This window comes from Primulina huaijiensis, chromosome 10, assembly GCF_012295235.1.
Source record: "Primulina huaijiensis isolate GDHJ02 chromosome 10, ASM1229523v2, whole genome shotgun sequence".
Lineage (NCBI taxonomy): Eukaryota > Viridiplantae > Streptophyta > Magnoliopsida > Lamiales > Gesneriaceae > Primulina > Primulina huaijiensis.
The window spans coordinates 4,984,071-5,056,159 of NC_133315.1; the positions used below are offsets into that span (position 1 = coordinate 4,984,071).

Genomic DNA, 72,089 nt, shown 5'->3' on the forward strand with positions numbered 1-72,089 from the left:
TCCTTAGGCATAATACCGCAAACTATTGCACCATACTCACCTCAATCTAACGAGGTTGTAGAAAGAAAGAAAAGGAACGCTAAAGGAAATGATGAACTCATTACTGATAAGTTTGTGCTTACCCCAAAACTTATGTAGGGGAAGAAATATTATCTGCAAACCACATATTAAACAAGATCCCCCACAAGAAAAATTATAAATCGTCATATGAGCTTTGGAAAATACCCTCTTACAAGTACATGAAAGTGTGGGGGTTCTTGGCCAATTTTGAAATACCAAAGTCAAAACAAATAAGAATTGAACCAAAGATTGTTGAATGCATATTCATTGGATATACACATAATAACAGTTTATATATATTTATTGTTCACAAATATGAAAATATTGAAATGAACGAAGGCATGACAATTCAGTCAAAGAATGTTTTGTTCTTTGAAAACATATTTTCTTGTAAAGAAAAGAAAAAAGAAAGTTCTAGTAAGAAAACATTGGAAATGGCGAATTAAGGTGTTGCACAAGAAGAGAAACCTAGACGAAATAAAAAGTTCTAGTAAGAGAACATTGGACGAGGCTTGAGGATACATGTACTCTACTGTTAGGAGTGGAGAGTTTTGTGAGTAATGTGTCATGGTCTACCATGAGGGATGTGATTGCAGACCCAAAAAAAGTAGTGCTATGGGCCTTACAATAAAAGATGTCTTTATTGTTTGGCCCATGAAACTACTATTTTAGGACTACAATCACATCCCTTGTGCTAGCCTATAGAGCCATACTCATAGAACACCCTACTCTTTACAGCGGAGTACATGTCTCCCCAAGTCTCGAAGACAAGACATCGTCCAGTCACAATTACTTTCTTTAATCAAAGTACTTGTGCCTGGACGATATCTTGGCTTCGAGACTTGGGGAGCCATACACTCCACTTCCAGAAGTTAGGAGTTATGTGAGTAAGGTTTCGTTGGCTACCATGAAGAGGTGATTGCAGGCCTAAAAGGAGTAGTATCATGGGGCTTACACAAATCATAGATATGAAACTAGTTCAAAATCCATTAAGCCAATCACAACCAAAATGATTTTTTTTGGGTACAATTATATTTATACGCTTTATTATTTAAAAACAATTAAAATAAATTAAGAATCTAATTATTATTTAATAAAACGATTTTTTTAAAAAATAATTTAAATTAAGAACACGTTTTAATGCATAAAATGGGTTAATATCAATTATGTTCAGTAACTGTGGTTTATTAAGAATTTTAAATCATTTAGTTATCATTTTCTAAATAAAAAATATCATTTGAGTTATAAGCAATGAAGTTATTTATTTTATTTTTGAAGTTATAATAATTCAAATGAATATTAAACATTTCACTAAAATTTTGTATTAATATGAATCAATCAAACTTTAAAAATATGGAAGACTGTATGATTAGATATATTTAATATCAATAAATTTGATTTTAGCTCAAAATGATAAAATCATGAGTAATAAATGAACATAAAGTATAATCACCCCTCTGCAATAAAATGGCAGCATCTACCAAAGCCTTGTAGGATTACAACAAAATCTTGAAAGTGGCATTGATTTCAGTTGAAAGCATTTATTATTGTTATTTTAATTGTCTTTCGCAGGGATTCATTGAGTAATAAAATCGGACATTCTTCTCAGTTTTGCTTGTTCAAATTTGAGCTATTCGCACTGTTTCCGCAAAGATTGCCATGCCGCAACCCGAAAATCCAAGTCAGATCCGTCCCGACCCGGTACTGGGATCCGGGGCCTTCGCCGACGTCGATGGAGGCGACTCCCCGGGAGACCAGCATCATCAACAGGAGGGTGGCTTTGAATCGATGCCCATCATAGACGCGGTACCGATTTCGATGGTGGCTCCGGGGGATTTTTTGGCGGAGCCGACCCCCAAGGTGTCGAAGAGGCGAAATATGGAGGAAATGGCTAAGAAGCCCGAGTGGTTGCCCGAGGACTGGAGAATTGACTTGAGAGTTCGCACCTCGGGCGCCTCTACTGGACTTATTGACAGAGTATGGTTTCTTTTGCTTCCTATGTTTGTTGCTTTATACTTCCATTAATGTTTTTTTATTTTCTACAAATTTTGGTTTCTGTCACTGCTATATTTATGTTTGTTGCGTGATACTTCCATTTTGATTTGTTTGTAATTTTGTACATTGTTTTTCATTTCTATAAATGTATGTTTCTTTTACTGCTATATTGTGGGCTCTGATCCAGAATGTGATCAGACAGACTATGGCTATATTGAACTGATGGGAAACATGTAAGTTTCTGGAATGCCCACAAATTTGCCAAGTTTAAATTATAAGCTTGTTCGATCTTGAGATTTGTGTGTTACCAAGTTTGTTCAAGTTCAGGCTATAGTCGGTTTAAACAAGAATTCGTTGACTTGAACATAGGCATGCTTAAGCGTTCTCCGGTTCCGGTGACAGAGGTCCGCACCGTCTGAAAACCGGTTCTGGTTCGTAGGTAAAACTTTGGAACCAATTCGAACTAGAACTCCAATTCGGTATCATCGGACAGGTTTCGTGCCCACATTTATGAAACTGTGTGGCTTAGGCGCTGAAGCGCCGATGACGGGCGCAGAGGCACCTCTCCTCTTGATGCATGGACACTTAGGTGCGCAAAGGTAGGCACTTAGGCACCTATTCTTCGAATTTAATATTCTCATGACGACGAAAACTTGATGCATAGGCGCAGATGCTTTGAATTTAAGGTTTTTTTTAGATTTTTCGAATATTAAAGAATACTATATTAAAAATTGCAAACAAAATCAAAAAATAAATATTCATTTACTGATATTTCAACTTAGAAATAACATTTCAACTTTTAGCTAAACAAAATTACATCTCAATTTTCATCATTATTAATTAAAACAATTCTAGAATATTCTTCTTCTACTTCATAGTATGGACTCGCAAATTCATTGACGTCGTATTCTTTTTTCAGCGTTAAATCAATCTTGTAGTAATAGAAGCATAGTAAGCGACTCTGAACAAAGATTACATCTATGATCTCCAATTAATCGGCCGCGCTGCATGTTGAGAAGGCCAACTCAGATGCTATGCTTGCAATTGATAATAAGATTATATTTGTGTTGAATTTTCTTTCCACCATTGTAAAACGTCGAAGGTATCTTTTATTTGAAAATTCTGATTCAAAAATAATTGTAGTTAATTTGATGAGCTTGTGGACACTATTTTTCTTTTATATTTCTGGCGTCCTAAAGTTCATAGAAAGTAAATTCCGTTTGATTTCTCAACCGAACTTTCTTTCAACTCTGGCTCTTTCTCCGATCCTTGTTCACTGGAATACAATTGAAACATTTTTTGAAGAGATTGCATCGCTGACGTCATTTGATCGTCAACACTCTTCTTCTTGAATTTACCATAATATTCAAATAATATATCTAATGACCCCATGACAACTTGGGTTTAGTAAAGTTATTAGAGAACACACAGGATTACCTCCCAATATTTTTAAAATTTTTCTTCCATGCTTAATACAAATTGTAACAAAATCTCATAATCTTTATATTCAACAAATTTATAGAATATATTGAAAATAAGAGGAATTAAAAAGAGATATTGGTAGGGCAATAAATGCCATAAAATCTTTCAGTTGCATCATTAAATGTTTCTAATAAAGCATTACATTTAGTAATAAGATCCCAATCATTCTCTTCAGGTCGAACAGAAGATGCAACAATAGAATTATAAAACGAATCTTTATATGATAATATTGTATTAAGCAAATGATAAAGAGAATTTCAACGAGTTTTAACGATAGTAGGAAACATTTTATGTTTAACATCATTACTTTCACATAAATGTTTAAATTATTTATCATACCATTTTTAACATATCAATTTACGAAACCATCTTTAACACGCCTACTATGCTATAAGATTATCTTGGGGCTGGGAAAAATCCAATTCGGCGAATTTGTCTTCTTGGTTCGATAGTCAGATGCAAATGTCGCGAATTTGTGTTGATTATCGCGCACTCAATGCAAAAACTATAAAAGATAAGTGTTCAATTCCCGTCATTGATGAATTACACGGGGCTATATATTTCTCGAAATTAGATCTCCGTGCCAGCTACCACCAAATTATGATGGACCCGGAAAGCATCCCCTAAACGACTTTATGCACTCATCATGGCCGCTTTGAATTTCTAGTCATGCCTTTCGGACTCAAGAACACACCTTCCACTTTTCAAACTCTCATGAGTTCTATTTTAGGGAATATTTGCGCTTTGTATTGGTCTTCATCGACCATATATTAATCTGTAGTGATTCATGGCAAATCCATTTACATCACTTGAAGCTGGTGTTCTCGGTCTTATAAAAACTATATTTGAAGCGTTATAATGCTTCTTGGTTCAGCAAAAATGGCCTATCTCGTCCGCATTATTTCTCATGAAGGGGTCAACGTGGATGAAGACAAGATCACAACCGTCAAATGATGGCCCTTACCCACCACAATTCGAGCTCTTAAAGGGGTTTTTAGGAAAGATACTGGCAGATTTGAAGCAGCATTTATCGGCTCAGAACTGCATGATAAAGGTGTATGATGCTAACCATGGTGACATCAGTTTCAATGTTGGAGAATTTGTTTGGTTGAAATTGCAGCCATGCCGTCAAATTGGTGTGGCAGCTCGACCCAACAAGAAATTTGGAGCTCTTTGCTTTGGGCCATTCCAGATCGTAGCCCAGATTGGACCTACAATGTGTAAATTGGGGCCCCGCGGACTCTTGCACTAATCCAATTTTCCATGTATGATGCTGGAAGAATTACAAAGGAGATCCCCCTACTACCACCATTACCAACAATACAGCAAGAATTTTTCCATCCCATTCCACGAGCAGTGCTGGAGCAGAGATCGGGCAAGGGGCGGATAGAGCTTTTGGTGCATTGGCAAGGGTTATCTCCAGCTCAATCATCTTGGGAAGATGCAGTGACTTTACCAACTGAGTATCCCGAGTTCGTGTTTGAGGACAAAACCGATTCTCCAAAGGAGGGTGATGTCACGAACCCGACAACTCAGAATGAGGTCAAGTCATTGGCCACAACCCATTGGCCAAAGAGGTAGTTATTAGAAAAGATACACACATGGGAAATTCAAGAACTCAGACGCCGAAGTCTAGGATTGTGGTTAATTATCTGTCTTTGAATAAATGATTCGGATATCATGTTTCCTGACAATAAGCTAGGTTATCGTTCTCTATTTTGAATGATTTCTTTCTATAGATTAGCAGATTTGGAATTATTTCTTTAACGTAAATGAGGGACAATCTATTGTATTTACTGGAGGGATAATTGAATAAGCTTCCAGTTTAGAATTCTTACAAAAATATATTGAATATGAGATCTCAAGGTTCTCTCCAATGAGCCTTGATTACATATTCACATAATAGGTCGAAAAGGCCAAAGATCAAATAAGCAAAAAGGAGATCGTGATCTGTTCAACCATCGAACATTTTTTCATACTCAAAATCAATGTCATATTCTTCTTCTTTATCCGATACAAATTGATTGAAAAGTCTATTGAATATTTTTTAAAAAAAATTTTAAATTTAAAAAATTCTATATATTAAATTAGGCGGTCTCCTAGTCAGCGTAGGCGCCCGATTTTTTTAACAGCGCTCAGAGGCATCGCTTTTCTAAAAATCGGTCCCCCGCCGCTGGTCGCCCGACGCCTAGGCGGAGCAAAACACTGCTCGATCCGAAGCTCGAAACTTTTAAATTTTTTGCTCGAGTTCCAATTTGGCTTGAAATGTTTGAATCTATTAGCGAGCTATTCGAACTTTTGCTCGAACATTAAGGTTCGAAAATGAAAGTTTGAAAGCTCGAAATGTATATGTATTTAATATATAATTATATTATATTATATTAATAAAATATTAAAGTTCGTGAGCATCTAGCGAACTATCGAACTAAATAATTTTAGCTCGAGTTCGGCTCCAAAAAAAGTTTGAGCATATTCGAGTTTGACTCAACTTTGATAAGTTCGAATACGAATCAAATATTTATTGAGTTAGCGTTTTGTTTACATCCTAGTTGTGACTCAGAAATTTCCAGACATGATTATTCAATGATAGATGTTGGGTTGTTGACCATGTTCTTGGACTAGCTTATATATTATCATTGATCATAGAAATCTTAAAATTATGTTGATGGTTTTACCCTGGATTGTGCCTGCAAAATTTTTTCTTTTTTTGGGTGGGGAATTTATATTAATATTGATTTCAAGAACTTTTTGCTTTAATTTTCATTTTTTGGATGTTGAGACATTTTTATTTAGGTATTTAAGATAGAAGTTCAAAACCTGCTACTATTAAATAATTAGTATTTATATCTGTCACACATGCAATGATTTTTGCCATGTTGCTTGTAGTTGATATGAAGTTGTATCACACAATTAATCTTGTGATTCTTGCTCTAATCAATACAGATAGGATTCACCGTTAATTAACTGACCTGGAATATCGAAATCCTTGCACGCTAGGACCTCACAATACCTGCAGTCCCCCAGTGGCTTGAATAAATCATTTTTTAGTAACTGCAAGAACTTTATTTCTTGGATCTTCTTGTCAGCCTCTTCTCCTTCACTTCCCCTAATCATGGTGTTTGGCCATCTAGTTCCATATGAGAATCTGAACCATCTTTAAATCATGTCACTTTTGCGGAACTCCTTATGCTTGAAGAGGAACAGATATTAATCCTGTTTTGTTTTTGTATTGTTGGTAACTTCAAGTAAAACCCGGAAGAGTCTAGAGATGGAGTTTCAGGAGGCTAGCACACCTCATTGAACTGTCTCAATGAGGGTAAGTTCCACATTTCCGTGGAGCAAACAACAGCTAGATATCTGTTGAAGCAGCCTGCCACAGGATCAAAATCTCCTTTATTCTTTGCTTATCAGATGAGCATTCCACATTGGTTGTCCAATGGTGTCTGGTCCTCCAGGGAAACAGCTGAAGTGCTGATAAAGCAATTTCCCTCAGTTTTTCGTCCACAAAAGATATAAATCTGTTTCATCTTTTTGCAGTTAAAATAAATATTAAATTAAATATTTATAATCTGGTATTTACCCCATATTTTTCATCTATGCACTTAAAGTAGTATTTGTATCAATACTGTTTGCATTTATGTTTCTTCATTTGATAAATTTAAAAAATCAAAAATGATTTTTGTGTGGTAGAACATTTTATCCCTGATGAAGAACATGTGTTCCCCTTCTGCAAAGTTGTTTCCACTTATATTTTGTAAACCAAAAATGTATTACTTCTTGTTGAATGTTTTTTTTTTACATTTTTACTAGATATTTATACTGAAGGTTCAAATCATATGTTAAGTTCTTGAAACAATTGAGGATTTTGGTTTATGTTAGATAAAAGACTTGGATGGTCTTGTTATCCACTGCCTTACGTAAGTTTATTTCGCTGAGTTGGAGTTCTAAGGTTGCTGTAAGTTGTATTCCTGAGCTTGTTACTGAGCAAGTGGGGTGTTTCCTGCGAGGTGTAGACCTACAAGTTTGTTTAGAGCACTATTTTGATTCTAAAGTAGTAAAGTTATGGTGAGGCTCGGTCACATTTATAGATGTTTGAGATCTTTCTTTTTCCTTGATATTTCAGTTTGTAACTTTTTTAGTCAGCTGTTATTATGGTATATCAAACTTGAGGTGTGAGAACCCACATTTTACAACGTAATACTTTATTTGATGATAGAGATCAGCATTGCAATGATTGTGTCTTCTCAAATATTTTGCTGGAAAACCAGTTCTAATATAACAGGGTTTTGTTGACAATTATGTTGAAACATACACAAGACTAAGGTGTTTGTGGCAGTGGCAGATTTTGTTTCATAAGATAGTGCCTGCAAGAAATGTCATAGCGTTAACCATTTTATACTGGGTATACCATATTTCAGTCAATGATTTTTCTCTCTTTTGTTCATGGTGCAATATGACCTGTTCAGTAGTTATGAATGATGGTGTGTGTTGATCCATATCATTGTACTTCTTTAAACTGCTACTTTCTGTAGTTTAAGATAAGTGCTTGTTATGTTGAGGGCCCATTCTGCTCTATATTTCTTATGCATTCTGCTCTATATTTCTTATGCATGTATTCACAATTAGTGTCATTTCATATCAAGTACCTTTTGACATAAAGAGTTAAAATGAATAAAATGTCTTTTCATATTTGTTCAAGGCTGCCTCCTTTCCCCTCTTGAAATTATATCCATGGAGATTATTACAGCGCAATTAGGTTTAAATGTTCTAATCCGTTATTGAGTGCATTTTTTAGTGCTATTAATTGCTAACACTTATTCGTGATTTCTATGATACACTCTCTTTCGTGTTCCAATAATTTTCAGTCTTTCTATATATTTCCACATATGTTTTTTGTAGGCCATCCCTTTTCTTATGCATTTCTAAATGTATACTGTCAACTATATCCTTGGCTATTTGATGCCTAACATTCTTCATTTGCAGTACTTCTTTGATCCATCGGGGCACAAATTTCGTTCTAAACATGAAGTGCTCCACTTTCTGGAAACAGGCAAGAAGCTTCTTAAGAGAAACGCCGATGATGTTGTGAGTGAAGTTTATTTTAATTTCAATTCTGACACCCACTTCACAATTCCGCACTTAAAATTTTCTACAAATTTGTATTTGTACCATACATAAAGAGACTTCTTGTCCCTGCTAAGTTTCGCAGCATGCTTTGTGTAACTCGGTTCATCTTACATCTCTTGCAGCCTTCCAGGAGCAAAAAATCGAAAAAGTCAAGCAGCATGCCGTTAGATATCCTGAAGAACGGTCAAGCACATTCACCTCAGAAGACATGAAATGGTGCTTGAAACATAGCTAAGCTGTATCATTGTTGACTTTAACTGGGTTTTGACACATTATAGATTTTTTCCTGAATCAAGTTCAAATCTCTTCTTTTGGACAGCTTAATTATATAGGATGAATGCTTGTTTGAAATTTGTGGTTGTTACTCTTCAACTTTATATATGTGTGTATACATGTTAGCTTAATCTCAGCATACCATACGGCAAAAGAACAGATCACACCCGGTCACCATTAAGTAGAAGAATAACTGTAAAATGTGAGACAATAGGTCTATTTCATCAGATAAAAGGGTTAAGAGAAGTAGGCAGCAAATAGGGGAAATTGAATTTCGTATTAAAATATAGTTCTAAATGTAAAGTGCAATAATCAACCGTACTATAAATTATGTCCACTTAGTTATCGATTAATACTCTTTGCACGCATATATATTAAATTTCTTTCATGTTAAATAGTTTGTGTAAAATAAATAATATTTTATTAAGATATGATAGTTATATATTAGATAAAAATTTATAAAAATATGTTTCATGGCTCGTTTTTGCAATTAATTGTATTTTTTTTGTTTAAAAAAAATTAAAAAAATAGTATATAATGGGTAGAAAAAAATAAGGGCTAATTAAAGTATAATCTCTCTGTCATTCTTTCTTTTAGAATTCAGGCCCTATGAAATATAATTTGGATTTACTACCTGACAATCACTACAATATAGTTTTAACTCTCAAAAAAATGAAATTTATGTTTTTACCCTTTAAAGTATTTACATAAATATATAAATCTACTTCCCTTCAACCAAATCCGTCGGCCCAAATAATTTACTCCTCATCAACCAAATCCATCGACCCCTCCCCCAAACAAATCCATATGTCCGACCTATCATCCTCTTTTTTGGTTTCAAAAAAGACGATTCAAGTTCAAGCTCAGTAGTTTAAGTTGATTGTTGACCTTATGTTTTAGTAATTTTGAAAGTCAAATTTAAATGTACATGGAATTCAATTTATAGAAAAATGATATTCTGATTTTTTTTACATTTATCATTTTTATATGTGATTCATGAATGTGAGATTGTTGTTGTTAATCTACCTACTTATTGATAAGCCTTCTCAAGAAAATAACATATCTATGTTTTGAAAAATATGAGTCTATTGTTGTCATATGTCATGCATTATTTGTTTGATGATTTGTTTTAGTTGTAGCAAACAAAAAAACCAATATGTGTTTTATTGTTATGAGTTTGTTTCAAGTAAATTCTTATTTGACTTACAAAATACCTTATTTGAGTTTTCAGATACTTTCTTTTGTCCTTCGAATACACAAATATGTATGAAAATACTGGATTTTTGAGTAGTCACAAAAAATTCAGTCAAATATATATTAGGTGGCTCCCACCATTATTCGGTGTAGTACTTTTCCCCACATACTCATGTTGAATCTGTACAATGGATTGGTACGAGCCAAGGTGAATTAACTATTCCAGACCCAAGTCACGTTGTTCAAATGAACCATATATCCGGATTAGAACATGTTAATCATTGGACTCACTTTCCGGGCTAAGCCACGTTGTCTATGGGACCAGAAATCTGGTTCGATGACCGTTGTCTTAGCTCTATTCATTCAATCATTTAATCATTCATTCAATCAATAATAACCGATCGGTAACCAATAAGAAATTAATTAAAATTCAGAAATTCAATATGAATTACAATATGATCAGTAAATAAGAATTACATGATATGATGCGATATATATGAATCAAGCAGTAGTTATGAAACTATACGATAAATTCCATGCCGAATGCCAAACAGGTCATAAAATCAATAATAAACCTCATGTTTCTATCTTACACATTGATTTGCTTTGATAATCCAACTGCTTCAATATTCCTATATTCATCAAATTTGTGATAATTCATGTGTTAGTAAGATTCTTCGAGAATTAATTTGTCTAAGTTCAGATTTTGATTAAATTTGGTGCTTGGACACACTTTAAAATTACGAAAAAAAATCATAATAATTCGAAATTAATTCCAAAAATTCTGAACGTTTCACAGTAGGTGTATTTTGTAATATTCTATAACTTTTTTAGAAAGTTTTTTCTAATTCTAATTTCCTTTTACCCAAATCGTAAATTTTCAGACTAGTTGACTATGGGTATTTCCGGCCCGAGAAAGAAGTCTGGCTCTGCTGTTTCTGGCCATTGACTGAACCTTGAGCATATTGGCATCATTTTCAACATTTTCCTTTCTATACTCAAGTTCAAAAACAGTGTGCATGATTGAAATTCAGAAGCATAAAAATTGAAGATAATCATTCCAAAACTTTGTGTAACTTGATTTGTTTTTCCTTCAAAAATTCATAGAAATTCATAGTCTAGTCCAAAAGCTTTGAAATTTGAAATTGTAGTGTAGAACATGTGCAGAAACCTTCGGACATGAAAATTCCGGCCATTGGGGCGGCGCGTGCCGTTATTACACGCGCCACCGTTATGGCGCGTGGCGATGATGCCGACGCACGCGCGGCTGAGATTTTCCGAGAAGACTTCATTCATCAAGATCTACAACTTTTGTATACAAAGTTTTCTGAGAAAAGCAACATATTTTGCTCAGAATTTGAATTTTAAAAATGCATGGGTAGCAAATTTGCTATTGGAAAATAATAGCTTCCGTGACTTTCCGGCCGATTTTCCGACATGTATAGATTATACTCAACACAAAGAACAACATTTATGTTATAACAAAATCTAAAGAAAGCGTTAATCAAGAGTTTCAAGTGCATGAACATGCAATCAAAAAATGTTATTTCTAAAAATATACTTTGTAAATTCTCATGATTTTTTATTTATTTGAAGTAAACCGTGAATTGTTTTGCTACACCTCCTGCACCAACTTGTTTCTAGGTATGATAGGACGTTTAGGTAATTTTTCCAGAATTTTTTGACACTGTTTACTAATTTTCAAATGTTTTCTTCATTTCTTGCCATTTTCTCACCCATTTTTCTTCCCCTCTCTTTTCTACTAAATTTTTGCACGAATTTTTTTTAATTGTTATTTACGCCTAAATCGACAAAATATATTTTTTATTTTTCAGATATTATACAGTCATTTTATTGATGGCAGCCGGATCTGGGAGATATCTACCTATTGTGGTCATGGTAAATAAGAGGAAACCTGATTAGTACAAGAACTACCTGATATTTCTCAAATAGTAAACAATTTGGCCTTGTAAATACTCATATTAGAAAAAAAATTTGTACAAAAAATAATCGAAAAAAAATTTGGGATTTAATCTTGATTTCAACAATGAAATTTGTTCTAATGGAGGCAACGAGCTTGAAGTTTGCACTTTAAGCATATCTATCGATTCTTGGATTAAAAGTTGGATGTTGGTTGTGTAATTGCAATTGGGAGATGTGTTATGAAATTATTTATGCATTAATCATTAAATTATTAAGTTTAATATATGTTGTGGTTTGTTACAATTACAAATACATTCTGGAAATTTTTTTAAGGAATGGTTTGCAAAAGTGCTCAAATTTAGGCTTTGGATACTTAATTTCTCCTGAGTGATACCCAATTAATTTTATAAATTGATAATAGACTTCTTAAACTCGATTTCATGTCATTCAACAAGTACCTAAATTTTTTCTTGTGATTCTTGATGTTGCCCTTAAATACTGAATTTTTTTTATTTTTTCTGTAAAAAAATACACTTGAAATTTAATTTTGAATGACTTATTTGGTGTTCATGAAATAATAAGATGATAGATAATGGTATATAAAGTACCTAATTTTTGTCAAGTAATAATTGATGTGGTCTTTTTAAATACTAAAATTAGATTTTTCTGTGCCAAACATACACTTGAAATTTAATCTTAAATGACTTATTTGACGTTCATGAAATAACAAGATGATACCTAAAGTGATATAATAAGTTCTTAATTTTTGTCGGCTGACACTAGATGTGGCCCCTTGAATACTCAATTTCTGTTGTTTGTATTGTCAAAAATACATTTGAAATTTAATATTGAATTACTTATCATTCATGAAATAACAATATGATATCCAAATTGGTACGTAAACTACCTAATTTTTGTTATGTGATACCTGATATGACCCTTTAAATATTAAAATTTGTCAATATTATTTTGTCATGTATGAAATTAATGAATTATAAAATGCTCATTAGTATTAATGCATAATACATATTGATATTCATTGAATGACTTATTTAATAATCATGAAATATGAAAAGGATACCTAAATTGGTAAAGAAAATACCTAGTTTTTGCAAGGTGATATTTGATGTGACCTTTTAAATGCTAAAATTTGTCAAAATTATTGACATTTATAAAATTAATGATTTATAAAATAATCATTGGTATTAATTCATAATACTTATTGGTATTCATTTAATGACTTATTTGGCGTTCATGAAACAACAAGAGGATACCTAAATTAGTAAATAAAGTACAAAATTTTTGTCAGGTGATATTTAATGTGGCCATTTAAATACTAACATGAGTCAAATTATTTTGTCATTTATAAAATTAATTATTTATAAAATACTCATCAATATTAATTTACAATACTTTTTTATATTTATTGAATGACTTATTTGACAATCATGAAATAACAAGATGATTCCTTATTGGTATTAATCCATAATACTTATTGGTAATCATAGATTATACTTATCAGTTTTATTTTATTATATTTATGAGTGTTCATTAATAATAATCATTAACATTCATTAAATAACAAGAGAATACTTCATTTGATATCATTTTTATTAGTATTCATTTATAATACTTATTGGTAATTATTCATTATACTTATTAGTAATTTTTCTTTATACTTATGAGTATTAATTTATAATATCATTAAAATTAATCTATAATACTTATTGGTATTCATTAAATAACAATATTTTATTTGATATCATCCTTATTAGTATTCATTCATTATATTTATTAGTAATCATTCATTATACTTATGATCATTCATTTATAATAATTATTAATATTCATTCACGATACTTGTTGATATTCATTAATATTAATATTTCTTATTAATTTTCATTTACAATACTTCCTGATGGTATCCGTGAAGTTAAAATATCATACCTAAATTGGTACATAAAATACATAATTCGAGTAACCAGGTACTTGATTTGTACTTGTAAATAACTAAATACCATTATTCAATTATTTGGGGATGTAAATAACATCCGTGAATTCAAAATAAGATACCTAAATTGGTACACAAAGTATCTGATTCGTGTCAATATGTACTAGATTTAGCCTTGTAAATACCATTATTCTCTTATTTAGTACAAAAATAATACTTGATTTAGTCTTGTAAATACCCTTATTCCTTAATTTGATACAAAAGTACCTAATTTAAGTAAATAGGTACTTGATTTGGCCCAGTAAATACCATTGTGTCATTATTTGGAGATGTAAAAAAATATATTATGCAGTTAACCTTGAGTGATTTTTGTTGGTGACATCTATGAAGTCAAAATAAATTGGTATATAAAGTACCTAATTCGAGTCAGTAAATACATTTATTTCATTATTCGATGATGTAGAAAAATTCATGAAATGTCTACTACTTAAAATACTGCAAGAATTTTTTTTTTGGTAAACTAATTTTTGAAAATAATTTAAAATACGTGCATTCAATAACAGCTGTCAATCACACGTTTTTAAAATAAAAAGATTCCACTACTAGTAAAAAAATATTGCAGTTAAAAATGAGCCAAATCATCAAACCCTAGACTGTCGTCAAAATGATTCAAATAAGAAACATGCAAAAATCATGTCAAACCATCAACATATAAAAAAGAAGTGTAAAAAGAATATACATGCTCCCTCCTAACTCATAAACATAATGTGCGGAAAAAATATGGTCCTCGGGTGGCGTGCGCACATCCAATTCCGCCTACTCAGTCTTCGGTACCTCCAGTCTCCTCGTCAATATGCTCACCTACATCATTCAGACCTAGTGAGTCTAAAGACTCAACACACCTGAATCGTTATAACAAGTACATATACATAACATGTAACAGTGAAAAGTATTGTACTTAAAGTAAACTTCATGATCTTAAAAGCATGAACTTAAACATATCGTGTCAAAGCATAACGTGTCCAAAACATGTCTCATCATATCAACATATATGTGTTCATTTTCTTTATTTGAATTCAGATCATTAGTTGTGACTTTCGTATCAGCTCTAGTCGATTGATCCATTTATGTATGACTGTGGTACCCGGCACCCGCCATTAGGCGGGGCGGGGTGGGACGGGCCTCTAAATGGCCAACCCAGTCCAACCCACCTTGGGCCGCAGGTTATACGGGACGACCCGCTTATTTTTTTTAAGAAAAAATACTAAACAGTATCACAGTAAATATAGAAGAAAAATATATTTCAGTCAAATAGTTTCATAAAATACTTAAAACATTGAAATAGGAAATTAAGAAAGCATACAACATAATCCATAAAAAGTAAAGTGCTTAAACCAAACATGAAGAAATTAAAAAAATACTATAAAGTCAATTCTCATTAAATTTCATTCAATCTTGATCTTCTACAATAGCACAGAGATCCAGACTTTACCAGAGTGAGTGATGGAGACGAGGCATAGAAGAAAATTAAAGAAAAAAATAAAATAAGAGAGTGATGGAGGCGCATGAGACTTATTTCAATTTTTATATAAAACTTAAAAATATAAAATTCTACCTTAATTTGGCGGGCCAGCCAGCTCGTTTAAGCCCGTCCCGTCTTGGCCCGCAACCAAACGGGCTCAACCCTTTTGGCCGGCCTCCAAATGGTTTGCTATTTTATCAACCCAACCCGCTCAATTTTTATAGCGGGACGGGCCTGACCCAATTTGACAAGTCTAGTACCCGGCAGCGGGGCCATCAGCGACAGTTTTACTCATCCACTGAGCCTTGGCCTTACATGTTCGTGTTCGTGTTCGTGTTCGTGTTCGTGTTCGTGTTCGTGTTTGTGTTCGTATAAGTCACAGCCAACTCTCATCATTCAAAACATATCATCATATTCATCATTCAAAGAGAGATTTATGGAGTGTCTTTGCGATTAAACGCTCGAAACCCTTGAGTTATTTGCGTAGAACGTGCACCGGAGCAAAGGGGGAGGATTTCTTTGAAAAGCTTGAGAAAATCTCGAATTTCTGTTGTATTTTTCAAGAGGGTGAGGGTGCTGCATGAGGGAGGGGCGGCCAAAATGTAAAAATTAGCTTTAGGGTTTTTAGTGTAGTGTTAAATCCATATATTAAGTGCTAATGGGCTATTAATTAAAAATAAAGGGTTAAAAGGATTTTGAGCCCATTAAGCAATAAAATAAACTCATCAAGCTCAATAACACTCCCAAAAAATATTTCGTTTAGGTACGTTTTTGAAAATATTGTTCGAACCCTCAAAAAGTCTCTCGACTCGCTAAATTTTGCGTACCGGTTAAAAATATGACTTGGTGAGTAAAAATACCCCACCAAAGCCCATTTTCGAAAATCTCACTAAATTACACCATAAATTAAATAATTAGAAATAATTATTTAATAAAAATATTTTTCATTAATATCCCCGGTCTCTGTTCCTCGTTCGAGCGCGAAAACTACGAAAAGACCTTATGCATGAAACTTTCGTAAATTATGCAATTATCATGCAGTATATGCATAAAAATAATTAAACACATATTTTAATAAAAACGCTAGATTGCATACAGTTAGGTTACGTAGCTCGAATTTCCTAGATCTTACAATTCAAGTATCATATGTTTAGCAATTCAGGTATAGTATTTTTACTTCACGAATCTCATCATCAAATGTCAATCGATATTAACTTCAAATTATATATTTTGACATCATCAAATAATCAAATTTGAGTTTTTAAAGGATAAAATCATGTATTTGTGACTCGAATAAGATATTATATGTATTAATTTAGATATCACATTTTTACTTCACGAATGTCATCATCAAAGGCTACTCAAATTTAACTTCAAACTAAATATTTTTACATCCACAAATAATTGAATATGAGTATTTAGATAGTAAAATCAAGTATTTGTAGACTCGAATTAGATACTCTTTGTAGCAATTTAAGTATCACATTTTTACTCAACAAATGACACCATCAAAAGGCAAACAATATCAATTCAAACTAGATTTTTTGACATACCAAAATAATCAAATTTGAGTGTCTAACGAAGGGGTCTAGGGCCTTGTTCGGGGTTGTTTCGAGATGTGGTCCGTTCGGGGTCGTAATTGCACGAAACGTGTCAAAAAAGGGGTGAAATGAGCCTAGGTTAAATCCAAAATCCATGTTTTCGGTTTTGGCTTGGGCTTAGGGACTTCCAGCAGCTTAAATTGTGTCTTAGGATGTTAATAAATGACTGGTATCGGGTTGGTTCGAGTCGGGAGGGTAGTTTTGTCATTTGTTTAACCAAAAACGGAAAACGGTGGCAAACGAGCCATCCAGTAAGCGAATTGAGTCGTTTTTGAAATGTAGGTCCTAAGTACGAATTTCGAGCAAGCTACTGGATATTTTTTGGGTGTTTTTAAAGTTTTAAAATCGTGTCATCTCCTTGAGTCAAAGTTTAAGGTTGTCCGGGTACGTATAGCGTTGAATCGTGAGCGGTCGGTCCGAGGAAATTCGAAGGCGGTTTGCAACTTCCTAAAACAATTCCAAATCATGTTAAATGTAATTTTTAGACGTTTTAAAGTATACGCTTGATATATGCTATTTTTAGAAGTTTTAACGCATTTTGCACGTATATGCTATTTTTAGCAATTCGACGTATATGAATGATATAGAGCATTTTTGGAATTTTTAAAGAATATGGAAAGTTATGAATGTTTTATGAAACGATAAAGTAAAGAAAAATATTTTGAGAAATGTGAATTGATTGAGACGAAAAAGTAGTAAGGGATCTATTGAAAACGAGAATGGTGAACTTGCAATGAAAAGGTAATGATGACCTTGTTTTCAGTGTCCGATTATTCCTCATGACCAAGTGGTTGTCCATGCCCAAACCTCCTGATATTGTCACTATTGACAACCCATACTTGTCCCTAGTCTTGTCATACCATCACTACGTGGGCTGAATGACATGCTAATGGTTTTGGAGTATGACCCTCCATACCTGTGGGCCTAGGATTTACACGTGTTCCGAAGTTCTTGGGCAGTGATCTCTATGTGAGGACACAGACAGGATCCTGATTCATTAAGCCTTCTTATGACGCTCGGGCTAAGCTGAGAACTCGGACTTGTTCGTGGTCAGCTTCTCGTGTTATAGCAAACCCAAGGATGGTCTACAAAAGAGCACTTCATTTACCTAGGCGGGTTCTTACCCCGTCTTTCATTATCATTCCGATCTATCCTCTTGCCCGAATCCTAGGACGTCCCGAGCTCTTCCCGGGGTATTAATTATTTTACACAAGTAACGCGATTTAAGATTGAAAAATAAATTATTTGACAACACGTGAACCTTTACTTGTTTTCCTGCATAAAACTTGTAAACCGTATTGAAAGAATTATGTGACCCTAACATTAAAAATATGCATCCACTGCACTTAAATCTTAGAAAATGTCACCTAATTTGAGCTTAATCAAGTTCTCATTTCTCATAAATATATGTACCCTTTGGATCGTGGCCGAAAGATGTGAAAAATAGGCGTTACATTTGTTGTCCTCGCAATTACATGACGTATACACATTTTAACATTCACCCACATTGATTTGAGCACCCATATGGATGCTCTAATGAAACATTAGCCTAACTCGAAAAATTTCAATACCAATTTCTTATACTTGTAATAAGTAAAACGTTGCTTATATTTTAAACTTCTTTATCAAAAAGATAAATCTAAAAGAGAAAAAGACACGATAAAGTGGTATGGCCGAATAGAGAACAGAAAATTGCAAATTCAAGGCATTATTTATCAGATAAACCATGTTATACACATACCGAAAAACGTTTGCTATTATTTACTAACAACAAACAGATGTGAACTTGGGTTCCACCATAAAGGATAGATAGTTCAGATCATTTTTATGCAATCAGAGGTAAATAAATGATATGAAAGTAAGGAAGCAAGGATGAAAGTTCTCTCCACCATGAAGGACTTCTTCATTCCCCACAAAATCAGGAACTAAGATTTCAACTGCAATGCAAAATCGAACCAAGCAGTTATTACTCAATCCAAATATAGGATAATTAAACTGAAACTGTCCGGTAAAACCAGGCTAGCATCTTCTGTTTTTTGACATTTACCCATGCATTACGACTTAAAGCCAGAATTGAGTTAGCTCCACCGTAAAGTGAGTTTTGTTATTGGTAAAATTGCAAGAGATGAATCGGGAAATTTTCTCTGCATCATATAACAATTAGAGGAAGGAGGAAACAAAAGCTAGACGTACAATCATGCCAAATTTACAAGCATCCCAACTCAAAGGAATGAGTATAAACATACCAACCCGATATTTGAATCCATCAATGTACGTAAAACATATAAACTCACTCACACAAATGAATGATCAAACTATCATTGGGACACGATTAGCCAAAGGTACTTCAACGTAAGCAACTTATTGAGCACCAACAACCAAACAGACTAGATCATTTCTAACAAGTATCTATCAACTTGAAATAAGTCCTATATAGAAGTTTGAGCAATATAATTTGGTAAAATTTTCTGGCAAATCTGAAAATTCTAAAAGATGATTAACACAATCATCAAATAAATATGAATTTAACATTATAACTAAAAATGTTTAGCCATAAATCTTAATGAAAGTAATCTAGAATCGCTGGAATCTTAATGAAACTCAAATAACAATATATAGACATGGTTTGCACACTAAGGACCTAGGCGATGAGTCCATGATCAAAAAATCAATTCCCCAAAGCACCCTCAACTCTAAAAATATTACATGGCTAATGAGAGAATCAAATTGCAAAGAATTAACTACACCACAGTTTGTGGGCCCAAGCTTCCCATGAATATTGCTGTGACTCCATTTTTTTTCACACACAATTGTCAGTGCGTTCGGGGCAAAGAATAAACTTGAAAATTGTGAAGAAAAAAAATCATGGATTGGCATCGGGAGGAAACAAGAAAAACCAATATGTAACAGAAATTGTTACATAATCTCAAAATCTCTCACGCTGCTGATGGTATATACATAAATTCTTATCATTCCATCCACATAAAGAGCCCAATATAACAATTTAAATTTTGTTGCCAAAAAAGAAGTATAAACAACTAATGATGAGCAACTATATATATAGATGATACGTTCAAGGTAATCGAAACCAGAAAATTGCTGCTTGATTTCACAATGTATGAATGTCCCAAAAATCTTTCGTAATATTAAGGCCATCTCCAACCCAAAATTCTATTTTAAAGCAACTCTACTTTAAAATAGTGCAATTTCTGCACCAAATATTATATTCATCTCCAACTCATCTACTTCAAATCTTACTCTAAAAAGAATATTCTCAGAATATTCTTATTTAAAAATATATTTAAATTATTTCTTATTAATTATTAAATATATATTTCTAATTTTATTAATATAATTATAAGTATCGTTTAATATTTATTTAAATTGTTTAATGATTATTTAAATTGTTTAATAATTATCGTTTAATATTTATTTAAATTGTTTAATAATTATTAAAAATTTATTTAATTGTTTAATATTATACGAATTGAAACATAAATTATTTAAATGGATAAAATATAATAATACATGACTTTGAATTAAAAAAACATAGTACAAATACATGACATTAAATTAAAAAATACATTACAAATACAATTTCAAATATTTGAATGACCATATTCATCCCATAAATGATCAATCAAAGCATTTCGTAATGCAAAGTGGGCGTCTTTGTCTTTTATTTTTTTATATCGAGCGAGAAATTCTTGAAATCTGATATGTTCATTGACAACAATTTCTACCACTGGAGTCGGTGCTTCCCTCGCATCTTGAATTGGTGCACTAAGATCACGTTCATCTTCGATTATCATATTGTGCATTATAATGCATGCTTTCATTATATCATGCAAATGATTTTTCTTCCAACCACGGGCGGGAGATGCCACAATTGCAAATCGTGATTGAAGAACGCCAAATGCACGCTCCACGTCTTTCCTGCATGACTCTTGTTTCATCGCAAAATACTGCTTCTTTGGACCACGCGGATCATGGCTAGTCTGCACAATAGTTGACCATTTCGGATAAATACTATCAGCTAGATAATATCCAATATCATATTCTTTGCTTCCAATATTGTAATGAGCTGGAGGAGCAATTCCTTGTGCAAGATTGGAAAATAGACTGGACGACTCTAAAACATTTATATCATTATTGGTTCCGGGCATACCAAAATATGCATGCCATATCCAAAGATCATAATCAGCCACCGCTTCTAAAATGATTGTTGGACAATCACTACGACCTGGATATTGTCCCGCCCAAGCCGTGTGGCAATTTTTCCACCTCCAATGCATACAGTCGAGACTTCCCAACATTCCAGGAAAACCTCGTTGTTTGCCAATATAGAGTAGTCCAGCAACATCATTGGCCGTAGGTGATCTCAAGTACTGCTCAGCAAAAACGTCCACTATAGCTCGACAAAAGTGTTGCATACACTGAATTGCAGTCGATTCTCATATTTGGATGTATTCATCAGTAGCATCTGCAGGTAAGGCATATGCTAGCATTCTCAATGCAGCAGTTGCTTTTTGATTAGTCGACAGCCCGAGCCGTCCCAAACTATCACTTCGTTGTATGAAATAAACATCGTGATTCTGTATACCATCTACTATCTGAATGAAAAGATTCCGAGACATTCGAAATCGTCTACGGAACATTGCTTCATTATATACTGGATTTTCAGCAAAATAGTCGTTAAATAACTTACGATCAGCAATTTCACGGTCGCGTCGAATGAATATGTGACCCGGAATTGAACCTCCATGTGTGACTTCTTTTTCTTGTTCTCGAGATATAGTTGTCAGTATTGCATTGATTCTGTTTTGGAGATTTTCGAAGAATTGAATATCATCTTCATTATCTGACAATGAATATGAGCTAGACGATATTGCATCAAATTGAAAAATTGGATTCATTTTTGTGATATGAAGAATGCAAGATTTATGTGTTAGTAGGATAATACAATCCACATTATATAATGGTAGATTTAGAATGGTAGGTGTATTTGGAACTGTAGATGGATTTGGAACGGTAGGTGCATTTGGAACGGTAGGTGAATTTGGAAGGTTATGTGTATTTGGAACGGTAGATGAATTTGGGATGATAGGTGCATTTGGAACAGTAGGTGAATTTGGAATGGTAGGTGAATTTAGAAGGTTAGGTGCATTTGGAACGGTAGATGAATTTAGAATGGTAGTTGAATTTGGAACGGTAATTGGATTTGGAAGGGTAGGTGGATTTGGAACGGTAGTTGGATTTGGAACGGTAGGTGAATTTGGAAGGTTATGTGCATTTTGAACGGTAGATGAATTTGGAATGGTTAGGTGCATTTGGAACGGTAGGTGCATTTGAAACGGTAGGTGAATTTGGAAGGTTAGGTGCATTTGGACCGGTAGGTGCATTTGAAATGGTAGGTGGAATTTCTACTATAAATATACTCCTGATTGTTTGAATAAATTATCAAACATTACAAATCATACTCCAAATAATATATTTCTTCAAAGAAAATCAATTGACTCCAGTAGCCGAACATCTAACTACTCTATCGAAGAAGATAAGCTATTATGTCATGTTTATCTTGACGTCTCGCAAAATCCTATCATCGGTATAAACCAATCCAAAGATCGATTTTGGAGTCGTATTGAAGAAGCTTTCAATGGCAGCAGATCGAATAACATGCAAGAACACAATAGAAGATCAATGCAATGTCGCATGCAAATTATCCTCCGTGCTGTTAGAAAATTATGTGGCTGTGTAAGCATAATTGAAAAGCTGAAGCTGAGTGGCGCATCCGAGGAAGATATTGTAAGTCTTTAGTTTTAAAATATTCTAGATACGCTAACTTTATTTTTATACGGGTTGGATATTTTTGTGCAGTTGAACCGAGCAAAAGACTTAATGACGCAAGATAAAAATTTCAGTCGAGGATTCAAATTTGATCATGTGTGGCCTATCATGAAAGATTTGGAGAAACTTTCGGCCAACGACAGTGCACCGATACCACTATCAAAACAACATGTCACAAATTTGGATTCGTCACAATCAGATAATCAAGAACCGGAATCTCCAATGTCAGGTTCTCAAGGAATAAATTCATTTTCAATTAATTTAAGTAGTGATGAAAATGCATGTGGAACTCCATCTCAGCGACCACTTGGAGTGAAAAAATCCAAATTAAAGAAAAAAAGAGAAGAAAATGTATCAGATTTAATTTCTACGATGAAGGAAGGTCATCGCGATCTTATCAATGTACTACAAAAGGGAGCTACCGATATGCAACAAAATTATGATATTAAGCTGTTAATGTTGCAAAATGAACAAAAAAAGCTAGAAATTTGTCAACAACAAATAGCATTGGCTGCATTTCAAGAGGAGAATAAAATTTTGTACATGGATCTGACCACAATTGGTGATCCAGAAATGCGTCAAATGGTTCAAAATGAAAGAGCAAGAATTATGCAGAAAAGAGAGGAAGAACGTCGTCAACGTGAAGGCAACACATTTGGAAAATTTTTTGGTGATTTTGGAGGATCTGGATCAGGACATGATTTTCCAGATTATTGATAATTTAGTTTGATTCTCTTTTATTTAATTTAGTTTGATTCTCTTTTATTATCCTTGCACTTAAATTAAATGTATTTGATTTCGTTTTTTTATTTTAATCATGTGTTTGAATGTTTAAATATTATTCAATAAATTTGTGTATTCGATTATGTTATTTACAGTAAAGATTTACATTAACCTTTCAATTTATAGATTAATATGTTAATCAAATAAATTTCAATTATTAATACTAAAAAAATATTTTTTTATTTAATATATTAATTAAATGCTTTTAAATCATTTAAAATATATTAAAGAATTCATATATTATTAAATATATTATTTATTAAATTAATCATAATTTAAAAATAATAAAAAAGTAAATAAAATTTTTTTTTAAAAAAAATACAACACCCTGCGTCAAATTTTGATATCAGGAGATGTTGGGCGCTATTTTGGAATTTGACGCAGGAGATGTTGGGCGCTATAGCGCCGGTTGGAGAGCATAGGACTTGAAAATAGCCTGAAATGCTATTTTCAAGTCCCGGTTGGAGATGCCCTAATAACAGTTATCCTCGACCTAAACAAACCTAATATAAAAACAAACAAAAAATCTATATTAAAACATAAAAAGGTGATATGCTGATCTATTTTGTGGCCAAAACCAATTCAACTATGACTCTTAGATCCATAATAGACAAATAGAAATGGACCAAATACATAGAACTTTAACCACGCAACAATGAAATTAAAATCAGATAAACTTTACACGATACCATGGAGAAATTGAAATCAACCCAGTCAATTCTAGAAATACAAACAAGTTAGACATAGATATAAACTTCACACCATCAGTCCCAAGGTTTATAACCAGGAAAAAAATATTTACTTCTTCATGTGCCTCTGAGCAAACGGAGAATTCTTCTTGTCCTCCTCTAAAAACAAGCCAAAAAAATCAATAAGATAAGGAAGATACCACGTTTCATGACAAAAAAAAATGAAAAAATTCGGAGAAAATAACGAACCCGTGAGGCTGAGGGAGAACTTCGTGATCATGGTACCCGTAATGGCAAAACCTACCAGAAATGGCCAGTTTCGATTCCATTCCCTCTTGAAGAACACTGGCCATGGATCGAATTTCCTCATTTCAACGTTCTGCTTTCAGCTCAAATGTGAATCGGTGCAGGAAAGGGATCGAAAAAACAAAAATGTGAATATCATTTGTAAAGGGGCAGTGGGTTGAAGTTGGGCCTTGTTTAATAACTGGGCTTTGATGCTTATTTTGAAGTGGGCTTACTGAAGGTAGGCCCAGTTAAAGTACTGCATTGATTGATTTGTAGCTTATGACGCATGAGCAACTCTATATAAGCGATATTTATCCTTTCTGACTTTTTATTAAACAATACTGATGATGGGTTATGACCCAACTCGGTTATCCATTTGGATCTAATACCAATTAGAATGGTATGGCCCATCACTACATAATTAAGCTAATGGGCTTTCTATATAATTAATTATTGAAGCCCAATAATTGATGGACACACGTAAAGTTTTAGGCCCATGAGGTTCTTAAAACACCTGCAAATGCCAAGCACCCTCATATTTTCAAAGTAGGTTTTCATTTTGTGCAGTCTCTTTGCTTTCTTTAAAGCTTATTTGGATAATAACTGATCCACCTAAAATCTTTCACAATATCACTCGAGCAACCGCTGATATTTTCCAAACTTTAGGATCTTCTATTCGAATGTTTAATGGCAACATCAATATCCATCTATCGAAATTATATAAAGAATAGGTCTCTTGTGAGACGGTCTCACGAATCTTTATATGTGAGATGGGTCAACCCGACCGATATTCACAATAAAAAGTAATACTCTTAGCATAAAAAGTAATAATTTTTCATGAATGACCCAAATAAGATATTCGTCTCACAAAATATGACCCATGTGACTGTCTCGCAGAATTTTTTTATATATATAAATTATCCGGTCATAATTTTATTGATATTAATTAATTAATAATTAATCATTGATAGACTTGGCTTTTAAGTAATCAGATAATATAAAATAATAAGTGTGTTTCTATCTCGAAGAAACCAAATACCTTGTTGAAGTTTTTTATTCACAAAAAATAAATAAATAAATAAAATAGAGATGTGAAGAAGCATTCAATACCCCAAAGTTAGAGTTCATGTTTATAGAGTCAGGATGTCTATAAATCCTTTGAAATCATAACAAGAATTTTTGTGCAATTTATATTATTTGATATTTGAATTTTAATAGAGATATTGGAATCAATATTAGGTTCTACTTATCAATTGGGAAATAAAGAAGAAAATATTGAGAATTATTGGTTAATAAACTAGTAGGATTCATGATATAGATATTGATAGAAATTATACATAATGGAGAGTCAAGTAAAATTAGACTTGTCAAATTGGGTCAGGTCCGTCGGGCCTATCTATAAAAATTGAGCGGGTTGGGTTGGCCCGACCAACTATAAAAATTGAGCGAGTTGGATTGATAAAATAGCAGCCCGTTTGGAGGCGGACCAAATGGGCTGAGCCCGTTTGGGTTGTGGATCAAGACGGGGCGTGCCTAAACGTGGCGGGTTGACCCGCAAAATTAGGGTAGAATTTTATATTTTTAAGTTTTATATAAAAATTAGAATAAGTCTCTTGTGCCTCCAACACTCTCTTATCTTGTTTCTTCCTTAATTTTCTCCTGCGCCTCGCCTCCGTCACTCACTCTGGTAAAATCTGAATCTATGTGCTTCTTTTTTTTCCGAAGATGTTATGTTCTCCTCCCTTTTCTGTAATAAATATAGGCTACATGAATAAAATTTACAGATAATTTACTGAATGACAAAGTTAAATTTTGGTTTAGGAATTTATTGATAATTTACCCTTAGAACAAATATATATAAAGAAATAAAAAGGAAGAAATTTACTTCGTGTCTTTTAGATGCAGACGATGATGAATGTGTAAATATTAAAACAATATCATCCCTAGAATGATCCAATGTTGTTGAAATTTTTGATGAAGAAACAGTGAAGGGAACTATTGTAGAAGATCAAGATTGAAGAAAATTTAATGATAATTGACTTTATAGTATTTGTTTAATTTCTTCATGTTTGGTTTAAGCACTTTCTTTTTTATGGATTATGTTGTATGCTTTCTTAATTTCTTATTTCAATGATTTTAAGTATTTTATGAAACTATTTGACTAAAATATATTTTTCTTTTACTTCAATACTGTTTAGCATTTTTTTTCTTAAAAAAAATAAGCGGGTCGACCCGCCTAACCCCCGCGACCCAAGGTGGGTTGGGCTGGGTTGGCCATTTAGAGGCCCGCCAAAATGGCGGGCTGGACCCCGCCTAATGGCGAGTTGCGACGGGTGGTGGGCTGGCCCGCCCCGCCAACCTGTTTTGACATGTATAAGTAAAATCGAACCTCTAGCACTCGTCTCTCATTGATTTTCTCCTAGTAATTTTTGTTTATCGTGGACTAAATTTCATAAAAGAAGAAATAGGAAAGAAAGTGAAATCATCACATTCACACGTATTCACTCGAAGTCTTCCTTTAAGTTGCTAGTCTCGGCTGAAGGTAATAATTATCTATTGCATTTTTTTATTATTAAGAAAAATGAAGTATGAAAAATCTTATTAAATAATATGCTTATATGGTTGGGTAAATTTAAGCTTTAAAATGATATAGTCTGGATTGATTCAAGATGCAAGCCTACTGTATATATATTATATATATGTACATGATAACATGTTAAATTATTTATTTTCAAAATATAATGCCACGTATATGACTTCAACTTTGCCTTTGAAACTTACTGGAATTGGAATCTTAAATCATGTAAATAAAGTTTAGAATATAATGACTATGATAATCAAGATTAGAGGTAATAAGCCACTACTGCAGTTTAATCTATTGGTTCCTTTGACTTTTAGATAATTTTGAGAAATAATAATGATATTATTATGCCTGAAGAATTTAATAAAGTTACATTTTGATTCTACATATAAAAATATTTATTTGTTTGAAACATATTATTCCAATTATGCTAATTTGAATGATTCAAGACTTATAACTAGTTAAGTTAAAAAAGTGATTTTTATAGGAAATATAAATTCTTATAACTATATTTTGTATATAAGTAACGTCGATACATGACACGACATTGCATTACATGTTGAGCCTTGATTCTATTGATGACCATTTTGATATCGTGTGTATGATCGAGGTAATTGTTGGGATGATACGGAGCTGCGACTAGCCCGAGAGATGTTGCAGGCCGATAAGGCGCAGTATGTCCGTAATCCCTGGCGAGCTAATCCGCACACGATAGTAGACTGGTGGAGGAGTGGTTACTATGATAGTGTAGCCGAGCCTTGCCTGTTGCTCGAGCTGTTGTTGTGCTGCATTTACTGATTGTGCAGTTATCGTCATTCCATTAACCCATGCATGTGTGTTTACCTGATCATGTATTATGAAACGTCTGCCCTTTTCATCGCTTAAGAGTACTAGAATTTTTTTTTAAAACCTCACATAGCATTCGGCCGAACCATAAAATTTCATAAAACCTCAGGCCGAGCCCATCTCCCTTGCGAGGCTGCTGTCACAACGTGACAGCAAGAATCTTGCACCAGCTCATTTCCTTTATTTAACAGCAGGTGTGGTGTGTGTGTATGACCTTAAGACATGTATAAACCTTACTTGATCATATCCTAACATCATGGCAGCCCCTTAACACGTATAGAACATGTTTTCGGATCAAAATCCATGGATTTCATACATGTATTAGCAATATTCCGAAAATAAATCAAAGAATTTCATGTTTTTCATGCACGCGATATTTAAAACGATACTACGATGTGATAGATGAGAAAAGGAAGAATTATGGCGTGCCTTTGCGTTATATACGCACGAAATATCGTTGACGTCGAAGAACGGAACAAGGAGACGAAGGCTAGGCGGTTTCCTTTGAAGCTATCACAAATTTCCCTTCAATATTTGAGTGTGTGGGCGTCGTGTATTGGGGGTGGGGGAAGAGTTTTCTGTTTTACAAATTGAGTGGCCGAGAGTTTACTTGAATTGTGTAGGGTTTTTTGTTTAATAAATACTTTAAATACTAATTAAACAACTAAATAGGCTTTAGGCCTTTTAAGCTTCAAAATTAAGCCCAATAGTCCTACTTAGGATTTAATAAAAATAATTACAAAGTTTTTGCTTAAATAGATTTGTGAATTTATTAGCCGGGTTGCCCGAAAGCTCGTATTTTATTTGAAAATCCAACACAGATAAAAATTACATCCCAGCGTATAAAATCACCTCAAAACCCCATATTTTCAAAAATGATAAAAAAAACAACACCTATAATTTAAATAATTAAAAACAATTATTTAATAAAAATATTTTACAATTTTTCAGCCCCCGGTCTCCGTTCCTTGATCGCAACTCGAATAACCTTTAAAAATATATTTTAAACATGTGAATATGCACAACGTAATTAATTTATGCAATTAAAACATTTAATTGAATTACACAATGAATTTAATAATTTGCGCATGTGGTTCGCGTGGACCTTAAAATTTTCGGGGCGTTACATATTACATCCACATATCATGCATTACGTTACATGGTGTTTTATTTGCTTTTATCATACTGGGTTATTACTCACCTCTCGGGGGCGATTACCGCTTTGTGTGTGGATGGTAATCAAGTAATCATGGCATTCATAGTTCTACTTAGTGAGGAAAGGAGTGAGACATTTACTCATGTGATTATGTACGTAAATGGGATTCGTATGCTGGTTGAAGAAATTACGTATGAGTTTCCTAGACTTCTAGTAGAAGAGAGTATGGAGCTGTCTGCGGCGTCCATTTCAGTGAGAGTGACTTGGTTATATATATAGTTATATATATAGTTACTCGTCACTTTTTGTTACTGAATCTCGACGAGATAAATCATTATGTTTAATTGTAATATGCTACAATATTTTGATATAATGTAAACTTTAGCTTATATTAATAATTATGTAATGTGAACCATGTCATAAATATAATGTCAAATTTTCCACTGTATTTGATATTCTAGTAATTATTCTCAAATATTGCATGATAATTACTAGTGAATGTCGAGAGCCTTACACAGCTTCCCAGAAATTTCAGGATTACGTAAGTGGATTTAGAAAGCAGTACACGATACATGGACAAACAATGATTATTTGTCCAGATGAGATTTTTTGGAGCTATACTTCTTGAGTACAACACCACACCCAACAAGTATTGAGTCACACGAAACCTTTCATTTTATCAAGCTAAGGAGTCCATATTCAAATATTCAAAAATCTATCAAAGATCCTTCAGTAGAAAAAACTCCTCTTGTTACTTCATTCACTGAAGATGACATATCTACCAGAAGGACATGGGGTATATGAGTCTGTCTTATAGAGATAGACAAAGTCAAGTTTCTGTTCAAATTTTATCAAAATTCTATAAATAGAACTTTTTTGTTAAACACTATAATGGGGAAAACAACAAATTTTGCAAAACACCTACTTGGAAAGAAACAAAATCTTTTGTGGAATAGCAAGCTACAGGGGAGCAAAGAAACTCGTCGAAAATTTTGTGATATAGCTCATGTGAAAAGATGGTTAGAAAATATCTGTCCAGAATGTCAAAATTAGAAGGAGCTAGAATTCGAGAAAGGTTTTTGGCCAAGATCTGACCGAAAGCATATTGCAGAAACAAGTCTAAATAGTGAAAAGACCACACAAGTCACGATTTTATTCGGGACTATGCAAAAGCAGAAGATTCTCTGACAAAGATAAATCAGACATGTGATCCAATCACTCTATTAGTTGAGGATGAGCCATCGCTAGAGACAATTTAACTAACAATTGGAAGATGGACCACTCATACACCCATAAAAACAAGCCACTAACTAGTGGTTGAAAAGACCACTCACAAGATGTTGTCGGCCACAACTAGCAGAATAATTCATAAGATTTGAAGTCTGAATTTCAAATCTACAAAGACTTTTATATATATCAAGACAGAATGAAGATGAAGACATAATTCAATATCTTCATTTTTCTCTCAAAATAAACTTGTAATAATTTTCTTTATTGTATGTGTGTTGTAATTCCGACTAGTATAGGTAGCTAAGCAAGTTCTTCCTTCTCTACAAGAAGTTATTATGTATTAATAAATAGTATATTCGAATAAAATAGATCAAGGCTTACTGCTCTCTTATGTATTATTTTCAAATTGAACAACTTTACTATACCTCATGTGGGAAACAAAATATGATTGTGCTAGGTGTTGTTGAAAGAATCTATGTCAAGAACCACCTGTTACGACTGTGTGATTGGACTGCGAGGAGCAGTCTATAAAATCCGGTAGATACAACCTGACGACACTCCGGTTAAATAGGTAAAATTTTGAATTTTTTATATGAAAGCATGATGAACCACATAAAAAAATCAATCATCTGAAACATGGTTTATAGGCTGAAAACTTTGTGTAGCTGTATGTTTTTTAGCTATATATCTTTAAGAATATGCTCAATAAATATAACAATGTCGTGTAACATAATTATCAAGATTGAAGATATTTTTGGAAAAATTTAAATGATTAAGGACCTCAAACAAACATTTGGAAGAATAAAGAGTAAAGAGGAAATTATGTTTAAGATAAAAAAAAATTATTAATAATTTGCCATATGTTTGATTGATAGTAGTTCACCAATTAATTATTTTTCATTTTAAATTATTTATTATCCAATAGACGGAGTCAATACGACAATATAAATAAAAAATTTGCGAGACATCGAAGAGAAAATTCCAGCGATTGTTCTCATAAGAACACCGGAGCTTGAATTTCTGTAACCCAATCCTGATCTGAAAATGAACGACGCTGATGTCTCCAAGCAGATCCAGCAGATGGTTCGATTTATCCGCCAGGAAGCGGAGGAGAAAGCTAACGAGATCTCCGTCTCCGCCGAAGAAGTATGCATTTTATTGTCAGATTCATTTTTTTCACTCGATTCCCCACGATTTTAGTTTTAATTGTTTTCTTTGGCAGGAATTCAATATTGAGAAGTTGCAGCTAGTGGAAGCTGAGAAGAAGAAAATCAGGCAGGAGTACGAGCGTAAGGAGAAGCAAGTTCAAGTCCGAAAGAAAATGTAATTTTGTTTTCCTGTTAGCTACTTTGGCCATTATTCTAATCTAATTTGGCGTATGTGTGTTACTGTCTTCTGAAACGGTGATGTTGGTCATTGGAGAGAAACAGAGAATGAAATTGGACATTGATTATTATATTTCTATTTCTCATGCTGATCCGACGAAATTATCATGTCTGAACTTATCCGGACTTTTCAAAAAATTATTTAATCTGTTGCTCAACCGTTGCATTTATACAAAAGTTATGCGTGGAATTTAGCTGTTGAACAAGTGATGCTCTTCTGAATTTGACGTGTTATAAGAACTTGTACATGCGTGTGAGTAAAATCCTTGTAAGCTAAAACTAGTGAATTTTCCAGTGAGTACTCGATGCAACTGAACACCTCTCGAATCAAGGTTCTTCAAGCTCAGGATGATTTGGTCAATTCCATGAAGGAGTCTGCTTCCAAGGAGCTACTGCAAGTGAGCAGCGACCAAAATAGTTATAAGAAACTCTTGAAGGATCTCATTGTTCAGGTTGTGAAAATTCAGTCATTATACTTATTATATGCGATGATTTATGACAGGGGTTGGAATTATATACGTCAAAAAATTTAGTGTGTACTATTGAAAAATCTGAACTTCATCTGCAGTTGTGGCAAATAGTATTGACTAGTTAAATTGTCTCTGTGGGATTTTTTTGTCCTCATTCCACGCCTAACTATTTCTACATTGAAGGGCATGCGTCAATTTTGCAGTAATTGCTAGTTCACGACTGTGATGGTGTTTGAATGGTCGCAAATTCTGCGTCCTGTGTGTTATTTGCAAGCGTAATTTGTTTCAGGCAAACAAACTGGAGGCCTTAATCGTTGCCAAATATTATTACTGAAAAGTGTAAACTATTTGTTTTTTAAAATTTCAGAGTTTGCTAAGGCTGAAAGAGCCATCTGTGTTGTTACGCTGTCGTAAAGACGACGCAAAGTTGGTGAACTCTGTCTTGAAAACTGCGAAGGAGGAGTATGCTGAGAAGGCCAAAGTTCATCCACCCGAGATTGTGGTTGATAATGTCAACCTTCCACCTGCTCCGTCCGATGATAATGCACATGGACCTTTCTGGTACTCTACTAACTCCTGTTTGTGCTTTCAAGTATATAAACTTGTGCACAAGTCCATTTTTTTTTTATTTCTAGAGTGAACTGTATATAAAACCAATCAAATCACGATGATTGTTTTTGCTTCATTCTTGAATAGATTCTGCTTTTGAAATAATTTCTCTGTCGAGATTAACTGTTTTTCCTTCATTTTTTTTTTCAGCTCTGGTGGTGTTGTATTGGCTTCTAGAGACGGAAAAATTGTGTTTGAGAATACTCTTGATGCTAGACTGGAGGTTGTATTTCGTAAGAAGCTACCAGAGGTACTCCATCTATTAACATCATCTTTTAACTGTATTCGATAACTCATCGTAACCAATGAATGGTACCTCATGCTAACTTGAATTTCTAGAAATGATTTATCCAACTCCAGCCCACATCTTCATACGTATTGTGGATTTTGAAGGTTTTTAGCCACTTTACAATTACCGCTATTTGTTTCTCTAATTACAGATTCGTAAGAGCCTCTTTGGACATACTGCAATGTGAATGAAGGGATACACTTCAAATCTTATGAAGCATGCATGGTTCAAGACTGACAATTTACCCTAGATTTTTTCATTTTCGAATCGTGTGAGCTTCGGTTTAATATTTCTTCAAGTTTTGAGCTTGAAGCCGCAACAAATCTTTATCTTCGGTAAAAATAAAAATAATAGCTCAATATCTGTTGCCTTGAGTTAATAATCAAACTTGGAAGCCGGTGTATTTAGTCTTTACTGTCAATGAAACAGGTTTACGTTGTTTCAAGACGTTCATTTTAATTTGTTGTGCATGGGAATGGATTTTGAGTTCATACACATTATATTTTCGCCCGATGCTCTCTCTGTATTAAATTACGATCTTATAGAAGCTTTGATTTCCTATTTAAATAAACAACTGACAAACATTTGAATAAGTTGGTAAGTTGCAATTTGCATTAGCAACATTTTACCAATAATGACTACCAACACAAAAATGCCGGGCCAAGGACATTTATACCATTTAAACTTGTCTTTTTTAGCACCACATATATTGCTAGAAAACATGCTACAAGCAAAATATAAGTTATACAACAATACGAAGATAAATGAAGCACCGCACATAATAAACAATAGCTGTACAGTCAGTCTTCCAGTATCTGCTGTCTCTCAAGCTCGATAATCTGTTCTGTCAATGAGCTATGGGTACCCTTCAATGTTTCATTGTTGTTCCGGCACTGGTGAAGCTGTTCCCTGAGACTTCGAACAAGCTCAGTTAGTCTTTGGATGTTCTTTTCCTGCGCTAAGATTATCTGCAGAAGGTGGATAAATTTATGTCACCAGAACGAGAAACTAATATCAAAGCCAACCCTCAGTGTTGTTATTATCAATGTCAAATGCACGGAAGGATTATTAAATGTGTCCAGTTTCAGCGACACCTTCACTCTACGGTAAAAAGGTGTTTAACAAATCTCATCATATCAATTATGAAATGAAATCCGAGTGAGTAAAGTTTTGAGTAAAAGAACAGTTTGGTGTTATGCTTTTAAAAGCAAATAGATAAAGTACAACAGTAGATTAAAAAACAGAGATCGCCGTCAAATATGTTTCCAGAAAGGGAAAAAAAAGAACCCATTAAATTTTGCCTCCAGTAGTCCGAATGCAACAAAAAAAAATCTTCAACTGTCAAATATAATTTCTCCAAAAATGTTAATTTTGTCCCAAGTCACCTTTCCTTGGGCTGCAGTTGTCTTTCCTTCCATTAATAAACCTTGATGTCCTGTATTTTTCTAATGTCATCCCCACACACCTAAAACACACATAGAAAGAAAGAAAAAACACACACAACACAAAAAATAAATGAAGTTCAAATTGATATTTCTTTACACAAAAATAGTTTTCAATTATTACTTAAAGCTTCCCCTCCAGTCCTGATACATCAACTATAATCAGGACAGAAATAATTCAAGAAATTTAGCAAAACAGAGGCTGTTTCCTTCAAGAAAACTCACACATCCACTAAATCTAACAGCACAAACATAATGATCCTTGAGGGCTATTCCAAATATAAACTTTCAAGAAGAAAACATATCAGCTAAAAGTCCTGGTACCACTCGGTCTCACCCTGTAAACCAATGTTTTCTACTGGTATGGAGTTTCTCAGAACCAGAGTGCTCCTGAGATAAAAAATGAGCTTAAACAAATCCATTTTTAGATCCAACCAGTAAATTCCTTGCAATCTGACAATATATGGCAGCGTAAGATGTTTACATTATCCACCAAATATTTTCATTCTAACTCTTCATGTAGTTTACATTTCACTTCTACTAAAAGGCACTGAAACTATGCAATCCTTCCTGTCAATGGGGAACAAGAGAGTAATGCCATTCATGGGTAGAATATGAGCAGCTCGGTTAAACCACTGCTTGATGCATTCCTTGTAGCTCCAACAATTCTCGGATTCAGCAAAATTTGGTAATTTCGACTGCACCAAACTCTCTTTGCAGGCTATCCAAAGACAATATGGCAAGGTTATGACGTCTTAAAAAACCAAATAAATAAGCTTATTACCAAACGTGAAGACTAAGCCCATGAGTTTATTATTCTAGGTCAGAACAAGTTGATAGAATCTCCTTTGTCTCGTCCCCATGTCCCCCTGTGTGGCAACATGAGGGCGAAAAAGGGAAAGAGATGGAAGAGGTTTCTCTCGCTTTTGGCTATTATTTAATTTAAATGAAAAAAACAGAAAAATGAAGTTCCCACTTGATCAAGAGCGAACTACGAGGTCAGATATCCAACTTCTTTTCATAATTAAATACCATTACTGAATAGGCGGATCTCACTGTGAAAGACCTATTATTGGATAATTCATGGATAGAGCCAAAGAGTGGTGTGAACCATACACGTTCTCAATAACATTGATTAAATGAAGTGGAAAGCTCCGGCGTACAGATAAGATCTCACCGTTTAAGAAATAACCATAAAAAAGATCGAACTCACTATTTCTTTAATCCACTTAATTAATATTTTTTTATTGACTCTATTTTTTTTTAACACCTAGCAAAAGAAAATTTATTATTTCTTTGGTATTTTGAGGTAACTACCTAAAAAAAGAAATAATCGTGGTTGGGAAGGTTATAGTAGCCAAAGCCATTCAAATATTTTTTTATACATTGGAAAAATCTGTTCGACTATTAATAGACCAAGAAAGGGAAAAGAATAACTTAAAGAAAGGAAATCAATTAGTTATTCATCGAAGTCTTATTCATTAAATGACCAGAATTAAAAGCGGATATATAGCTCGGAGCATAGAACAAAAATTCGTTTATTTGCATCAAGCTTGTGGGAAGCTCATTCAAGACTTACTCGAACTATTACTCAGCATAAAATAAGAGCTTTAGTTTCGTTTCATCGGGATAGGGATAAGCAAAAGAGAAATTATCGTCGTTTACGGATCACTCGGATAAATGCAGTAATTCGACAAACGCGAGTATCCTATAGTTGTAGTAATTAATACATGATCTATCGTAAAATACTAGCACAAAAAACCATATCAAATAAGAATTGTCTTTATCTGATTTCCAATGAAATAAGAAGAAAAGAAGTANAGAAATAAGAAGAAAAGAAGTAGATTGGAAAGAATACACCGGAAAANGAAAAGCATACAACGGAAAACTTAAACGAAGTTCCTCGAAGAATGAACTCCGGAATGGGAAAAAGAAGGGATGACGTCGTAATTAACAAGAGAATATGTTTGTTAAAGTAGTCAAAATGAAAGAACACGTTTAACATAAAAAAATATTTTTCTGATTCAGTTTTTTTTTACAACATGCAATAATAAAATATGGATTCTCCTATTTTTCGAACAAAACATCATTCTGGGTTTTAGTTAGGATTGGAATTCTGATTCAAGTGACCAAAGAATAAGTCTATTTATTTCTTACTCTAAGACTAGTAGTTCTAGCGGTCGGCTCGATTCTTTCAGATTGTTTCTCATTGTTGAGAAAAAGGTATCAAAGATAAAATATGAGCTTGTTTTATAGCAATAATAACTAATAGTTGTTTTTTCAAGGTCAATCTATTCACTCGCCTAAATAATATTTTTCCTTGTTCACTGACAAATCGACTAATTAAGTTCATGAATTGGGGGCAAACGCTAACCAGCAGATAGCAACCCATATTACCTAAATGATATTTTTTTCCCGTATTTCAAATCCTTCGTATCATGTCCAATAAATTATTATGTGTTCTTTTAATGGTTTCAGTATTTGCAGGATTATTAACATTACCTTTTTTAGATAATGTTAATAAATTCCAAAATCCATTTCATCGTCCAGTAGCGACAACCGTCTTTTTTATCGATACTGCAGTCGCTCTTTGGTTGGGTAATCTCTTCCAAATACTTCAATTGTGCTACATATTGAAAACCTCTTTTTTTGGTAAATCAACTGCAAATTTCGTTCTAGAATGCCCAAATCTATTTTACATCTTCTAGGTTAACGTCACCGCCCACCTCAATCATCCAAATTAAAACACAAATCAATTACAAACTCCTTTTCAATGGCCTTCACCATCGAGTTCTCATCCTTTGCCACATCCCAACCACCCCTCAACAACCCACTTGATAATTCATACACTCGCACGATGCTTGGATGACTCGCCAACACATACGCTAAACCAACTCGTGGGCACATTCTCCAGCTCGAAGGCAAATTAAGTATTCCTATAAAGGATTCCCAATCTATTACTGAATTCATGCAGGAAATCAAATCCATGTCGATGCTCCCACCCTTATGAAAGTTCAAGTTGACATGGATGATCTCGTAATCAAGATCCTTAGTGGTTTCGATGACAATAATAAAGAACTAGGCAACACTATTCAAGCTGGCGAAACAGCAATCTCCTTCGATGAATTGCACGAAAAACTTCTCAACCTTGAAGCGCAGTTGGCTTTAAAGACAAACTCACCTTCTCCTTCTCATGTGAGTGCTTTCCCTGCAGTTCGACCACCACAACAGCCATCACGCGGTTCATAGTCATTCTGGACAACACCCCAACATCAACCAGCGGCCCTCGGCTCCAACCTGGACACCCCGTTCTTCATTCCCACCCACCAACCAAGGATTTAAGACATATCTTGGTCGATGCCAACTCTGCCACCACGCTGGGCATTCTGCCAAACGATGTCCATCCTTCAAATACATGCCATGGTCTCCTGTGATGCAGTCACCTCATCCTTCACCACGGCCTGCATATACTTCGCTGAGCGTGCACACCGCGACACATCCATCAGCCTCTCCAACACCAACTGAATGGCTTCTTGACTCTGGAGCATCACATCATGTGACAATTGATCTTGCCAACCTGCGACTCCACCCTCTCCATATGCTGGTTTGGATGATGTTGTTATCGGTAACGGTACTGGCTTGGTTATTTTTCATGTTGGCTCTCTTACTTTTTCATCATTTGCTTAACTAACGTGCTCTGTGTTCCTACCAGGACCAAAAACTTTATTTCTGTTTCTCAGCTGAGTGCCACTAATGATGTTTATGTTGTTTTCACCTCTTCAAATTTTCAGGTGAAGGATAGTCGCACCGGGGTCATTCGTTTGCAAGGACCACGTAAGAATGGAGATATGTTTGGCCGGTCACTGCTACATTGAAGGACTCACCACATGTCTTCTCATCTGTCTCTGTCCCACTATCTATTTGGCATTCGCGTCTCGGTCACCCTTCCAGTAAAATTTTTAGTCATTTAGTCCCTTCTCATGTGCTCGGAATGTCATCCCATGACTTATTAAATTTCTCTTATAATTCATGCAAAATAAATAAAAGTGACAAACTCCAATTTTATGATTCAACTCTTACGTCTTCCACGCCGTTAGAGTTAATTTTTCCTGATGGTTGGACTTCACCGGTAGCTTCTCTTTGATGGTTTTAAATATTATGTAGTGTCGGTTGATCATTTTACCAAATATATTTTGTTATATCCATTAAGACAAAAAAAATAATGTGCTTGATGCGTTTTTTAAATTCAAAACTCTTGTCAAAAACTTTTTCCGTACAAAAGTTATCAATCTTTATACTGCCAGATTCTTTGATCGCCCACCTAATCTTCAAAACTTCGTGTCTTTGGATGTCTATGCTACTCATGGTTGCGTCCTTATAACTCCCACAAACTTCACCCCAAATCACGTCCCTGTGTGTTCCTTGGTTATTCTCTTACCCAAAGTGCCTACATCTACAACGACCACTCCTCTAAATTATTTCTCTCTCGACATGTCGAGTTTGTCGAAAGCGTATTTCCCCTTTCCACCTTTCTCCAAATTATTTGTCTTTCAACTCAACATGTATGAAGATGTCTACATGGCTCAACCATCAAGATTTATTGATCGTAATTTTCCCAATTATGTGTAACAATTAAAGAAAGCTACGTATGGTCTCAAATTGGCACCCGTGCTTGGTTTCTGGAACTTCGACGATATTTGCCTGATCATGGTTTTGTTAGTACTCAATCAAACTCCTCCTTATTTATACTTTGGCAAGACACATTCACCACATAACTTCTGGTTTATGTTGATAACCTAATTTTGATTGGCAGCGATGAGACCGGCATGTCTCAAACTATTACTCAATTGGCTGCCCGTTACTCCATCAAAGATCTTGAACCACTCTCCTAAGTGTCTATTCAACCAAATGGGCTTCTTCTTTCTCAGAGGAAATATATTAGTGATCTCCCAGATCAGCACAATATGACATCTTTGAAGCCTGTTCTAACACCACTAGTTGTTGGTTCTGCACTCTCTCTTTATGATGGGTCTCCAAGAGTTTCGTCAGGTGGTCGGTAGCCTTCAGTATCTTCTTATCACTAGTCCAGCTGTTGCATTTGTCGTGCATAAGCTCTCATTTTATGCATGTTCCGACTGAACAACATTGGGGTGCAGTCAAACGACTCTTACGCTACCTCAACAGCACTCGAGACATCGGTATCTGACTTTGTGCTAGCTCTTCCCTGTCCTTACATTGCATTTCTGATGCTGACTGAGCTGGCGATATAGATGACGGCACATCCACCGGGACCTATATTGTGTTTTTGGGCCCCAATCCATTTGTCTGGAGCTCAAAGAAGCAATGTTCTGTTGCTCGATATTCTACTGAAGCGGAGTATCGAGTCGTTGTTGCGGCTGCGGCTGTCGTTAAAGTCCAATGGGTTGATTCACTCCTTACCAAGCTACATGTGTCTCTTCCTTCCACACCAGTGATATACAATGACCATATTGGTGCTACCTATTTATGTGCTAACCCGGTCTTCCACTCTCACTTGAAGCGTATTGCGATTGACTATCATTTTGTCCGCGACTTAGTTCAGCGTTCAATACTTCGTGTATCTCATGTCTCTTCTGCAGACCAACTTGCTGATTCTCTCGCCAAATCTCTCTAGCCGCGAATTCTTGACTTCATGATCAAGATTGGTGTTTCTTCGAGTACGTACACAGTGAATTTTTGTAATATTGTGAAAAAAATACACATTACAACTACTTGGCTTGGAAAATTATGTGCAAAAATAACATTGCATGTATAACAATGGAACAATTACACCACAAACAATCCTTTGGTAATGTATTATTTAATTTTGATTTGATTGATTTCTTTCCTTTTTGCTTAGGATTCTTGGTTGTCTTTTCTGTGTACGTAGGTGCACTCATGAGATTGAATAAAATACACAATTATTTCCCTAAAACCTCTTCACCACATTAAAACAAACTCAAAAGGTGCCACAATATAAAGAACTCGACAAACTACCATACATACACAAACACATCACACACCACATTTATGGAGATGCAATGTATGATTTACAATAGTTGAATATCCGTACGCATTGAAATTCGAAACACAAGACACTTGAAATTCTAAAAGAGATACAAGACAGATATCACAGGGAAAAAACAAGGGAAAACTATAAACAGCTTTTATGGTAGATGAATCACATTCAGCTTCAAGCCACTGAATATCCACATTGCCACAAATACACAACTTGATTCACATAGAAACACATTCACACCTAAAACACTAAAATATTTAAATTGGTGTGCTGCTTTGAGGAATATACAAATGACAGATTCACATGATTGACTAATCAATAAGACAACAAAGCCAACAGTATAATCCATTAACACTGGCTATGGATTGCTAAATGAGATGCCAATAGATTAGAATAAGACAACAATTACCTTCTCTTTGATGCTCTCTTCCCTTTTTGAAATTTGTTCCTGCTTATGAGAATCCCTCGAATTCATATCCACATCGCTCATCAACTGTTGCCTCCATTCAAATTGCGAGGTAATGATCAACACCAGCAACAGAAAAACAAGTAGCATCGGCCTCGACATATTATCTACCTCCTCCACAAAACCTAAAAGAGGAAAAGTAAAGGAAATTAACATTAAATTAGCACAAGTTACACATTTTGAGAAATGATGATCAAACAAAATCCAATGAATGCATGGAGACCTAGAACACAAAAACCAGTAACAGGAAAGATAAATTCAAGAAGGATTCTCATCCTCTCCACACCAAATACCTACAATGTTTGCTAGTACTTTATCTATCTTGAAATATAGCTTTCGCCCACTTAAAAGTCTTAATTTACTTGGTTATTATAAATTGCCACGGTCAGGCCCCTCAACACAAAACATGCTGGTTCCATCCTTATATACTTTACTTTATACCTGAAACAGAAAACAATACAAACAACAAAAAAATATAGATTTCTCGAGTATATCAGGCATGGAAGAATTACAACACAGGATTTAATTTCGTATGTTTTGGCACTCCGAAACCAAATTGCCCATTTTCTAATTTCTTGCCTATTTTCCTTGTTATCTTCTTAAATTACTCACAAATTTCAGAGACAAAGACGAAAACTAACAATTCCCCAGTTTCTCGCTATTTTCAAGCTCAAAATCTTTAAAAATGAAAAAAGGTCGGTCAAAATTGAGACTTTTTGCGTAGAAAAACATAACATTAATCGATTGCGGAACCCGGAGAAATAACTTACAGATCAGAGTCGATCGTTAAACCGAACAGCATCAAGGCGAATGAAAATCTGGCAATAGTTACTGGGAAAACTGTGGGTCGGAGGTAAATTGAACCGAGTTCGGCGACTGTTGGTTGGAAAGGAAGAGCGCTATTGAACCTCTCCAACTATTCCCATTTGACTGAATAGCAAGTGATCGTTCACTGAAATTTGATTATGACTAATTCTCCATTTCAAGAAGATATGAATTACGGATACAACCATGGATTTGACTGCTTTCAATATCAACCTTAAACAATATTTTTTTGGGTAAATTGAGGTAAAATCTTGCTGCCAATGTTTGGCTTAGAATTGAGTACATATGTAATATAATTTGTAATTTGATACCTACAACATAATAAAAATAGTTTTAACTTTCTTTTTTTTTTTTTTATTATACATACTCAACATAATAAAAATAGTTTTAACTTCCTTTTTTTTATTATAGCATACTCGAGAGAGGAGGATCGAATCCGGAGAGAAAAACCAATTAATCTGACAGGTGAGACCACTGTGAAGCTAACTTTACAATTTTAGAATTTTTCTCTTTTATTACTTACATATTTATTAAATATAAATCTTCCACCCATTTATTCATTAATTGTATGCTCCATCAAGCAATTTCATCGGCCCCTTCCCCAAGATCATCCATCGTCTCATCCATAGACCATAGTATTCTATTTTGGCATCAAAAAATGCAATTTAATGTCAAGTTCAGCAGTGTAAGATGGTTGGCATTCTTTTTTTTCTTAATTTTGAAAGACACAACTCAAAAATCGAATATACCTGAACGATTTTGAATGTGAAATTGTTGAAATATGAAGTTTCTATTTTGAGTTCATACTTCTAGTTTGAGTAAGTTTTTCACGGATCGTGTCTTTTATGTGTTTGATTATTTTGAATTTATGCTTCAAGTTTAGCTATGTTTTTCAAATGGTATGCCTTTCAAGTGTTTGATGATTTTCTTTAGTTGTCACAAGCAAATCTGACCATATAATTTTTATGTTTTTTACTTTTTTTATTTTTATTTTTTTGCTTCTCAACTGATTTAAGTTCTTCACAATTTTTTGGTGGCTTTTGATGGTGTCATTTGTGAAGTAAAAAATATAATACATAAATTGATTCAAAGAGTACATAATTCAAGTATACAAATAATTGATTTTACCCCCTAAATACTCATATCCAATTATTTGAGGATGCCAAAGTATATATTTTGAAGTTACTATTGAATGGTCTTTGATGATGACTTTCATAAAGTTAAAAATATGATACCTAAATTAAAACGTCACTTACCTTTTCACTTTAAAATCCTACTAAATTTTTTTTATAAACTTCGAACAATTCAATTAAAAATCATCCAACATTTCAAAATCCTAAATGCATAAAAATTCATAATCGTCAACCACCAAATTCATACGTCAACATTTTAAAAATAATCCAAAATTGAACTTCAAAATCAAGCATAAATCTCTAAATAGAAAATCCTCCAAATCTTTTCGTAAACTTTAAATACTAAATAAGTAAATGCGGAAAATCAATGTCCCTCGGGAGTGCACTGACAGACTCGATTCAATCAAGCGTCAGTGCCTCCCTCAATCTCATCCTCATTTCCAACCATCCAAACATAGTGAGTCTAATGACTCAGCACGTTCTAACCATGAGTAACAAATAATACATATACATACACATGCATAGAATCATACTTTTATTAAAATAACTAACATAAATTTGTAAGCATAAATAAATTATAAATTATTAAATTGAAAAACTTTCCATCATCTTATATCTTTTTTGGATGAAGTTTGATCCTTGAAAGTGACTAGTTGTAATCGTATCATCATGTGGTCGACTGATCAGTCTTAGCTCATGACCATTGCGCATGGGGACGAGCACTAGGCTTCGTCGTAAGTGGAAATATGATCGTCAAGATCACTCTGGGGCCTTCTCCCGTGAACGGGCTCCTTCTGAGACCTTCACCTTCACGATATTTCAATCATATCATATCATATCATGTTTTTCACCGTCAATTTACATCCTTCAAAATATTTTCTTTCTTTTTTATTCATAAAATATCGTGTCTTTCAAAATTCGTAAAACAATATTTTTCCATGAAAAATCGTACAACTTTAGCATATATCGTAAAATGTCATATTTTCTTCATAAACATTTTAAAATATCATTTAGCATGTGGGTCCCTCGACTTCCACAAGTAATTATCACGAATTAGTTAATTTAATTACTATTTTAACTCTACAGCGGAAAATGTTTTTTTTTAATATACGACGACGCAAGCTCAAATAAAAGTTTTGTTTCCAAAGATACTCAGTATTGTATTATGAAAATATAATTATTAGCCGAGGCACCACAATTAACACATTGTTTACTAACTTCATACATATATATATTGTAAATTTCTGTCATAGCAAAATATATTATCATATATTAGTTTAGATGCATATTATATTACAGATTAGTGCTCGAATAATATTACATAACAAAATACTTCGAGCCTATCTATAGTTCGACGATAATATTCTTAGTTCAATATATATCACCTCTCATAAGTCAGATGGGAACATATGCAGTCTAAGTGACTCTAACTGCGACGGATGGTATCACAAGCTCTGTCCCCAACTCCATTAGTAATCCAGGACAATCATAAAAGACTTCCTCTACCAATGTCAACAATCCATCTACGAGCATCACTCTATATGAGCTTTCCTGAGACCAGTCATCTCCCAATAGAGCTATGTTTGCTTTCTTTTCCTGATTACCAACCATACATAGAAGATGACCGCCCCCGAGGGGGTGAGTAATAACCTAATATATTAAAATCGAAATAAAAACAACATGCACTGTAATAAATGATATGTTGATGCAATGCATGATCAGGGTAAATCCACATGTAGGGTAAACAAAATAACGAAAGCTGCACAATCGGTAAATGCAGCGTAATAATAGCTTAAGCAACAGGCAAGGCTAGGCTACACTGCCGTGGTGACCACTCCTCCGCCAGTCTACTACCATGTGCCGGTCAGCTCGCCAGGGATTACAAACATATTGCACCTTATCAGCCTACAACATCTCTCGGGCTAGTTTTAGCTCCGTATCATTCCAAATATATCACATCGATCATACACACAAAATATCTATAAGGTCATCAATAGGATCGAGGTTCAAAATGAAATGCAATGTTGTGTCATGCATCGATGCTACATATATACATAAAATACATGTGTGTAAAATATATTTTATTTTCGCGTATCGATGTTTATATAATACACAAATAATTCATGTAGATAAATCATACAAATTCAACAAATATCAAATTTTACCGGTACCTGTTGTATATTACCGGTAGTAACATACCTTGTTATGAATTTATTTCAACGAGTGAAATTTAGCTCCGTAAAATCCTTGATCTGTTATATAGAAAAGAATAGATAGATTTTTAACTTCATTAACTTGGTTAACACGAGACACGTTAAATAATTTGATACAATTTCAATTCAAACAACTTTAACCATAATTCTTTTGATTCATCTAATTAAAATTGAGATTCAGTAAATTTTCGTAATTCATAATTCCAAATTGTATTTACTAAATAATGTTATAGTCTTGCAAAATAGTCATGAAATTCAATTTATTAAATCACAGAAATTAAATAAATGTTCCTGATTATTATTATTCATTCTCAACTCAATATTCATGACTTGTAATTCCAATATCATCAAAAGTCCAAAATAACAGTAAGGTATGAACACCCATTAAAATTCCTAAATAATTTCTTAAATTCTTGTACAGTGACAGCAAAACATGTAGTTGGATTGGATCTATACATAAACTAGGAAGTTATATAAAATATTCAACATTTAGTACACGAAAATACACTAATGATTTCAAACATAAAGGTTGGAAAAATGTGATTCAATTTCTAAATACTTAGTATTTCTACACATACATTTAATAGCTTATATTATATATATGTGTGTGCGTGTATTTAAAATTCAAAGTTGATGACTCCCATTATTCCATCGTCTCATTATTTACTTACCAATTTTCAAATGACATGTATTATGTTTTTATTAACATGTTTCATAAATTTTAAAAATTTTGAAAATAACTTGATTAAATCTTTCTAGGTGTATTTAATTACAATAGTTGGCACATTATCATATATATTTAAGGTAGAAAAATACAAGTAATTAATGAAACCTAGCTTTCTTACCTTCCCCGAGAACCTCCAAGTGATGCTGGAGAATTTCTTAAGTGTATTTATTATTGTTGTCTTATTATTAAAGTTTAAGAGTTCAGTTCTTCAATACAAAATTCACTTGAAAACATCTTCTTATATAGTTGCAACCTCCTTGTTATTTTCTTCGATGCCAAGTTTCAAAGATACAAACAAAAGCTAACCATTTTGGAAGCAAGTTGCATCCAGCAATTACTTAAATGAAATTTGTTTCACTATTTCACTTCTTGGAATAATATATTAGTATAGTTATATTATATTATTTTTAGTTTTATCTTTTGCATTTAATTTAAATGTTAAATTTATTTTATAATGCATATATACATAGTTGCTACGTGCTTTAATTTCTTCCAAACATGTATATTTTAATATGAAAAATACATATACATATAATTATTTTACATTCTTAACTTATTTTTGGAGATTTTATTCTAATCGATGTGATTAACAATAATTTTCAAGGCCCTACATAGCATGTATTATGATTCTTCGGGACACTGCCAAGGCTTTCGTATTACCAAGGACGCAAAATAACCATTTTACCCTCGGACTCCAAAATTCCCGATTTTGACTTTATCTTACTTTTATTGACTCGAGGCTATCTCATAGTATCATATAAGCTTAAATTTGACTTCTAATATTTTTCTTAGACGTAAACACGAGCTTTTCGATTTAATAACTTAATGACTAAACCATGAAGCGTTTTTAACCCGAATAAATTCAAAACCTAATATTTTCTTCCCAAATTTTTAACATAAACTTTTCATCCATCAACTTAACATGACACCTTAAAATATACCCATAAACATTTCTTAGACGTAAAATTAAGCTCCTCAACTAATTTCTCAATTTGTTTTTAAACTTAACCGTACGTCCCGGTTTTAACCCGTATCGACCCAAAACTTAACCAAACTTGAACCATAGCTTATTAACACCTTACTAACCCTTTTTATCCTAAATCAAGCCCAATTAAAACCCTTGAACAAGCCTAGAACCATGTTGGAAAATTCTGCTCATTTTCGAAAACTTTAGCTTGCACAAACCCTCAATCCTTTCGACCCTAGCCCATGGCCGACCCAACCAGCCCCTAGTTGACCATCTTAGGACCATGACTGAACCTTAGAGACCCTGCTGGACCAAGCTTAAAGAGCCTAGAACCCCCAGCCCTAAGCCGCACCTCTACATGCCTTAAACAATCCAAAACAATGTGCAATCTTTATCCTCTCTTTCCAGCCCTTGCACAACCCATCTAGGACCATGACTAGACTCCCTTAGGACCCTTGAACAAATCCCAAATAGCATCTAGCAGTCTCCTTCGTCTAGGACCAGAAACGCAAAACCTAGCCCCATTCGATCCCAATTTTCGTTCAACATATTTCCTTACATGTACATCCTTTAACCGTGGCCCTTAACCACCCTTAAACATACTGAAATTCATCCCTTCCCATATCCCTATGATGGTAGCCCCTTATGCATCATTATCATGAGTTTGAAAGCATGAAAATCCAAGTTTTAACTTGTGCAAGCCATAAAAACGAAAATAAAAAGAGGGTTTCATATTATTCGTGCAAACATGATTAAACACACATAATATGGTTTTAATGGTGCAAAAAAAGTTCAGAAACGTGTCTTTGCGTTTAAAACCCTCAAAATACGAATACCGAAGTGGTGGAAGTCAGTTAGGAATGGAGGACGATTTCTACCCTTTTTCTTTTCAAAGCCGCACCGAAAACCATCTTTGGGATGCAAGAGAGTCGGGCGATTGTTGTTGGAAGGAAGAATGAGGAAGAAGATCGAAGAACGAAGAAAAAAAAATAAAAAACTTCCTTGCAAGATTCCCTAGATTTGGCCGCTGGTTTCCTTGCTTTCAATTCCCGTTACACTAGTGTGTGTGTGTTTAGGTGTTTTGGGGTGTATGTGGTTTAGGGCTTATTTATTTTAAAAAAACAAAAAGGCTTTTTTAATCAACTTAATTAATGGGCTTAATCAACCTTAGTTTTTAATTAATAAATTAGACCCATTAAGATTAATAAAATTATTATACCTCAAATTAAAAGTTTAAAAATATCTATTTCCAAAAAAAAATCACTTATAAAATACATAATTTCGTTTCTCTCACTAATAAATTTAAATTTGACAATAAAAATGCGAAAATTCTTACATTATTTAAAATAAATATTTTCTGAACTAAAAATAAAAATCTAGTTTTTAAATCTTTAACACATTAATCGTCTTCGGTCCTTCGTCCCCAACCAACCACCGATATTCGCATGAAAATCTTTAAATTATGCAATCGAGAAAAATTACATAATTAATCATTTAGTCACTCAAAATATATCATTCATGCATCCAAAATTATTTAATTAAAATATTTTATCAAATGAATAATTTTCATACATGCGATCTACGTGGACTGATTTTTGGGCGTTACATAAATTAATACGAATAAATACCTAATTCGACTCCACAAATACTTGATTTTACCCTTTAAAGACTCAAACTCAATAATTTGAGGATTTCAAAATATATAATTTGAAGTTAATATTGAGTTGTCTTTGATGATGAGATTCGTGAATTAAAAATATGATACCTAAATTGGTATAAATAGTACCTAATTCGAACGCACATATATTTGATTTTACCATTTTAAGACTCAAATTTGATTATTTTGGGATGTCAAAAAATATAGTTTGAAGTAATATTGAGTGACTTTTGATAGTTTCATTTATGAAGTTAAAATATGATACCTAAATTGATACAAATAGTATCTAATTCGAGTATAAAAATACTTGATTTTACTACCCAAAATACTTATATCCAACTATTTGGGGATGTGAAATTATATAGTTCGAAGTTAATATTGAGTGGTATTTGATGATGACATGAGCCCCCAGTACAGAAAGGCAGGATGATAATCCTGGAGGCAATAAAGGCATGCCACCACCACAACCACCGCCAAGAGATGCAGCTACCCGAGTCCTTGAGGGTATTGTGAGATTGATGGAGCAGGCACAACAGGCTCCGAGACCCCAGACAAATATTTATGAGCAATTTAGATGGATCAACCCGAAGGAATTCGGGGGTATTACTGACACTTTTGTGGCAGAGGGTCAGATACAGTCACTAGAGCTGCACTTCCAGTACTTGGAGATGAGAGATGGCGATAAAGTCAGGTGCGTCATGTACATGCTGAGGGATGATGCATCCCTATAGTGGGAGGGAGCATCACACGGGGGGTGGATTTGGCTACCCTTACATGGAATCAGTTCAAAGACATATTCTACAACAAGTAATTTCCAGCTGATGTCAGGTACGCCTGACACCAGAGTTTATGAGTCTTCAATAGGAACATTTATCTGTGGCTGAGTTTATTGGGAGATTTGATAGGGGTTGTTACTTTGTTCTCCTTATTTCCAGGGATGCAGCGGAGAAGCTGAGGCACTCTATGGATGGCCTCAGGCCCACTATACGCCGGGATGTCATGTTGATGAGGTCGGCTACTTATGATGCTCCCACCACTTGTGCATTTCAGGCAGAGCAGGCCCTGAGGGATATCGATGTGGAGATGCAGCAGAAAAGGCATCAGGCCTAGCAGAGCTCTCAGCCGCAGAAGAAAAAGTTTACCGGGCCACCCAGGAATCATGGGTAGCTTAAGCCCCAAGGACAGTTCAAGAAGCCAGGACAGCAGAGGTCACCACATGCTCCAGTTGCTCCTAAGACAGAAGAGAGACGGCCTTGCAAGCACTGCAACCGGTTCCATTACGGTAAGTGTATGTGGGGGACATTCAAGTGCTTTATTTGCAAGGAAGAGAGCCACAAGGCAGCTGATTGCCCTAGGAACAAGGGCCCTACTACTGACAGAGCCTATGTGATGCATGCCGAGGAGGCGGAGGCTGAGCCAGACTCAACACTGATCACCACTAACATTTTGTTTGAAGATTTTTATTTATCGTCTCGATTGCATGTGATATTATGTTGCTTGCTAGGATTACTTTAAGGAATGAAAACATAGAATAAAATAGGTTGCATATTCTAAATAGGTGGACTTAAGGATTGAATTGATTTGATTAAGAGTTTTAAAGACAAAAATGAAATAACCAAGAATTATAGGGACCTAATTGTAAAAATCAAAATTTGAGGGGTTGTTTTCGCTTTTTTCAAAAATTTTGGGATCAATTAATAATTTTCGAAAATTTAGATCCTAAATTGAGTAAATTCGAATTGGTATGAGGGCTAGAATGCAATTTTCGAAAAATGAGGGACTAAATTGAGGAAAGTTCGAAACTATGGGTGAATTTGCAATTTTCGGAAGTTTCTATGGGCAAATTTTGTAATTTTTAAAGGATTACTAGAACTAAATTGGTGATTTTTCGAGAATTTCGGGGTGAACAATGATAGGAAATTTATTAAGTTTCAACACGATCAGATTTGATGGTATGGTTTGTCGCAGAAAGGATATATATTTTAGGTGTATGCATTGTTAGATTCTGGAGCTATACATTCATTTATATCCGAGTCATTTGTCAAGTGACTAGGAATCATACCAGAGGCTACGAATTTGAGATTCAGGGTTTTGATTCCGTCCGGAGATCAGATGTTTACCTCGCAGATAGTGAAGAGTTTGAAGCTTCGATTACATAAAAATGCGGTGCAGACAAATTTAATTGAGCTATCGTTGCCGGAGTTTGACATTATTCTGGGTATGGACTGATTTCCTTCGAACGGGGCTGCTATATGTTTTCGATGAAGGTCAGTATCTGTCCGATCGCCCAGCGAGAAGCCATTTATTTTTGAGGCAGCTAGACACCAGTAGATGCCGCACATCATTTCTTGCATTTGTGCAAGGAAGCTTATGAGGAGAGGATGCCAAGCATTTTTGGCGAGTATTGTGACAGTGACCGAGCCAGTCAGTCAAAAGCTAGAGGATGTCAAGGTGGTCAAGGATTTTCCCAGTGTTTTTCCAGACGATGTTTCTGGCATCCCACCAGACAGAGAGGTTGACTTTGCTAGCGAGCTCATGCCAGGTACAGTGTAGATTTCTAAAACACCCTATCGTCTAGCACCTGCAGAGATGAAGGGACTGAAAGATCAGATACATGACTTGCTGGACAAGGCTTTCATTCTCCCGATTTTTTCACCATGGGGCGCACCGATAATGTTTGTTAAGAAGAAAGATGACAGTATGCGGCTCTGCATCGACTACAGGGAGCTGAACAGGATCACAGTCAAGAACAAGTATCCTCTGCCTAAAATTGAAGATCTATTTGATCAGCTTCAGGGAGCATCAGTGTTTTTGAAGATAGATATCCGATCAAGATACCACCAGCTGAAGGTGAGAGATGTTGATGTAAACAAGACAACTTTCAGGACGCGTTATGGTCACTATGAGTTTATGGTGATGTCCTTCGAACTGACGAACGCGCCATAGATCTTCATGGATCTCATGAATCGCGTGTTTCAGCCGCATTTGGATAAGTTCTTCATAGTTTTTATAGACGACATCTTGATTTATTCGAAGAGCAGATAGGAGCACAGTCAGCATTTGAGGACCGTGCTACAGAATTTACAAGAAAGACGATTGTATGTCAAGTTCAGTAAGTGTGAGTTCTGGCTAGACATAGTGGCATTCTTGAGCCACGTCATATCCCGAGATGGAGTTGAGGTCGATCCCAGCAAGGTTGAGGCAGTCAGATATTGGCCAGTGCCTAAGAGTGTGACAGAGATCCGTAGTTTCTTGGGTCTAGCTGGGTATTACAGGAATTTCATCAAGGGTTTTTCTTCCATCGCGGTGCCATTAACCGTCTTGACAAAGAAGAACGTGAAGTTTGTTTGGGGATCGGAGTGCCAGGAGAGTTTTGACAAGCTGAAGCAGGCATTGACTTTAGCGTCGGTCCTAGCTATGCCATCAGGACAAGGGGAGTTTGTGCTCTATACGGATGCTTCAAAGCTCGGTTTGGGCATAGTGTTGATGCAGCATGACAGTGTTATAGCCTACGCGTCCAGACACGTGAAGGTCCATGAGAAGAATTATCCGACTCATGACCTCGAGCTAGCGGCAGTAGTATTCGCCTTGAAGATTTGGAGGCACTATCTATATGGATAGAAGTGGAAGATTTTCACCGATCACAAGAGTTTGAAGTACTTCACACAGAAAGAGCTGAATATGAGATAGTGGAGATGGCTGGAGCTAGTGCAGGATTATGACTGCCACATAAGCTACCATCCGGGTAAGACTAATGTGGTCGCGGATGCCCTGAGCAGGAAGTATGCAGTGATTTCTCAGTTATCGGTACAGAGGCCATTGCAAGCAGAGATTCAGAGGTTTGAGCTTGAAGTTTATGCTAAGGACAATACTCCTAATCTTTCCACCCTGGCAGTACAGTCAACATTGAGGGACATGATTCGAGGAGGGCAGACTTTTGATGAGCAGTTGCAGAAGTAGAGGTAAAGGGATGAATCTAAGGGCCTGAGGTTGTATTCAGTTGAGGATGGAATAGTCATATATCTTGACCGACTATGGGTTCCCAGAGGTGATTCCTTGAGAGCAGATATCATGAGAGAGGATCACAGCACCCCGTACTCCATTTATCCAGGGAGTATGAAGATGTATAAGGATCTACATACTCTATATTGGTGGCTGTGCATGAAGCGAGATATTTTGCATTTCGTGTATGAGTGTTTGACGTGTCAGCGAGTCAAGGTCAAGCATCTGAGCCCTGTGGGAAAGCTGAGACTGCTCCCTATTCCCGAGTGGAAATGAGAGAACATTACCATGGATTTCGTTACAAGACTACCGAAGACAGCTGGAGGGTATAAAGCGATGAGATATTTTTCCATAAGAATTTCAAGACTTCGTTTTCTGTATTTTGGGCTCGTGGCTCGGCCTCCACCCATTTGGAAAAATAATCAACTGCAACCAACATGAACATCCTTTGTCCCGAGCCCATTGGGAAATGTCCAACGATGTCCATACCCCACTGATCGAAAGGACATGATGCCACAACCGCCTTCATGAGCTCTGCCGGCCTTTTTTTCAGGTTGGCATGTTTCTGACAGCTATGACAAGTTTTGACCAGGATGGAAGCATCTTTTTTCAGAGTCGGCCAGAAGAATTCGGCCAACAGTGCTCTACGAGCAAGGGTCATGCTTCTTAGATGATTTCCACAGCACCTTTCGTGTATTTCTATAAGCACGTAAGTAGCTTCTGCTTCTCCTAGGCACTTTAGTTGTGGTCGGGAAAAAGACCTTTTGAACAAGATGTCCCCGATCATTATGAATCAGAGCGTCCTTCTTTTGATTTCTCTTACTTTTCTTTCTTCTCGAGGCAGTCTTGCATGCTTTAGATATTGGTATATGTTGTATCTCTAGTCTCCTTCCTCCACCTCGGCTATTATATCATCCAACTGCTTGAGTTGAGAGACAAGTTCTCGACCAATTGGGTCGGGCTCGGTCTCCCGATGTAGAGCACTGGCCAGCTTGGCCAGTCGATATGCTTTCTCATTATCTGTCCTAATGAGTTCGGAGAATCCTTCCTTGGTCTTATTTAATGTCTTGGCATATTTGATCATTTTATCACCCTTTACTTCAATTTTTTCATTTCTTTGCTGGATTGCCAATTGGGAGTCCGAGCATAAGATGGCTCGGGAAACTCCCAAATTGCGAGATGCTTTGAGTCCCAAGGGGAGTGCTTCATACTCAGCTTCATTATTCAACGCTCTGAAATCTAACCTGGCTAAAATCCTAGTCTCCTCTCCCCATGGGGAAACAAGCACAACGCCAACCCCATTTCCTGTCTGAAAAGAAGATCCATATACGAAAATTTTCAATTGTTCGTCTTCTTCTAGTTGTACTGTTTCTGTCACGAAATCGGCCAAGGCTTGCACTTTTATTTCTCTTAGGGGTTCATATCTGATGTCATATTTGCTGAGCTCGGTAACCCACTTGATCAACCTTCCTGAGGCGTCCGAGTGTGTTGCGATCCTGCCAGGATGCTATTGGTGAGGACGGTTATGGGGTGTGACAGGAAATAGTTAATTACCAGGGCCAGAGCTAATTTCTCTTGGGTCATGTAATTCAACTCGGGCCCTTTCAGTGCATGACTGACAAAGTAGACTGGGAGGTGGGTTGTTCCCTCTCTTCTCACTAGGACCGAGCTGGCAGCCTGGGAGGTGACTGACAAGTAGACTAGCAGCTCTTCCCCTCATACTGGTTTGTTGAGGACGGGCAGTTCTTTTAAATATGCTTTCAATTCCTGGAAAGCCTCTTCACTCTGCTCATTCCACTCAAAATTTTTTGCTTTCTGGAGCCCTTTAAAGAACGGGAAGCTTCAGTCAGACAACCTAGCGATGAATCTAGCTAGGGCGGCTATCCTTCCGGTCAATCTTTGGACCTCTTGTAGATTCCGGGGGGAGCCTATCACGCCCCGTGTCCGAAGCATCGGCTACATCCGGCATTGTTTAACAATTATTTACAACGAATTAAGCCTCGTATCTAATCAAACAAGTCTTTTTCATAAAATCAATAATGTCTTTACAAAGACACTGAAATGGAAATTACATCAGAGTATTTTGAAGTGGAAACAAAAGAGAAAAACAGAAACTCTTGAGTCTTGATCTTGATCATCTATTCACCAACCCCAGAAAGTTTCCTGCTCCTCCTCATTTATTTTCTCTTCAGTTTTATCTGAAATTTGTAAGGGGTGAGTGTTTTGGGAAACACTCAGCAAGTGGAGGTCGATCGATTGTCAATGATACATATAGATCTTAATCTTTAAACAGTTCTTTAACAATTTTTCAAATCTTATTACTTTTAACTTATCATAACAGAATCGAATTGAACAAAAGACAGATGATTCAAAATAGTTCAGAAGCAAATCAGATGATTTCAGACAGAACAGACACAACACTGTTACTCATCTCATTTCCATGGTCAAATTGTCCCCAATATGTTAGTCCTCTTAGGGGTGAGGCCAGAACTCGGTTTTATACCCACCGGTGGGGGCCAGACAGAAATGGTTTTATACCCACCATTGGGGGCCAAACAGAAATCACAATTCTCGTCCCATTTCAAATTTGAATTGTAACAGTGCACACAGAATTCAGAGACAACAGACAGAACTTATCAGATTTCTCAGAGTTCGGATTTTTTAGACAGACACAACGGAATCAAAGGAATTCGAAGCATAGAATAAACACATAATCGATCGAAATTTTAAATATAACAAGTAGCAATTTTCGAAAATATGAACATACATATAAGCATGTCATAGTATTTTTATTCAAGGGTTAAAATACAAGCAAATACTTGATCAAAAGCCCACTTACAGAATTTGCAGATTTTTGTACGGAGTTTCCTCTTGAAAATCGAGCAACACTTCGACGTAATCTCAGCAAATGCTGTCCTTGATCGAGCAACACTTCGACGCAGGATAGCAACTCTGGACTGCACGAAATTTCCTTCTTCTCCCTTGCTTGGCTTGGCCGAAATTTAGAGAGGTTTTGGTGGAGGGTTAGGCCGAAACTTCAAGGCTTTTTAGAATGGGTTTTCCATCACCCTTGAGCACTTATTATAGAGAAATTCTTGTCCCTTTGCCTCCTCAGGGCCGTCCCCTTGTGCTCCAAGAAATGGAGTAATGGTGGTCAAAGCATACCAAACACCAATGGCCATCTCTTGCATCATACTTGTGTGTTGATCTCCTAGCTTCTCCCTTAGCTCATTCATGGATTATCTCAAAGGTCAATTCTTGCACCATTAACTTGTCCAAACCTTTATCTCTCTTTTTAGGACAAACATGGTTGAGCTTCCTCGAGCTGAAAGATCGTGTCTTTGAGCTGTGGTTTTACTCCTCCAATGGCAACTCTTCAATGGATGCGGTTATTTGTAGCTCGGCCTCCCGTTGAACTAATCCCCGAGCTTTGAAGCTATTTTCTCGAGTTAAATTTACTGAAAATCTAAGTTAATATTCAAGTTTATAGTTAGAATAAAAGTTGTTAAGCTTAGTTTGAGTTAAATTTCAAGTTCGGATTTCTTACATGATTTACTTCGGATCGGAAAATCCCGGTTTCTCACATCTCTCCCTCCTTATTGAAAGTTTCGTCCTCGAAACTTGAATTAGCTGGGGCTTGTGAACAAATAAGGGTACTGTGAACGCATTTTCTCTTGGAGCTCCCAAGTTGCCTCTCTTTCGGTATGATTTGACCATTGAACTTTGACGTATGGGATCATCTGTTGCCTCAACACTTGGTCTTTTGTGTCTACTATTCGGATAGGAGCTTCTTCATGTTTGAGTTCTTCATTGAGATTTCCTTCAATCATCAGTGGTGCAACTTTAAGTGTATGACTAGGGTCTGGGACATATTTCCTCAGCTGTGAGATGTGGAAAACATTGTGAATTCTGGACATATCAGGCGGCAAAGCCAGACGGTAGGCTAAGGTTCCCACATTCTCTAGTATCTCGAACGGTCCCACATATCTCGGATTTTCAACTTTCTGGATTTACTGAACCCAACCACTCCCTTCATAGGAGAGACTTTGACATATGCATTTTCACCGATTTCTAATTCCAACGGTCTTCTCTTCAAATCGGCCCAACTCTTTTGCCTATCTTGGGCTGCCTTGAGTTTTTCCTTGATTAAGGCTACTTTGTCAACGGTTATTTGAATGAGCTCAAGTCCAGAAACAGCTTTTTCTCCGACTTCATCCCAATATAGAGGCGACCTACACTTCCGGCCATACAGAGCCTCATACGGAGCCATTTCGATGCTACTGTGATAGCTGTTGTTATAGGCGAATTCTATCATGGGTAACTTTTCACTCCAGTTCCCAGTAAAATCTATAGCACATGCCCTCAGCATGTCCTCGAGGGTCTGAATTGTTCTCTCGGTTTGACCATCAGTTTGTGGATGGTAGGCCGTACTGAGAGTAATCTTTGTTCCCATAGCCTTTTGAAAACTTTTCCAAAATCTTGATACAAATCTTGGATCTATGTCAGACAGTATACTTATTGGGGTTTCGTGTAATCTCACTATGTTATCCATATGTAAGGTAGCTAGCTTATCCAAGTTGTAATTCATTTGCACTGGCAAGAAATGTGCAGACTTGGTCAATCTGTCAATGATTACCCAAATTCCATCGTGACCTTGCTTTGATCTTGATAGTCCTACAACAAAATCCATGGAGATGTTATCCAGCACTTCTATTTTGGTATTTCCAATGGCTGTAAAAGTCCTCCAGGCCGTTGGTGTTCTGCCTTGACTTGTTGACAGGTTAAGCACTTGGAAACAAAGACAGCCACGTCTGTCTTCATTTCGTTCCACCAGTAATTATTTTTCAAATCTCGGTACATCTTGGTGCATACTGGATGTACTGAAAATCTCAATTTATGTGCCTCGGCCATCACTTCTTCTCTAATCCCATCGATATTGGGCACATACAACCGTTCTTTCATCCAAAGGATATCATTTTCATCAATTTGAAATTCTGGAACATTTCCTTCTTGGATTAGTTCTTTAATTTTAAGGATAGAGGTGTCTTGACTCTACTTTAATTTAATGGTTTCCCGAAGTCCTGGTTGCGCCGATAGTGAAGATAAACTCACTCTTCCAAAATTTCTTCGACTCAATGCATCTGCCACCTTATTTTCCTTACCCAGATGATAATTGATTACCAAATCATAACCTTTTAGAAGTTCCATCCACCTTCTTTGCCTCATGTTTAATTTTTTTTTTGGTGAAAATGTACTTGAGGCTCTGGTGATCAGTAAAAACTTCGCATTTCACTACATAAAGGTAGTGCCTCCAGATTTTAAGTGCAATTACCACTACGGCTAACTCCAAGTCATGAGTGGGGTAATTCTGCTCATAAGGTTTTAATTGCCGTGAGACATAAGCAATTACCTGACACTCTTGCATAAGTATACACCCTAATCCTCTCTTTGACGCGTCACTATATATAGTGAAATTCTTAGCATCCTCGGGAAAAATTAGTACTGGTGTGGATGCAAGTTTCATCTTCACGGTTTCAAAACTTTTTCACATGCTTCATTCCAAATGAATTTCGAATTTTCTGAGTAAGTTTGGTGAGTGGAATGGCTATCGAAGAAAATCTTTCCACAAATTTTCTGTAGTACCCAGCTAATCCCAGAAAACTTCTTACTTCAGTTACTGTTTTCGGCTGTGGCCAATCCTTGATTGCCTCTACTTTCTTAGGGTCTACTGACACCCCAAATTCAGAAATTATATGACCTAGGAATGCCACACTTTTTAACCAAAATTCACACTTCTTGAATTTGGCATATAGTTCTTTTTCTCTCAGTGTTTGCAACGTGAGACACAGATGTTCTCGGTGTTCTCCCTTACTTGGTAAGTAGATCAAGATATCATCTATAAAAACAACCACAAACTTGTCGAGATATGGTTTGAACGCTCGATACATCAGGTCCATGAATGCTGCAGGAGCATTTGTTAGACCAAAAAGCATTACTGTAAATTCGTAATGTCCATATCTCGTCCTAAAAGCAGTTTTAGGGATATCCTCAGTTTTGACTTTTAGCTGGTGATAACCAGATCTTAGATCGAGTTTTGATAAAACTTTGGCTCCTTTTAATTGATCAAAAAGATCGTCAATTCTCGGGAGTGGGTACTTATTTTTTATGGTTATCTTGTTTAACTCACGGTAATCAATACATAGCCTCATGCTTCCGTCCTTTTCTTTACGAATATCACTGGGGCTCCCCACGGAGATGCACTGGGGCAAACCTAATTTTTATCCAATAATTCATGAAGTTTCTCTTTTAACTCCTTTAATTCAACTGCAGCCATTCGGTATGGTGCCTTTGAGATTGGTGCAGCACCAGGGACCAAATTGATTTCAAATTCTACTTCTCTATCGGGTATCTCTCCTGGTAATTCCTCGGAGAAAACATCTGGAAATTCTTGAACGATTGGAATATCTTCCAACTTTGGGACTTCTTCTTCTTTGACCTCATTGATCACTGTCAGGTAAATTTCTTCTCTTCCTTTTATAGCCTTCCAGGCTTGTGAAGCAGATAGCAGAGATTTTCTTTCTTTGGATTTCCCGTGATATAAGACTTCCTCTTTAGTCTGAGTCTGAAGTCTAACATCTTTCTTTTGACAGTCCACTATGGCATGGTTTATAGCTAATCAGTCCATTCCAAGAATGATGTCAAACTCAATCATATTGAGTTGAATCAATTCTGCTTCAAAAGTTTGTTTGCTGATACTAATTTTACAGTTCCGATACACTTTGTAGGTCTCAATTATTTTTCTCGCCGGTGTTGCCACTCTTAACGGTTCATTAAGAATATCATGCTCAAGTTTAAGCTTCTGAGCAAATCTTTTAGACACAAACGAGTGTGTAGCACCACAATCAAACAAGGTATATACAGGTATGTCATTGAGTAGAATAGTACCTGCCACTACTTCGTTGGTGTTATCAGCTTCCTCTTGGGTGATTGCATATACCCGAGCATTGGTCTTGTTTTCATTTTGCTTTCTGGGTCCCGTCCCTTTTTCTTTGTTTTTCGGACATTCTTTAATTCGATGACTCACCTGTCCACACTTGAAACATGCACCTGTCTTCCGATAGCATTCTCCGGTATGATACTGCTTACAGGTGTCGCACCACCTCCCTTCCCTATTGCCAGTATTACCAGAACTTCCTTGGAAAGGCCCACCTGAATAATTTGGCTTTTTAAACTTGGGTCCATTCTGAGTAGATTGATTGACCATCGGTCTTTTGTTCTTGTTTTCTTCCTCACGGCGTTTGATATTCGTTTCTGCGCTCATTGCAGCGCCCATCAAATCCGCAAAACTGTTTGTCTTGAATACTGCCAACGCTGACTGAATCCGGCTGTTGAGTCCCTTTTTAAAACGATGCATTTTTAAAGTTTTGCCAGACATGATCGTTGGGACATACTTTCCCAGATCATTGAACCGTGAAGTGTATTCCATCACTGTCATGCCCGGAGCCTGCTTGAAGTTTTCGAACTCGCTCAACTTATGCAGACGAAATTCGGCTGGGTAGTATTGTTTCAAAAATTCTCTCTTGAAAATATGCCATGTGATTTCTTCTACTTCAGCTAGAGATGGTGACACAGTTTCCCACCACTTTCGTGCTCTGTCTTCTAGAAACGATGTTACAACTTCTACTCACAATTCTTCAGGCACTTCCAGTAGGTGTAGTTGTGATTCGAAATTTTTGATCCAGTTATGACTGACTTCCGGGTCTGGGTTTCCATCAAAAGTCGGGACTCGATTCCTCTTGAGATATTCGTAATGGTAGTTAATTCTACGGGGTTGTGGTTCAGGTGGTGGCTGTATGGCATTGGCAAGGGGATTCACGATTCCTTGCAATGTAGCGGCTACAATGGCAGCTATTGTCATCATATCTTCTTGACTGAGATTCACTCTCGGTGGTGGTGGTGGATTTTCATTTTGGTTAGCACCACGAGGATTACAGTTGTTTCGGGGTGGTCTGCCTGTCATTTCCTATAAACATATATTTTATTAATTTATTTACCATAATGTAAAATCAAAATAATTTCATTAAATCTTGAAATTCATACAATCAAAAGTTTCAAATCAACTGATTAATCAAGTAATTCTGGATACAATTGACTCTAGAGTTCTCTCCCTACTCGTCTATAACTTCACTGTCTCCTACTGCTTCATTAATTTCCTCTTATTCAATAGGATTTTCTTCTTGATTAGCTTCGAGTTTTTCCAAGAGCTCCTCCATATTGATCATATTATTCTGTAGCTGATCAATATGATTTTACAACTGTGTGTTGTGGTGATCAAGGTTGTTTACTTGATCTTGAAGCTCCTGTATCGTTGATTGGTTTACCTTCTCATCGATTTCCTGTTCTTCGATTCGTTCTTCAAGACGACGTTGTGTTTTGAAAAGGCTGTCGTCCCGGATTTGGAGCGTAACAATTCTATCTTGAGCTTTGTTCAACTCTTTCTTAGTGATCTCATGTTGATGTTCCGACTCTAGATGATAAGCAGCATAACGTCTAACGTCCTCGCGTAGTCTCTTCTCTTCCTCTCTGGACTCACAAAGATCCTCCATCATGCACACATTATTCCCATCCAACTGGTAGTTATCTCTCTCGAGTTTTTCATTTTTTTCTTTCAATTTTATAATTTCTGTCTCCTTTTTCCTGAAGTTGTTTTTGAAGTTAATTTATAATGCCTTGAAGATCCATGTTTGTCTTCCTATAAAGATAAAAACACAATTTTACTGATAGTATACTCATCAATTTTAAATATGCAATAAGATAATAGAAAGTTTCATTTAAAAATAATTTGATACATAATATTTTCTTAATCACAACTTTATTACAATCCATATACTTTTATTAAACTCTTGATACTAATCTAGTCTATCATCTCTCCTCCGTCGCTGTCGCTGTCACTGTCGTCTCCGGCCACCTCCATCGGTGCCTCCTCCTCCTCTGCCATGTTCTCTACCACCAAATGCAAGTAGTTGTTTTGGTCTTGAAGCTGGTCCATAGTTCTGTGGAGCCTTGAAATGTACCGCTCTTGCTTGGCGCTGAAATCCTCCTAACGCTGACGAGCCTGAGTAGCACGTCCTCGCTCTATCTCCACCCTCTCCAGCAAATCCCTACTGAGTGAGGCTAAGCACGCGATGCGAGCTGAATCAGTCGGTATCTGTAGAAGTTGGCTCTTAGCCAAGTCCAAGTGATGAGTCAATCGCTGTACGTCAGTCTCTAGTATGTGCCTAATCTCACTAAGCTCCTGCTTTTCCAGTTTCTCCTTAGCCAGTTGCGCCTTTAAAGTCGCTATCTCCCTAGTTTGATTATCGATGGTAAGCTGATGCATACGAAGGGCAGCCTGCGCACGCGTACGTGGAGCAGCCATTTCCTAGGATAAAAATTGAGGTAAAGTATCAGAATCGTATAAATGATAGAAAGGCACAAATAAAGTTGCCGTGGAAAATTTTCGATACTAAGGATTGCGGAACGATTGAAGGGACATATTTTTGAAGTTGTTCGGAAATTAGGGAACAATTGAAAGTNTAGCCAAGTCCAAGTGATGAGTCAATCGCTGTACGTCAGTCTCTAGTATGTGCCTAATCTCACTAAGCTCCTGCTTTTCCAGTTTCTCCTTAGCCAGTTGCGCCTTTAAAGTCGCTATCTCCCTAGTTTGATTATCGATGGTAAGCTGATGCATACGAAGGGCAGCCTGCGCACGCGTACGTGGAGCAGCCATTTCCTAGGATAAAAATTGAGGTAAAGTATCAGAATCGTATAAATGATAGAAAGGCACAAATAAAGTTGCCGTGGAAAATTTTCGATACTAAGGATTGCGGAACGATTGAAGGGACATATTTTTGAAGTTGTTCGGAAATTAGGGAACAATTGAAAGTGGGACTAAGATTGGGATGCACTAGGTTTTTGCCAAAATTTGACTTCGCCAAATTTTGTCTATCAAAATCCCAGCGGGATTATGAACCTGGCTCTGATACCACTTAAATTTCATGCCCCGTGTCCGAAGCATCGGTGACATCCGGCATTGTTTAACAATTATTTGCAACTAATTAAGCCTCGTATCAAATCAAACCAGTCTTTTTCATAAAATCAATAATGTCTNATATAAATGATAGAAAGGCACAAATAAAGTTGCCGTGGAGTATTTTGAAGCGGAAACAAAAGAGAAAAACAGAAACTCTTGAGTCTTGATCTTGATCATCTATTCATCAACCCCAGAAAGCTTCCTGCTCCTCCTCATTTATTTTCTCTTCAGTTTTATCGGAAATTTGTAAGGGGTGAGTGTTTTGGGAAACACTCAGCAAGTGGGGGTCGATCGATTTTCAATGATACATATAGATCTTAATCTTTAAATAGTTCTTTAACAATTTTTCAAATCTTATTACTTTTAACTTATCATAACAAAAACGAATTGAACAAAAGACACATGATTCAAAATAGTTCAGAAGCAAATCAGATGATTTCAGACAGAACAGACACAACACTGTTACTGATCTCATTTCCATGGTCAAATTGTCCCCAATATGTTAGTCCTCTTAGGGGTGAGGCCAGAACTCGGTTTTATACCCACCGGTGGGGGCCAGACAGAAATGGTTTTATACCCACCATTGGGGACCAAACAGAAATCACAATTCTCGTCTCATTTCAAATTCGAATTGTAACAGTGCACACAGAATTCAGAGACAACAGACAGAACTTATCAGATTTCTCAGAGTTCGGATTTTTTAGACAGACACAATGGAATCAAAGGAATTCGAAGCATAGAATAAACACATAATCGATCAAAATTTTAAACATAACAAGTAGCAATTTTCGAAAATATGAACATACATATAAGCATGTCATACATATAAGCATGTCATAGTATTTTTATTCAAGGGTTAAAATACAAGCAAATACTTGATCAAAAGCCCACTTACAGAATTTGCAGATTTTTGTACGGAGTTTCCTCTTGAAAATCAAGCAGCACTTCGACGTAACCTCAGCAAATGCTGTCCTTGATCGAGCAACACTTCGACGCAGGATAGCAACTCTGGACTGCACGAAATTTCCTTCTTCTCCCTTGCTTGGCTTGGCCGAAATTTAGAGAGGTTTTGGTGGAGGGTTAGGCCGAAACTTCAAGGCTTTTTAGAATGGGTTTTCCATCACCCTTGAGCACTATTTATAGAGAAATTCTTGTCCTTTTGCCTCCTCAGGGCCGTCCCCTTGTGCTCCAAGAAATGGAGTAATGGTGGTCAAAGCATACCAAACACCAAAGGCCATCTCTTGCATCATACTTGTGTGTTGATCTCCTAGCTTCTCCCTTAGCTCATTCATGGATTATCTCAAAGGTCAATTCTTGCACCATTAACTTGTCCAAACCTTTATCTCTCTTTTTAGGACAAACATGGTTGAGCTTCCTCGAGCTGAAAGATCGTGTCTTTGAGCTGTGGTTTTACTCCTCCAATGGCAACTCTTCAATGGATGCGGTTATTTGTAGCTCGGCCTCCCGTTGAGCTAATCTCCGAGCTTTGAAGCTATTTTCTCGAGTTAAATTTACTGAAAATCTAAGTTAATATTCAAGTTTATAGTTAGAATAAAAGTTGTTAAGCTTAGTTTGAGTTAAATTTCAAGTTCGGATTTCTTACATGATTTACTTCGGATCGGAAAATCCCGGGTTCTCACAGAGCCCATGGTGACAAGGCTTGGATTTTTTGGAGGTTGGCTTCAATTCCCCTCCTTGTGACAATGTAGCCCAAGAATTTTTCAGTCCGGACTCCTATCGTGCATTTGCTGGGGTTGAGCATGAGCCTGTAATCGCGAAGTTTCTAGAAAGTCTGTTCTAGGTCAGCTATGAAATGTTCGGCTACCTTTGTTTCAATGAGGATGTCGTCCACGTACACTTCAATATTTTTCCCTATCTATCCCATGAACACCCGATCCATAAGACTTTGATAAGTAGCTCCGACGTTCTTAAGGCCGAACGACATGACGACTTAGCAATCAGTTCTCATGGATGTGACAAAACTTACTTTGTTCTGGTCTTCATTTGCTAGTGAATTTGATGCTATCCCTGATAGGCATCCAAGAAACTTAGAAACTCATGGCCCGCTGTGGAATCTACCAACTGATCTATCCTTGGCAGAGGATAACAGTCCTTGGGCCACGCTTTTTTCAGATCACGAAGGTCGACACACATCCGCCATTTTCCTGAGGCCTTGGGCACAAAAACGACATTTGACAACCAAGTCGGGAAATGTACTTCCCGGATGTGCCCGGCTCTCAACAGGTCTTCCACATGTTCTTCAACGATGGCATCTTTGTCCGGCCCGAAATGCGCTTTTTTGGATGATGGGTCGTAACTCCTTTGAGATGTTCAGCTTATGCTCCATTACCTCTATTTGGATCTCTACGAGGTCAGCCACGGACCAAGCAAATATGTCTTTGTTTTTCTGTAAGCATGTTACTACCTGACGTTTCAAGGGCTCTTCCAGTGTTTTCTCTATTTTGATCGCCCCTGCTGGGGGAGAGATGATAATTTCTTCACATTCTTCTTTCGAGGTCATTGGGGCGGTGTCTTCTATCAAGTTTAGATCATCACGCTCTCGAGGGCTTGGTCGGTTCGGGTGCTCGGTTTTGATGGCCTTCTGTTCAACCCGCACCTCTTTCACATAGCATTTCCGTCTATTTTTTTCCCCTCTTACTTCTCCGACCTCCGCGCCAACCTGGAATTTGATCTTCTGATGTAGAGATGAAGCGACCGTCAAGAAGGCAGCCATGACTAGTCGACCTAGGATGGCATTATACACCGAGAGGGCGTCCACAATTGTGAAATTCATAATCCTGGTTTTCCTTGTATGAGCCTCCCCGAGTGTGAGGGGTAAGTTCATCATGCCGATGGGCCGGACGGCATGTCTAGTAAATCTGAACAATGAAGTTGATAATAGCTCAACTTTGTATCCTCTTAAGTCCATCTGATCCATAGTTTCTTGAAAAAGTACATTCACCGAGCTTCCAAAATCGACGAATATCCGAGCCACTTAATAATTACCTATACTTTCTTGGATGATTGATGCATCACTGTGAGGGTCGAACAATCCGGTCAGGTCTTCTGGACCAAACGATATAAGAGGTCCTGCCCGAGCTTTTGCCCTAATGATTTCCACATTCATTGATCTTCTACTATTTGCCTTTCTAGCTCGGTTGGATTCCCCGTCAGTGGGTCCCCCTGATATCATGTTTATAATTCCCCGAGGGGAACATTGCTGCTGATTAGGTCTGGGCTGATTTTGCTCCGGGAGAGGGTACTATTTGTTTCAAGGTTGGCTCCCCTTTCTCCTGTCTCTTGGAACGGGACCTTCCCTAGCCATTTTTGAGGGTCCGTAGTCCGATCCCTGTTGGGTTAGAATGTCTTTCATTTGGGCGTCTCGTTGGACGATGCGTTCTATCTCGTGGCCTAGATGTTTGCACTTGTCGATGGTGTGCCCATAGTCTTTGTGGAAGTCACAATATATGTCCGACCTTGGTCTTCGAGGCCCCTGATCACTTCCCCGGGGTCTTTGTATAAGGTGCTTGTTCTCACATATCTGGAAGACTCTGAGTCTGCTGACCCTGAGCGGATGTGTAGGCGGCGAACTGGCCCAAGGGTTCTGGCCGAGCTGGTCGGTCAGGACGGGGATCAGACTTAACCAGCTTAGGCTTTTTGGGGCTGTTGGGCGGCTCCTTCCATTGATGGGCTCAGGCGAGCTGGACTTCTTTGAGATTAACAAACTTTTCTGCTCGGGCTAGAAGTTCGTCATAGGTACTCGTCGACTTTTTTATCAGTGATTTGAGGAAATCTTCCGTGGTGACCCCACTGGATGAACGGACTGATTAGTAGGTCGGATGTGGCAGATGATACTTCAATGACCACGGTGTTGAATCTCCACATGTACCCCCGCAAACTTTCGTGTTCTTGTTGTCTCATAGCAAAGAGGTTGAAGGGAGTGATGGGATGCTTTTGCTGCTGGCGAATTGATGGAGAAAAGCTCGGCTGAAGTCCAGGAAGGTTTTGATGTCCCCCGACCGAAGTAGATTAAACAACTGCTGCACCGACCCTATTAGGGTTGTAAGGAAGAGCCGACACTTGATTGTGTCTGAATATTGATGTAAGAGTGTGGCGTTTTCGATTCGCGCCAGATGGTCTTCGGGGTCTCCCTTCCCGTCATATTCAACGATATTCGGGTTTTGAAATTTTTAGGTAGTTCTTCAGCTAATATTTCAGCGGAAAATGGTTTAGACCGAGTCTTTGTTGGGGGGGGGGGATACTCTTTTCGATTATTTTTCAGTTGATCGATCTCCTCCCTCAACTTTTTTTATCTCGGCTAGCTAGGCCTCCTGCTCGGAGGTTGGGGAGGTCGGACCCCCTCCTCCGCGCCTAGACAATACCTACCCCACCGTGGCCGTAATCAGTTGTGTCAGTTCGGTCACGGTGAGGCTCTGGCTACCATTAGTATTCATGTCTTCTTGATTTCAATTGACCATATCTTCAACATTCACCATCTTGACTCTTTTTTCTTCAATTTCTCACAGACGGCACCAATTGATGATTCCAAAATTTTACCTTTGGTTCGGTCTGGAGAGCGGATGCTCAAATCTTCACAGCTGATTGGGCCGGGTCGGAATTCTAGGCCCTGCACATACAGAAATAGGGATAGGGGGCGCCGGAGAGTTTTCTGGCGTGACCCCTCCAATGCTTAAGTCAGTCCGGAGAGCAAACATAAGTACGCAAATAATCGTGTTAAGTGAATAATGGAGTGTTCATGAATCAAACCGTATGCCAATACCTTGTATTTGTAAGGAGAGGATGAGCTTTCATGCCAGAGTAAAACTCCTATCGAGATAGATCCTTACCTGAGATAAGGGATTTCAAACACTAGAACTCTATCTCGATTGCGACTAGGACTCTATCCTTATCTTGTCTCGATTTACCCGTATCTCGCATTTATTGGGTTCCTTAACTATTGATGAGCATATCTTCGCATCCCTCAGCCGTGTTAGGGTCCGGAATTTCCGACCCTTGGGTGTGCTCGGAATTGTGGGCTTGGACTCCTGACCCATTGATGGGTTGTGGGTCATTCTTAGATGGGTTCGGATCCGCCCAAATGTACCAAATTTAAAGGGCATCAATGTTTATTTAAAAATAACGCACTTATTTAGTTCTTGAATTTATTAGGAAAACAAGCAGATGTAATATTTTTTACTTTATTTTATTCATTTTTTGTTAAGAAATAAATAAAACCCAACTCGATCAGCACTGAGCTGCTAAGTTATTTCAAATGAGTATGAAACAGTCCGTCCGAAAAAATTTACCCACATATGATATTAATCAAAAATAGTAAACGGTGGCGCTATTCGGGGAAACAAAAATTGGATTGAATGTCATGTTCAAATACACAATTCTTATTTTCAAATATTTTGTGTTCATTCAATTATATTATATTATATAGTTCATTTTTGTAATTTTTTTATTTTTAGTTAAATTATATTTCAAGAAAGTAAACAAACCATGGATCCCGTGGAAGCATTAGGCTTCACATTAATTATGCACACTGGCTTTGAAAAACTCTTCGACCAACCATATATAGAATATGCATAATTTGAAGTTGTTTAATAATATATATTTCAATGAAAATAGAACTCGTAGTTGACATATTGTATTCCCAAAATTACGGCTGAAACATGGTTTACGCAAAAAAGTTTGATTTAAAACAAAATTTGAATATCTTCATGCCTAAAACCAATTGGCGGTCAGTTTCAAAAAAATTATATNTAATCCATATGATGGTGACAGCAATAGTCTTTAAAAATAAAGAATAATTTTGAAGAATGCTAATTCTTAATTTTTTTTATTATAATTGGGGGATGTGTTTCTTTATCACAAATCAGATACAGTCACCAGCATGAACACTATGAAAAAATGTTGTGGAGTAAGAGCGTTATGAATCTTGAGTCATCTTTTAAACTTGTGGGGCAAAATATTGTATTGATATAGCTGTCTATTGAACTTATAAGGGTCACATCTAAATTTTCAGTATCGGTGGATCATGGTATAAGTCGGTGACCAGGGGCGGAGCCAGGATTCATAAGTACCGAGTTCTGCTTCCATCCTGTGTTAAACAATAATAGGTTCAGTTAAAATCGAATCAAATTAACCGAACTTTTTTTTCGAAAAACCGAACCGAACGAAGTTTACTATGAAAACCTAACAAACCAAATCGAAAAAATCGATTATTTCGGTCAGTAATACAATTAACCAAAATTTTAGAATTTTTTTTAAAAATAATATTGTTTAAATAAAAAAATACAATATAAAAATTGAATTAAATAAATTTAAATTTTATTTATTAATTTTTTTAAGTATAATACTATTGTCTAATAAATTTTATTAGAAATTGTAATATTTATATTTTTATAAACTTTATTAGAAAATTTAATAATATTAATTTTATTTATAAAAGTTTAGTTTGTTAGGTTAATCAAAGTTTTATATTAAAAACTGAAATCGAACCGAACTAATCTATTTTTAAAAAATATAAACCGAACTTCCGAATAAACCGAATGTAAAGCCAAACGTTTGTCGCTTTACCAAAAGATATAGCTGGTGGTAATGATGCAACTCAAATATTTTAAATCACACAACAGCCCAAGCGTCATGGTTCGATCGCTCTACCTAGTAGGGACAATTATTGCACCTCAACACCGAGCCGAATTTTCAAATTAAATCATTTCGGTCTGTTATTTTGGTTGAAACCGATATTTTGTTCGCTCATAGACTGTAATTGATGTTCGCGTGTTATTTGTTGATATATGCTCTTTGGTTTAAAAATAACTTGATAGTTTTTATTTTCTTCATTCTCTGAGTTACTTAACTAAAAAATTTAATATTCTCAAAAATTTACGACAAAGAATTATTTTTCAAATTTCATGCTTATTCAATTTTTGGTTATTATAAATAGAAAAATCACAAAACAAGCCCAATAATAAGTGCACATTAATAACAATCAAACATTTCAATCAATTGATTATTATTCTAAAAATCTGCAACAATAGATTTTTAGGGTAAAAATGCAAACAACAAAATTCATCTACATCACAAGAGAATATTATTGCAACTCAAATAATCACAACTAAATATTCAAAATAATTTTATAATCGTCGAATTTTTATCTCAAAGTTGCATAATTTTAAAACATAAGACAATAAACCAACCAATACACAGTAATGAATTATTATTTGTGGAAGTTGTTTTATTTTTAATTTTTAATATGAGACTAAAAAATATAAAACTAATAAAAAATTTGTTCTATTTTTAATGTGGGTTGAAAAAAATTTAAATTTTAAAAATACTAAATTTTTTTAAAAAAAAATAGATTGGGCTGGAGCCCACCCTAACCCGGATGGCCAAGGGTGGCTCCGCCCCTGCCTGTGACGTCGTAGTATTCTTAATGAGAGTGATTGTGATAACTCAATCACACGTTACTACAAAGGAGACCTAACAACTTTGTTAAAAAAACATATATGGTAATGGGTTTTGATTGATATTTGTGAATACAAAATCAAAAAAAAAAAAAAAAAATTCCAAGAAAGTGGAGAAAACTGTCACCCCGTGTGTTGGTAGTGGGATGCAATATTCGAAAGACCAACGCAAGAAACCTTTCTGTTAAAATAGCAAAAAGTTAATAGAAACCTCTCTGTTAAAATAGCAAATCTGTGTAATTTTATGCAAGCTTTAGTCGAAATCTCACTTTTACTTACAATGTATAGATTGAACATCATATTTCTTGTCATATTTCTCTGGTTTCCTTCAAGTTTCAAATTTTATCTCATTCTAGTTGTAAATATAAGTGAGAATATTATAAAAAAAAAAAAAAGGGTCAAATCAACTCTCACAATCTTGCTGCAAAAAAATTTTTTTTTTGCATCTTTTTCACATTTTGCTTAATACCGATGTCTGGCACGCTTGCAACAAAAATTCTTATCTATTTTATTTTATTAAAGTTGAGGACATGATAGCAACCACCTAGAAAAGATATCAACTTTTTCTTCCAACTTTACCCTNCATCTGTGACATGTTTTACAAAAATCATGTTACAAAACAATAAAATAATAATAATAATAATAATAAAATTATTTTGATCCAATATTTTAATAAAATTAATTTCAATAATAAGTTAAGTGTGATATTTTAAAAAAAGTAAACATAAAATTATAAATGTTGAAATGAAGGAATCAAAAAATGGTTCCATGGTGGAGAAAAAAGGGGACAATTAGATAAATAATATAAATGGGAGAATTGAGTAAATTTTCATTCTTTTGTTCTTAAATCCTAAAGGTTAGACTCCCAATTTCTTATCTTGTGGTTTCAATTTTTCTTATTTAATGCGGATTATAAGGCTTTGATTTTAAGAATATATAGGTTATATCTTTCATTAATCTTTATGATATTTTATTTATTTTTTTGTTTTGTGGAATGTAAAGTGAATTTATAATCTTCGTAATTTTTTAATTTTAATTGGTGTAATGCTTATTTAACTTGTTATCCATATATTTTTTTTAGCATTTATACTGCAATAAAATTTGTTACTTGTTGAAAATTTTGAGATTTTATTTACGTCTAGTGTTTGGATAATTAAAATTATGTTGTCTAATAAAATAATTTGGCAATATTATAGCCAAGCTGATATCAGTTTCTTACATATTATTTTTCTAAAAAGTGAGACTAGTAATCAGTAGTGTTCAAAATACGTGTTTCAACCATTTGGTCCATATTACTCGATAGTTACAAGCTTATGGAGCTAAGCGATTTCACAATATCATGAACGAATTATGGCTGTAATGTGTGATGTTTATTTTCTGTTGCGTTGGGAAATAATAACACGGATATCCTATGTGTCAGTCACTTATTGTCAAGGATATCAAAACACGAAAAAAAAAATTAATTTTACAAAAGAAATCTTAATGTTTAATAAATGGAAAATAAAAAAGATCACTATGGAGATCTCTATTATGTATCACAAAAACTCATGTGAGACGGTCTCACGGGTCAATTTTGTAAAACATATATTCTATATGAGTTATCCACGAAAAAGTATTACTTTTTATTTCAAATATATTAATTTTTATTGTAAATATGGACATGATTGATCCGTCTCACGAATAAAAATCCATGAGACCGTTTTATGAAAGACATACGCATTATGTATATATATGTATCTCTCAATTTATATTTATGTAAACATGGTTAACATGAA

The 72,089-nt window shown here is 35.6% G+C and overlaps 4 protein-coding genes and 1 pseudogene across 6 annotated transcripts; 2 read left to right on the top strand and 3 right to left on the bottom strand.

Moving 5' to 3' along the window:
- The first annotated feature begins 1,517 nt into the window (after nt 1-1,517).
- LOC140985643 (methyl-CpG-binding domain-containing protein 6-like) lies at nt 1,518-9,045 on the top strand. The gene is made up of 3 exons (XM_073453512.1): nt 1,518-2,037; nt 8,521-8,622; nt 8,787-9,045. Exons 1-3 carry the CDS (start codon nt 1,720-1,722, stop codon nt 8,874-8,876), a joined length of 510 nt encoding a protein of 169 aa, XP_073309613.1. The 5' UTR covers nt 1,518-1,719; the 3' UTR covers nt 8,877-9,045.
- Nucleotides 9,046-18,810: 9,765 nt separating this feature from the next.
- LOC140985760 (ATP synthase small subunit 6, mitochondrial-like) lies at nt 18,811-24,909 on the bottom strand. Of its 2 annotated transcripts, XR_012176841.1 has the most exons (4): nt 24,697-24,909; nt 24,561-24,606; nt 19,176-19,272; nt 18,811-19,065 (listed from the first exon to the last, which is right to left on the bottom strand). XR_012176841.1 is itself a non-coding variant. In XM_073453674.1 (3 exons), the coding sequence occupies exons 1-3, from the start codon at nt 24,815-24,817 to the stop codon at nt 19,062-19,064; spliced, it is 171 nt and encodes a 56-aa protein (XP_073309775.1). In that variant the 5' UTR covers nt 24,818-24,908; the 3' UTR covers nt 18,811-19,061. The 2 variants fall into 2 exon arrangements, 1 of the variants encoding a protein (XP_073309775.1); XM_073453674.1 differs by lacking the exon at nt 19,176-19,272 and having other exon boundaries at nt 24,697-24,908.
- LOC140986858 (uncharacterized) lies at nt 20,564-23,730 on the bottom strand (annotated as a pseudogene).
- A 6,575-nt stretch (nt 24,910-31,484) lies between the features above and the next one.
- On the top strand, nt 31,485-33,807 carry LOC140986124 (V-type proton ATPase subunit E-like). Its single transcript, XM_073454138.1, has 6 exons — nt 31,485-31,694; nt 31,771-31,871; nt 32,229-32,385; nt 32,771-32,964; nt 33,163-33,262; nt 33,453-33,807. The coding sequence occupies exons 1-6, from the start codon at nt 31,593-31,595 to the stop codon at nt 33,486-33,488; spliced, it is 690 nt and encodes a 229-aa protein (XP_073310239.1). The 5' UTR covers nt 31,485-31,592; the 3' UTR covers nt 33,489-33,807.
- Nucleotides 33,503-42,307, bottom strand: LOC140986125 (uncharacterized). Of its 2 annotated transcripts, none has more exons than XM_073454139.1 (3): nt 42,017-42,252; nt 41,190-41,371; nt 33,503-34,269 (listed from the first exon to the last, which is right to left on the bottom strand). In XM_073454139.1, exons 2-3 carry the CDS (start codon nt 41,346-41,348, stop codon nt 34,102-34,104), a joined length of 327 nt encoding a protein of 108 aa, XP_073310240.1. In that variant the 5' UTR covers nt 41,349-41,371; nt 42,017-42,252; the 3' UTR covers nt 33,503-34,101. The 2 variants fall into 2 exon arrangements, with proteins under 2 accessions (XP_073310240.1, XP_073310241.1); XM_073454140.1 differs by lacking the exon at nt 33,503-34,269 and adding an exon at nt 35,173-35,464 and having other exon boundaries at nt 42,017-42,307.
- Between the last annotated feature and the right edge of the window lie 29,782 nt (nt 42,308-72,089).

Coding starts and splice junctions, on each gene's coding strand:
- LOC140985643 (XM_073453512.1), top strand. CDS start 1,720: ATGCCGCAACCCGAAAATCCAAGTCAGATCCGTCCCGACCCGGTACTG. Junction 2,038..8,520: donor CTACTGGACTTATTGACAGA/GTATGGTTTCTT, acceptor CTTCATTTGCAG/TACTTCTTTGATCCATCGGG. Junction 8,623..8,786: donor AGAGAAACGCCGATGATGTT/GTGAGTGAAGTT, acceptor CATCTCTTGCAG/CCTTCCAGGAGCAAAAAATC.
- LOC140985760 (XM_073453674.1), bottom strand. CDS start 24,817: ATGAGGAAATTCGATCCATGGCCAGTGTTCTTCAAGAGGGAATGGAAT. Junction 24,607..24,696: donor GTTCTCCCTCAGCCTCACGG/GTTCGTTATTTT, acceptor GCTTGTTTTTAG/AGGAGGACAAGAAGAATTCT.
- LOC140986124 (XM_073454138.1), top strand. CDS start 31,593: ATGAACGACGCTGATGTCTCCAAGCAGATCCAGCAGATGGTTCGATTT. Junction 31,872..32,228: donor GTTCAAGTCCGAAAGAAAAT/GTAATTTTGTTT, acceptor TGAATTTTCCAG/TGAGTACTCGATGCAACTGA. Junction 32,965..33,162: donor AATGCACATGGACCTTTCTG/GTACTCTACTAA, acceptor TTTTTTTTTCAG/CTCTGGTGGTGTTGTATTGG.
- LOC140986125 (XM_073454139.1), bottom strand. CDS start 41,348: ATGTCGAGGCCGATGCTACTTGTTTTTCTGTTGCTGGTGTTGATCATT. Junction 34,270..41,189: donor AAGAGAGCATCAAAGAGAAG/GTAATTGTTGTC, acceptor CACCTTCTGCAG/ATAATCTTAGCGCAGGAAAA.